The sequence below is a fragment of the Lindgomyces ingoldianus genome (assembly GCF_010093535.1).
Source record: "Lindgomyces ingoldianus strain ATCC 200398 unplaced genomic scaffold BDR25scaffold_44, whole genome shotgun sequence".
Taxonomy (NCBI): Eukaryota; Fungi; Ascomycota; class Dothideomycetes; order Pleosporales; family Lindgomycetaceae; genus Lindgomyces; species Lindgomyces ingoldianus.
In genome coordinates this window covers 225,917-293,067 of record NW_022985205.1, presented here as the reverse complement: position 1 = coordinate 293,067, position 67,151 = coordinate 225,917, and the positions used below count along the sequence as shown (strand labels likewise).

At 41.0% G+C, this 67,151-nt stretch overlaps 16 protein-coding genes across 16 annotated transcripts; 5 read left to right on the top strand and 11 right to left on the bottom strand.

Annotated features, from left to right (window-relative positions):
- Window positions 1-140: 140 nt before the first annotated feature.
- Window positions 141-2,784, top strand: BDR25DRAFT_95732 (uncharacterized protein). The gene is made up of 4 exons (XM_033699300.1): window positions 141-399; window positions 480-1,160; window positions 1,241-1,619; window positions 1,669-2,784. The coding sequence occupies exons 1-4, from the start codon at window positions 369-371 to the stop codon at window positions 2,537-2,539; spliced, it is 1,962 nt and encodes a 653-aa protein (XP_033541424.1). The 5' UTR covers window positions 141-368; the 3' UTR covers window positions 2,540-2,784.
- A 761-nt stretch (window positions 2,785-3,545) lies between these two features.
- BDR25DRAFT_307126 (uncharacterized protein) lies at window positions 3,546-6,375 on the top strand. Its single transcript, XM_033690781.1, has one exon. It carries the CDS (start codon window positions 3,763-3,765, stop codon window positions 6,112-6,114), a length of 2,352 nt encoding a protein of 783 aa, XP_033541423.1. The 5' UTR covers window positions 3,546-3,762; the 3' UTR covers window positions 6,115-6,375.
- Window positions 6,376-6,807: 432 nt separating this feature from the next.
- BDR25DRAFT_346609 (uncharacterized protein) lies at window positions 6,808-9,461 on the bottom strand. The gene is made up of 2 exons (XM_033694159.1): window positions 8,822-9,461; window positions 6,808-8,773 (listed from the first exon to the last, which is right to left on the bottom strand). The coding sequence occupies exons 1-2, from the start codon at window positions 9,409-9,411 to the stop codon at window positions 7,051-7,053; spliced, it is 2,313 nt and encodes a 770-aa protein (XP_033541422.1). The 5' UTR covers window positions 9,412-9,461; the 3' UTR covers window positions 6,808-7,050.
- Window positions 9,462-35,082: 25,621 nt separating this feature from the next.
- On the bottom strand, window positions 35,083-36,128 carry BDR25DRAFT_95700 (uncharacterized protein). The gene is made up of 5 exons (XM_033699299.1): window positions 36,098-36,128; window positions 35,690-35,998; window positions 35,502-35,635; window positions 35,398-35,443; window positions 35,083-35,333 (listed from the first exon to the last, which is right to left on the bottom strand). The coding sequence occupies exons 2-5, from the start codon at window positions 35,948-35,950 to the stop codon at window positions 35,289-35,291; spliced, it is 486 nt and encodes a 161-aa protein (XP_033541421.1). The 5' UTR covers window positions 35,951-35,998; window positions 36,098-36,128; the 3' UTR covers window positions 35,083-35,288.
- Window positions 36,129-37,503: 1,375 nt separating this feature from the next.
- BDR25DRAFT_319100 (uncharacterized protein) lies at window positions 37,504-38,223 on the bottom strand (the record flags this gene model as incomplete). The annotated part of the gene is made up of 2 exons (XM_033691796.1): window positions 37,504-37,869; window positions 38,092-38,223. The coding sequence occupies 2 exons, from the start codon at window positions 38,221-38,223 to the stop codon at window positions 37,504-37,506; spliced, it is 498 nt and encodes a 165-aa protein (XP_033541420.1).
- A 1,357-nt stretch (window positions 38,224-39,580) lies between these two features.
- BDR25DRAFT_319099 (uncharacterized protein) lies at window positions 39,581-40,983 on the bottom strand (the record flags this gene model as incomplete). Its single annotated transcript, XM_033691795.1, has 3 exons — window positions 39,581-39,814; window positions 39,889-40,597; window positions 40,970-40,983. The coding sequence occupies 3 exons, from the start codon at window positions 40,981-40,983 to the stop codon at window positions 39,581-39,583; spliced, it is 957 nt and encodes a 318-aa protein (XP_033541419.1).
- Window positions 40,984-41,999: 1,016 nt separating this feature from the next.
- On the bottom strand, window positions 42,000-42,825 carry BDR25DRAFT_319098 (uncharacterized protein; the record flags this gene model as incomplete). The annotated part of the gene is made up of 3 exons (XM_033691794.1): window positions 42,000-42,367; window positions 42,450-42,501; window positions 42,742-42,825. 3 exons carry the CDS (start codon window positions 42,823-42,825, stop codon window positions 42,000-42,002), a joined length of 504 nt encoding a protein of 167 aa, XP_033541418.1.
- A 1,624-nt stretch (window positions 42,826-44,449) lies between these two features.
- On the bottom strand, window positions 44,450-45,437 carry BDR25DRAFT_361414 (uncharacterized protein; the record flags this gene model as incomplete). Its single annotated transcript, XM_033696410.1, has 5 exons — window positions 44,450-44,495; window positions 44,589-44,859; window positions 44,940-45,011; window positions 45,053-45,073; window positions 45,131-45,437. The coding sequence occupies 5 exons, from the start codon at window positions 45,435-45,437 to the stop codon at window positions 44,450-44,452; spliced, it is 717 nt and encodes a 238-aa protein (XP_033541417.1).
- Window positions 45,438-45,604: 167 nt separating this feature from the next.
- Window positions 45,605-48,123, top strand: BDR25DRAFT_337400 (uncharacterized protein; the record flags this gene model as incomplete). The annotated part of the gene is made up of 3 exons (XM_033693186.1): window positions 45,605-45,618; window positions 46,286-46,312; window positions 47,474-48,123. 3 exons carry the CDS (start codon window positions 45,605-45,607, stop codon window positions 48,042-48,044), a joined length of 612 nt encoding a protein of 203 aa, XP_033541416.1. The 3' UTR covers window positions 48,045-48,123.
- A 32-nt stretch (window positions 48,124-48,155) lies between these two features.
- Window positions 48,156-50,354, bottom strand: BDR25DRAFT_361411 (uncharacterized protein; the record flags this gene model as incomplete). Its single annotated transcript, XM_033696409.1, has 13 exons — window positions 48,156-48,261; window positions 48,312-48,458; window positions 48,494-48,611; window positions 48,682-48,730; window positions 48,792-48,840; window positions 48,888-49,027; window positions 49,088-49,129; window positions 49,169-49,177; window positions 49,207-49,262; window positions 49,296-49,331; window positions 49,370-49,703; window positions 49,819-50,193; window positions 50,238-50,354. 13 exons carry the CDS (start codon window positions 50,352-50,354, stop codon window positions 48,156-48,158), a joined length of 1,578 nt encoding a protein of 525 aa, XP_033541415.1.
- A 3,748-nt stretch (window positions 50,355-54,102) lies between these two features.
- On the top strand, window positions 54,103-55,671 carry BDR25DRAFT_296506 (uncharacterized protein). The gene is made up of 5 exons (XM_033688927.1): window positions 54,103-54,406; window positions 54,484-54,557; window positions 54,614-54,800; window positions 54,867-54,979; window positions 55,109-55,671. The coding sequence occupies exons 1-5, from the start codon at window positions 54,280-54,282 to the stop codon at window positions 55,538-55,540; spliced, it is 933 nt and encodes a 310-aa protein (XP_033541414.1). The 5' UTR covers window positions 54,103-54,279; the 3' UTR covers window positions 55,541-55,671.
- A 93-nt stretch (window positions 55,672-55,764) lies between these two features.
- BDR25DRAFT_361409 (uncharacterized protein) lies at window positions 55,765-57,538 on the bottom strand (the record flags this gene model as incomplete). The annotated part of the gene is made up of 11 exons (XM_033696408.1): window positions 55,765-55,810; window positions 55,843-56,019; window positions 56,050-56,169; window positions 56,202-56,303; window positions 56,337-56,374; window positions 56,423-56,554; window positions 56,602-56,646; window positions 56,680-56,786; window positions 56,825-56,877; window positions 56,906-57,464; window positions 57,517-57,538. The coding sequence occupies 11 exons, from the start codon at window positions 57,536-57,538 to the stop codon at window positions 55,765-55,767; spliced, it is 1,401 nt and encodes a 466-aa protein (XP_033541413.1).
- Window positions 57,539-57,658: 120 nt separating this feature from the next.
- On the bottom strand, window positions 57,659-59,734 carry BDR25DRAFT_396651 (NAD(P)-binding protein; the record flags this gene model as incomplete). The annotated part of the gene is made up of 10 exons (XM_033698454.1): window positions 57,659-57,858; window positions 57,889-57,999; window positions 58,049-58,238; window positions 58,292-58,566; window positions 58,620-58,776; window positions 58,824-58,989; window positions 59,029-59,167; window positions 59,248-59,339; window positions 59,406-59,445; window positions 59,497-59,734. The coding sequence occupies 10 exons, from the start codon at window positions 59,732-59,734 to the stop codon at window positions 57,659-57,661; spliced, it is 1,608 nt and encodes a 535-aa protein (XP_033541412.1).
- A 40-nt stretch (window positions 59,735-59,774) lies between these two features.
- BDR25DRAFT_396650 (uncharacterized protein) lies at window positions 59,775-61,482 on the top strand (the record flags this gene model as incomplete). The annotated part of the gene is made up of 5 exons (XM_033698453.1): window positions 59,775-60,923; window positions 60,987-61,240; window positions 61,274-61,303; window positions 61,346-61,440; window positions 61,472-61,482. The coding sequence occupies 5 exons, from the start codon at window positions 59,775-59,777 to the stop codon at window positions 61,480-61,482; spliced, it is 1,539 nt and encodes a 512-aa protein (XP_033541411.1).
- A 3,566-nt stretch (window positions 61,483-65,048) lies between these two features.
- BDR25DRAFT_242107 (uncharacterized protein) lies at window positions 65,049-65,324 on the bottom strand (the record flags this gene model as incomplete). Its single annotated transcript, XM_033685774.1, has 1 exon — window positions 65,049-65,324. One exon carries the CDS (start codon window positions 65,322-65,324, stop codon window positions 65,049-65,051), a length of 276 nt encoding a protein of 91 aa, XP_033541410.1.
- A 1,146-nt stretch (window positions 65,325-66,470) lies between these two features.
- Window positions 66,471-66,866, bottom strand: BDR25DRAFT_242083 (uncharacterized protein; the record flags this gene model as incomplete). The annotated part of the gene is made up of 1 exon (XM_033685773.1): window positions 66,471-66,866. One exon carries the CDS (start codon window positions 66,864-66,866, stop codon window positions 66,471-66,473), a length of 396 nt encoding a protein of 131 aa, XP_033541409.1.
- Between the last annotated feature and the right edge of the window lie 285 nt (window positions 66,867-67,151).

The window sequence follows — 67,151 nt, the reverse complement described above, 5'->3', positions numbered from 1 at the left end:
ACAGTGCTGGTGTTGTTCTCCTGTTCGGCTGGGAAGAGCTGGGATTTATCGGCTGGATAAATAGTTCAGCCACACCTGATTGAGCACGTATCGGACGAGTCAAGACCCCGCAGGGGCTCATTCGAATCTTGATGGCCTGTGTTCACTGATCAGAGATCACATTGGAGCTAGCGCGCCGGAACACTTCTAGTGGCTCCCCCCACTCCAATCCAATTCTACGCTGCAGCATGCCTCTCCTCCTGCTGTTGCTGCAGGACGTTGGGCAGATATACGAGCTGCGCCGTGTCCACTGACATCACGCCTCACAGTCGCATCGCTGCGTCTTGAGTCCCCCTTAGATTATTATCTCCGATATCCACGCACACAGCATGCCCCTGGATACCGACGACTTGGGCGAAGGTACGGATTATCGTGCAACATCAATATCTCCTGTCTGTACTACGGAGGATAGCATGGCAACGCTGACCACGGTCGAGCAGTCCCGCAAGCTTCCTCGTCGTCGAATGCCCTAACGCAGCAACCACGCGTGCGACGGCGCGCTAGGAAGCGCAATGGACCACCCCAACTCCAGTTTCTGACTGCGACCGACCCCTCGCAGTTTAAAGATGAGAACGCCAAACGCAGCGTGCGGTCGCAGGCCATGATACAATATCGATACCGGGCAGAGCAACAGAAACAGAAAGGGAAGGAGCCCTCGGAACGCAGTCCTGTTTCTGTGGCAAGACCGCCAGTGGCAGAGCGCATCGCGCCGGTAGTGACGAACGAGCCGCCATGGCAGAGCCGACCCAGCACTCTTATGGCGCGCGTGCTGGATGCGGAACAGGAGCAGGAGCACCTCTATTCTTCTACTTCGGCCGCCTGGATGGGATTGAACATAGACGAGGGCCTGGGAGACTCGCCCCGGCTCCCTTCGCACGAGACTTCTCTCACTCTCGCTCCGTCTTCCCGATACCATCGAGCTCTATCTGTTATCCCTCTTCACGATGCTGCGCAAAAAATATCAGACTACGAAGACAGTGACAAACACGAAGACACCCTGATGCGAATGCTGTGCGCGAAGCTCGCCACAGTCGTGCATCTGGGAGACGGTGTAGATCCGTTCAGTGTCATACCGCAGTTTGAGAGCCCTGAATTGGACTCGCTATATCTCGTCCGAAAATGTAAGCTGACAAATCGAGAGAGAGCAGTGTCATGTGTATCATGTTTACTTGGCATACGCCACGGTGCTGATGTCGTCCAGGTAATCGCGCATTTGTATCGAAAGCCACCATGGTAAAATGGATGCCCTCGATGCTGGCGCATCCGCACTCGTTGCTGAGCTCCACCATCTTGGCATCAACTTATCTCGACATGCATGCAGGCTGTTCTGGTGATAGCAAACGTACAGTCCTAGTCAAGGGCGAGGTCATTGGATGGATCAACGAAAGACTGCGCAACGCTGAGACTCAGTTTTCCGACTTGACGCTCACGGTCATTCTCCATCTTCTCGCAGGAGAAATGTGGAGTTGTAACGAGAAGACCCTCCGCATCCATGAATCCGGCGTCGCCAGACTCATTCTGCAACGGGGTGGCATGGAGAGCCTCGGTGGCAATGGAGCTCTTGGAGAAGTGGCTGCTGCGTAAGAATCTCCAGACCAATACCTAAATAGGTAGCTAATCGTTTTGCAGCTGCTGCTTCCACACCGACATTTTCTGCGAAGCCACACCGCATTCAATTTTCCAGTGTTGGGAACCTACTGAATTTGCCCCCGTCGAGGACAGCGCTGCTATCCCAGAATCGCCGCTGTTCTGTCCGAGAAGCGAGTTCTTCACAATCGCTCGGAGCCAATATTGCTCGGAAACTACATTCGACCTCTTGTGCGACATGCGAGATCTCACAGACCTATTCGTTAGCTATCACGGGTCCCTCGACACAGCCCTCGACGTCGAGTCACCCTCAGACAGAACCTGTTTAGTACCCTCCTCATCAGAATACGACACTAAAGTCTCTGCGATCTGTGCCCGCCTAGCCGCCCTCCCATCTGCCTACACCCCTGGCATCCCCATAACAAACGACTGGGTTTACGAAACTTGCCGCATTGCCTCCATCATCTACGCCTCTGCAATCCTCTACCATATCCCCTTCTCGGTTGCCTCCGAACCAGGCCGCTCACCCCTCCTCTCCAACTCCGTTTCCCTCACAAACTCTACAGCAGGCGGCCACCTCCTAACAACCCGGCTAACCGACGCCCTGTACGAAACACTGGAGAAGACTAATCTGGGTGATGTCTGGGGTGGCATGTCGGGGGTCTTGTATTGGGTGACGCTAGTTGGTGCGGCGGCGGCAAGAACGCCGGTGAGTGTTAATATGACGCAGACGCCGAAAAGTAGGACGGAGGCATATGCCACGTGGGTGAGGAGGTGCCTGATTATGTTTGCGACTAGGGCGATGATTGTGCTGGTTTTTGAGCATCCGTTGCCGGTTATTATGGCACAGAGAAAGATGTTGAAGGTGCAAGAGTTGACGGGGAGTGCGGGTGCGAGAAGGCTGGTTCCGTAAGTCGGACCTACGAAATACCGTACTTACGAAGGTGAGGGCATCATCAGCATCACCACATTCACATTTCAGGATTCTCGTGGTGGCAGTCCGCCATCTCTCCAAGAGCGACTGAGATTCATGGGACCCAATGGGATGCACCGGATTTGCCTGCCGAAGGCACCATAACGCCGGGCCAATCACAGAGGACGCCTTCATCTTCTGCCACATGCAAGCACATGTCGTCGCCTCATTCCACTCAACTCTAGACATGACAACAGCACATGCATCTGCAAATTCAAGGCCTAAAACCCCATTCTAGAAGCCTGTCTCACTCATGATCGATTCCAAACATCCATCATTGGCGCGCCTTGGCTTCGGGTTCCAGCGACTCTAAATTCTCGCAATAAGCAGTTACCATGCGCCCAGCTCCCAGGGAATGGGATAAAAAAGATAGTAAAAGCCCCGGGGTCCTAATCGTCTAGACAAGGTGGATAAATAGGCAAGCGATGCATGCAGGCGTACATAGACGACCTCCGAAAGAAGCATGTTGAATGTTCCAGAGCGAAGATTATAAGTACGGCTCTGTTGGAACGGCCTGGAATATTGATATTATCGATGAATACATATATTCCAGGAAATCTCCTTGCTGCGTTTGTTTTTCTACCAACTTTCAAGTGTCTCAGAAAACGGACTGTTCGCTTCCCGCCTCCCAACCCCCGTTGCCGATTCTTTGAAATCCAATCCCGATCCAAGACACCGACCAACCCAAATTTGTAGGTAGAAATACGGATTACCTCTGACTCCCAATCCAGTCAGTCATGATGTGCATTTGTAAGGCTGATTGGCTTGTGCAAATACATGACTGGTTATGGAGTTCCCAGTGCTTAGCGAGCTCAGACTCAGATCAGCATGTCTCTTTGCTGGACACGATAATTTTTCGTCCGCTCTACATATGCTCTCGGACAGCTGGATCGTCTTACAAATTCGAAAAGGCTATTTTCTGAATATTGTTCCGATTACTGGCTAGTCACCCGCCAAAAATTTGGAAGACCGTGGCTCGATTTTGTTCTAGGAGCAATTTCCTGTTCCACTTCCTTCGCAGCTGCCGCACGCCCCCGATTGGCCGCTTTCACGCATTCCCTGCATCCTCTGACTATCTCCGTGACCATCACCGTACCATCATACTGGAACTACGGGTGGGGGTGTTTCTGGTATTTATCTAATGCCTCCCCATCCCATCCACGATGCACACGAAAGCCACCATCGCTCTAAGTACTGTGCTCGGATTCTGCGTCGTCGCGATCATCATGCTACTTACTGCTCGCTTTCTTTGGCTCCACAGGTCGGCCAAGAAGACTGGCATCGACCCCGACGACATCGCTAGCTCGAAGACGATGAAGTACACCCTACATCCAAATACTCCATTTGAGATCCCATCGGCATCGCCGGAGAGGTCGTTAGTCAGGATGTTGATTCCCCGGATCCAGACTCAGACTCAGAAACAGAAAGAGAAGGGTCGACACGTGCCGAGCCTGTCGGGGATTCTGATTGCTGGAGATGAGGGTGTGTATACATCTGCGCTGTTTGAGAGGTTGCAAGAGCGTCCTGGGGATATTCAGTTAGGGGCTTTGATGGAGAGGTTTGCGGAAGAAGCGGCAAAGCGACCGGTGTTAGAGGAATCGAGATATCCCTCTGAAGTTGTAAGGTTTTTGGCGAGCTGTGGACACCGAGTGAGGAGGGGGCTTTCGGTGAAAAGGAAGAGAGATGCCAGTGTGCGAGCGGAGGTGTCGCAGGTACCACAGCGGAATTCTGGAGATGTGGATAGAGTGGAGAAGGGATTGGGATTGGGATTGGGGAGGGCGTTGTCGAAGAAATCGACTCCGATCTTGATTCCGACATTCAACGGATTGCCGTTATCAGAGGAGTCGGAACCACGAGGCGAGGGTGAAACCGCGGGTTCATCACCAGCTGCACCTGCATGGACAAAGCATATCCAACAAGTGCAACATGACTCGGGAAACCCTCGCATAACAATTACTATAACCCCATCAGAACTCGCCGCACTATCCGTCACTCTGGGCGCACCTGTCTCTCCGACCACTAAAACCACCGCCACTACCACCACACAAACCCCCCAAGAAACCCCCCAACAGTCATCCACCACCAAACCTCCATCTCCAACTTCTTCGGTACGCACTCAAGGCGCCTTCGGTATCTCCATCTCATCTACCCCTCTCGAGAACGGAGGATACAGCATCTCCCTACACCAACACAAACGAAGTATATCCCAGCTGCCAGCCCGGGGATCAGGCTACTCCCTCATCTTTGCGAAACATTTGGCTGCGAGTGCTCTGCCGTTCTCGCAAGATGGAGGGAGGGAGGGAGGGAGAGGGAAGGGGGGTGTTAATTCCATCGTTGTTACGAATGAGACGGTTGAAGGGGTTAGAGCGGGAATAGGAATGGGGATGCGGCGCTTGAGGGAGGAAGACCGAAGCGCGAGCGCAAGCGTGAGATGGATTGAAATGATGCCACATGCTGTGCCACCAACCCTCCACGTCCTTGTCCCCTCCCCACCCTCTTTCTCCCCCTCACCATCTCCAACCCTATCCCTTCACCCGCTCATCCCTCCCATCGCCGCTCTCCCATTCACAGGTGGTCTTGCCCCCCTCTCCTCCACCCCTATCATCCAAACTGTCAAATTCATTGCATCTGCCGGTCTACCCACAGGCCGCCTTCTTCAACGACTGGACGCGCTGGTAGATAAATTGCACCGACAGGCGCCGAGCCTAAAGCTATTCGGTCCGTTGTTAGAAGATGGGAATGCGGGGGTTTGGTACAGGGAACGACAGAAGGTGGGGAGGATGGGCGTGGGTAAGAAGGGGGAAATAGAGGAGGAGGGGTTAGCGGAGAAGGCTGCGCGGATGAGGAGATATGTAACGGTGTTAGAACGGCTGATGGCTATTGCGATCGGACCGGGGATGACGGCAAAGGAGGTGCTGTCTGCGGCGCAAGAAGCGACGAAACGGGAGATGGAGAGGGCGTATGAAAACGCGCTGAAGGCGTACCGGAATAATGGGTTTGACCCTACAGCCCCGGCGATACCAGAAAAGAGCCGGAAGAGGAATTCGAGTTTGTCGGTGCGGACAAAGGGCTCGACAAGTTCACATGCGTCTACGCTTGAGTCGCCAACACCAAGATCCATACCTGCGCCTATCTCACCGCCTACAACACCCCCAAGGCATTCTCTCTCCATATCCCTAACCCAGATTTCCCCCGTGTCCACTCCGCGAAATCCCATTACCCCCAACCCAAGTCCCAACCCCAAGTCCCCACGTACATCAATGGCCTCCACCTTCTCTACCCCGACCGCGACGCCCAATCTCGGGAGCCAAGTCGAACATATCCTAAAAGCAGAGCTTCCGCTGGATATTCCGAGTATTGCAGTGGTGGCACGATTGGTGCTGGTTGCTTGGACGCTGAGTGTGGGGGCTGTGGCTTGGGAGAAGGACAATAAGAGTGGGTCATTCAATGTTGGGGGACTTGAGGGGGTAGAGGGAATAGAGGGGGGAGGGGTAGGAAAGATAGTTTTATATTGAGTCAAGTGAGATAGCAGGACGGGGCTGGGAGTGAAGTGCGTCTAACAGAACTTCGGAATGAGCAGCTCGGGCTGGGAGATTTTGGGTATTGGTGAATAATGGGACAGGATTCAAGCCGCAATTGAAGGTCGATTTGCTTTCAGCGTTGGCGTCATGGGACATGCCATGGAGGCAGACATAGAGAGATACCATTGCTGCTAGTACTGGAGATATCACGATAGACAGACGATTACCAAATCGAATTTAACTTTAATATCAACAGACCATTATCGTCAACCTTCACATCCTACCTCCACCAATTCTTCCTCTACGCTCACGTGCATGCATGTCGCTTTGTCGGCGCTGAAGATGTCCGAGGTATTAATTCCGTTTCGGCCAACGCATCTTCCGTCTTGTGCTCGTCCACGTTCTCAAATCCAAGAAAAATGTCACGCGAGCAAAAGACTCGTCTATCCGGCCGTTCCGCCCTGACTCTAGGACCCGTGATTATAGTTAAATTTAGTTTAGCAGAAAACCTTGATTTAACTTCTGTGACGTGATGGTTCCGGGCGGTGGTTCAGAGGTTCAAAGGCAGGATTCGGAAACGGGAGTTTAAAGAAACCGAGTCTGGATGCCCGGAGATACAGACCTAGAACAGAAGAAGAAGAAGAAGAAGATGATGATGCATGTTTAGGTGCTGTACTGGATTCTGTTATTGTTCAGATATGAGCTACTCACAAGCCCGACGTCTATGCTAGCCCAAGGTGTTTATGCCGAGTCTACAGGAGGGTGTTCTGAAAGCCCTTCTATGTGTACCGTGCCTGTACATGTACAAGAAGCACATTCCCAACTTATTCCAATCTTATCCATTACAATCATTCCATGATATACAAGCCTGCTCATCATCGGTTTGCCATGCTTATACTTCTCGCAACCCCAAACTCTACCAACCCATCCTTAATCCCCCATAACCTCCAGCCCCCTACAAACGCTAACCCATCCATCTCTCATCCCCTCCCAGACAGCTTCTGTCATAACCTCCTCAATCCCATCCCTCTTCCTTTCCCTTCTCTCCACCACGTCGCCTGTCCCATCCCTTAGAGTAGCACTCCCAACTCTGGCTGTCCTTCGGCCCGTCCTTTTTCCATTCCCTAACATCATATCAGTTTTCGCACCATTCCCATCCAATTCACCCTTAACCTCCCAGCCGTGGCGGACAGGCCCGGAGAGCGTGGCGGGCGTGACGAGAGTGCTGTCGAGGAGGGAGTGCCAACGGGAAAGGTACATTCCGGGGCCGTGGGTTGTGCCTCTCAGATGGTGGGGTTTAGTAGTGGTAGTAGCGTTCGTGGCGGAATTGACGTTGGGGTTGGGGGTGGTGTTGAAGCTGGCGGAGGGGATGGCGGAGGGGTTGAGGTTAGGGTTTAGGTTGCTGGTACTGTTGCTTGAGGAGGGGCGGGAAGTATGCGCGATCAACGTTTTGAGTCGCGCTGTCGATGTAGACTTTAGGTGTCTTAAGTGTTTGGAGTGGTGGTCTAGAAGAGCGCGGAGTTCATCTTGTTTAACCGAAGATAGGCTTGAAAATAGCGATGTTAATGGGGCTGTCATATCGCCTGCTCCAGCACCTGCTCCTTCCTCCCCTCGTCCCTTTTCAACGTGTTTTGGAGGATGGGCTTCTGTGCCCACATTGTGGACCCGTAGTTCGGCCGCACACACTTTCGCATATTCGCGGTACTGATTCGCCAGCTCTGGCGCGTTTTTTGCGACTTGATGCAGGAATTTATGAACGGAGGGAATATGTTTTCGAAGGAGGTGGACGTAGTCTTCGACTGTAGGTATGCCTGTATGGGTACTTGGCTCGGCTTCTAGGACACTAGCATTTGGGGTCGGAGAGGAAGTTCGACTATTTGTCCGACTCCCTGTTCTACTATTGCAGTTGCTTGTGCCGTTTCCATTCGGTTTCTTCGGCTTGGAGATTTTAATCAAATCTGTAAGGAAGTTCTCAAGGTCATTAAGAGTGGATGATAGATCCACAGCATTATGGACGCCTCGGATTATCGGGTCGTATGCGCTCACAAGTTCTCGAATTGCCGAGGTGAGCAGATCAGGTTGTAGTTTACATAGGATCTTAGTGAGCTCCTCGCGGTCCCGGATGGACAACATAGTCGAGAAATATTCCATGGCGATATCGTGTTGGTGTTCAGTCAATGACTCAGTTGCAACAGGTGGATCTGCAGATTCGAGCATCACGGCGATTATCGATTTAGATTCTTGCATCGAGATGCCACGTGCGGCGTCGTGTTTCTCGCGAGAAGCGTAGACGTAGGATTTTATAGCTTTAAAGACCGCTTTAATAGGGGCGTCGCGGCCGGACTCGAGCTTTTGCGCGCGGCGAAGGAATTCCGAAGTGTCCCAGGCCATGACAGTGGAGAGGATTTGCTGCATGAGGTTCATGCCGTCATTTGTGCTGTTGGTCCAGCCAAGCCAATTTGTGACGGCGGTTACGGAAAGCTTTGTAAGGACGAGTTTTACCATGCCGTTGATCATGGTGGCTGCGTTGCCGACCTTGAGCGTCTGCTTGACGGCATAGTACGGGACCAGGCGGTGAACGTTTTCAATGAGGCGGAGGATGTATTGCCCGTCGGGGGACATGATGAAGACGTGGTGGAGGAAGGATGAGAGGCTTTTCCGCTCCATTAGCCCACTTGATATAAGGAGTGGATGAACTCACTTTAACAGGATGTACTCGTGCGCCGCCTGGACGAGACTGGAATGGTCCTCCAGTTTCCCGGTCTCGGCTATTCTTTCGAACAGCTCGTCTAGCAAGTTTCCATATATCAGTTCACGCATCCCATCATCCCACGCCTGCAATACATTCTCGGCTTTCGTGAGGTCATACTCATCCTCTTCCCCACCCTTCTCCCTCGGACCCCCAGGATACCCCCCCAACATTCCCCTCGCCACATACTCCAACAGACTACTTATAGCCGTCGCCAGCGCCTTCCGAGCCCCAATAGCCCCCTTATCATAGCTCTCCGACAACTCCGCCTCCCCCATCTTCATAACCAGCATGCTAACCTTCTCTTCCCAAAACCCCTGCCCCACACTATTCAACCCGGGCAGCCGCAGAACAAACTTATTCAGCATATTTTGCAGCAGCGGGCTTGTTGTCTGCACGCCGTCCGGTTTCCGGAACGGGTATCCATATTGCTGAATGGCGGGGGGGTACTTGAAGGCGCAGATTTCGGCGTACAGTTGGTGGTGAATTAGGATGTCGAAGAGGGCGTGCGTTTGCGTGGGGGTGAGCGGGGAGTGAGACATGTTTTAAGAGTGTCAGCAGAGGGTGTAGGATGCATGGTGAGGGGGGGACGTAGGCAGGAGAGGGTTATGGGACTGCCCATGAAGGCGCGATGCAACGTCATGCTGTGGCGGTGCTAAAGTGTGGCGGTGTCTATGTTATGTAAGCGGGTATATGACTTTGCCCTGTTGCAGAGGTCTTCACTCTTCACTTCTCTATGCCGATATCAGTAAGTATTGTTAAATATTGTTTCTGCCTTATAGTCCTACTCTGATGTGTCTTAATGCCCCCACCTTGGATTCCTCGAGGGCTTGGCATCGGGGTTCGAGGGCGGAAAGCCAAGCCCAAGGCTGATTGTCCATCAAATAATACACTATCTCTACCGCCAAGCCCTCTCTCCTATTGGTCTGGATATAAGCCGGTTATTGATCTGATTAGTAGAAAATTAAATAACTAAAAAGCTTTGTTGTTCTACGTTTTTAAGCTTTAAGTAATTATTCTGCTCTGCTACATGCTTAATCTAGCCTTCTTTTTTCCCTATCATAATTACCCGTTTTTCTCGCTTGACGCACGGGCTCACCTGGCGCACACTTTGCTTAGGAACACTAAAATTGTCACATAATACTAACTCCACTAATATAGACCTAATTTTGGAAGCGCTTGCAGCGTTAGAATCCCTAGAGTTTAGAGAAAAAGTTAATATTACTTAAGTTACAAAAAAATATAGTGTTAAATAATTAACACTGTCGCAAAGGTGGCGCAGTGTCACGATTGTGCACGAGTAAGGTTATAGAGCTTCACGGAGGTCTAGTTTAATTACTACGTGAGGTATTATAGTAAGTACAAGATGTTGTGTGAGAAATAGAAAAGTTTAAAAGAAAATTAGTAATTAAATACTTAGCTTAAAAGTCTAAGCGCTTTAAGTATAAATTAAGCCTATTTTAAGTTTAGTTAGTGTTAAGGCAGTTTATACTTAAGTTTATGTCTATGTTATGTTATATTTATGTTAGATGTGCACTAATAATACTCTAGTACATGTCTAATATAGTTATGTCTAGGATCTAGAGAGGATACTGTAACAGTATCCCCCCTCTTATTAAGAAAAGAATTCTTTATATTAGTAGTTCTAGCATTAAGTTGTTTTTATTAGAGTATAGGTTTAGTTTAGATAAGTATTAAGCATAAAATTAAGTTACTATAGAGTTCTTTTATAAAGCTTTTATAAGTTTCTATAACAGTTTATTATATCTAGTCTATTTTATAAAGTATTTATAAATATGTTTTTTTTTATTAAACTAGATTTATTTAATATTTTTTATAACATATTCTAGTTTATTATTTATAATAATAAGTTTAAGTAGCAGGTTTAGCTGTCTAAGTAAATAGTTAAATTTAAAGGCTACTTAGCGCAGCAATAATATGTAGAACACAGGGTGTATCTTTATGCTGTTAGGTAAGATTAATTAGTAAGCATGTAATAAAACTATATAAGCTACTATAAAAAAGCTAAGGTTTTTTTAATTAAGTTTTTTTAATTATTAGTTTATTTAGATATTTCTAGTGTCTAGCTAGACCTTCTTGCTAGCTGTATATGTAGGGGTAGAAGTTTAAGATTAGTTTATATACTCTTATTAAAAAGCTTAAGCCTATGTAAGCTTTTTATAAACATATTTAAATATATTTTAAATTTTATTAATAAGTCTATTTATATTTATTACTTATATAAATTAATAAGTTAGTTAAAGAGTATTTATAAGTAGTTTAAATCTTATTTAAGAGTAGTATTTATAGTTTACTAAAAACAAAGATACTTATGTTAATTTAAATGTTATATTATTAGCTTTAAACTATGCTGTAGCTAACTATTTTACCTAGTTATCTTACTAATAGTTTATGTACGCTTATAAGACTTATTTTATTATAGTGTTTATATTCTTAGTCTAGCTATTAGTCTCTAGGTAAAAAGCTATAGATAGATAGAGAATAATTTAGAGCTATTTATAAAGTTTATTCTAGAAAGCTAAGACAAACTGTGTACCTCTGTCTAATATAATTATATTAGGCAGGCTATAGTAAACTTATACATATTAGTAGAATAACTAGGCTATATTAGGGGCAGTTATAAAAGAATATAGTATTAAGTGTTAATACTTAGTTAAGTAATTAACAACTACTATAATATTTATGTACTTTTTAGATAAAGGTAGGTTTATAATAAAATTAATTAATATGTTTTTCTAAGCTTATTTAAAGATTAGAAGTAGTTTAAGTAGGCTATTATACCTTTTTTAAAAGGCCTTTACTTTACAGCAAGTATAGCAACATAATATATATTAGCGTACAGTATAGAACATTTAGGGCTAGTAGTACTCTCTTTATAGTAGGTTAAGAGTCTTTCCTCTGCCTAGGTGTCCTTTAATAGGCAAGTTGTGTACAATTTAGAGTAGTTTAATTTTTAGTTTATTAGAATTAAAAATTATAAGTTAGTTATAGTAATATAGCTTACTATTTTAGTTTTTATAGTTAGCTAGTATTACCTTTTTTAACTAACTAGCGCTGTTTTAAAGTAGGTTTAAAGTTTTTTAAATAAATTTATTATTTAGATACTTATTAGTAATAATTTAATTAATTATTTAATTTATTTTATTTAGGTTAAGGTCTAAAAATAGCTTAAGTTAAAGTAGAGTTTAGTGTTAAGCCTTTTATACTTTTTTCTAAGTAAAGATGTTTTAGAATTACTTTATAAAAGCATCTAGTTTCCCTCTGTCTTAACTAAGATAATAAGTAATTTTAAAATTAAAATAAAATAAGTATTTAAACTAATAGGCTTATTAGTAGCTAAGTTATTTTATAGTTATAAAGTACTATAAGTTCTTATAGTTAGATAGGACCTATATTAGATGCGCTGCACTTTCTAGTTTAAGTTGCTATTATTTAAAGTAGTATACTATAGTAAGTAATTTTTTATTATAAATTTTATAATTACTTTCTGTAGGACTTATTCTTTTTAAAAAGTATATAATAGGCCTAATAGTCCTATCTAGCTTAGTCTAGAAGAGAACTTCTGCTACTATGTAGTCTAAGGCATTAGCTTCTATAAGTATTAGTAGTTTAAAGTTAAAGTAGTAGAGTATTAGGGCTTTAGTAAAAGCTTTTTTTAGCTAGTTAAAAAACTATTAGTAATTTAAGTTAAAGTTAAATTAAACCTCTTTTTTAGTAAGTGTAATTATAAGGCTTACTAGCTATAAAAAGTTATTAATAAATTATTAGTAAAAGTTAGTAAATCTTATAAAGGCTTAAACATCTTTTATATTCTTTAAGTATTACTAATTTAGCATAGTCTAAACTTTAATAAGGTCTATTTAAATACTATTTATAAAGATTACATATCTTAAATATATAACTTTTAATTAGTAGAACTTACATTTGTCTATATTAAGTTATAGACCTACTTCTTCTATAGCCTTTAGCACTAAGCGTACATGCTGTTTATGCTCTAAAAGGCTATTACTATAAATTAGAATATTGTTAATATACACAGTGTAGAACACGTCTAGGTAGAGTTAAAGCAAGTTATTTATAAAATGTTAAAAAGTACTAAGCGCGTTAGCTAAGCTAAAGGGCATTACTAAGTACTTAAATAGTCTATATTAGGTTTAAAACACTATTAGCTACTTATTACCCTTTACTATTTTTAGCTTATTAAAGGCAGTAATAATATTTAACTTTATAAAATACTTTACTTTACTTAGTTAGCTTAAGGTTTCTTATAAAAAAGAAATTAAGTATTAGTTTTTAATAGTAATAGTGTTTAGTCTTTAGTAGTTAATATAAAATTAAAGCCTACTCCTAGGTTTCTTTATAAATAGTATAAGTAACACTACTAGTAAGAAGCTAGCTTAAATAAACCCTTTTTTTAGGTTCTTATTAAAGTATTTTTAGAGCACTTTTAATTTATTTAGTAATATTCTATATAGTAGCTTATAACTAGGTTGTTTACTAAGCTTAAGAGTTATTTAGTAATTATATAGATGTTATATTAAAAGCTTATTAGACTTATCTTAGAAAAAGACATGTAATAAGTTATAGTAGTCTTAAAAGACTATTATCTTTAAGTTAGTGTGTTTTTAAAAAGCTAAAGCTTAGTCTATATTAGAAATTATAACTGCGTAGATTTTATAATCTAGTTATTAAGCTAGGGTTATAAATAGAGCAGGTTTTATGTAGTAGATGTCTATCTGCTGTTTAAGTCCTAGTTTATGTTTAAATTAAGTAAGTAAAAGTTTTTTAAAGGCTTTTTTTTTTTTAAGTTTAAGTAGTTATTAAATTATTTTACATAGCCTATTTTAGTAAGAGGCCTAGCTTATTAGCCTTACTTAAGTAGTTCTTTTCTAGGTTATTAAAAAGTAGGTCTAAAAACCTTTTATATTAAGTGCTATTTAGGTGTTATTTAGGTATAAGTGTAAGCATATATTTTAGCATTAAAAAAAGTTAAAGTTTAAAACTTACTTTTAGTAATTAAAGGCAACTTTATGCTAATACAGCTATAGTTGTCTTAAGATTAGGTTATAACATTCTATGTTTATTACATAGAGCTTAATCTACTCCTTATAGTGTTAGTAAGTAATTATAATAGTTATAGTATAAAAGATAAAACTTTTTTTAAGTTATTTTCTATTAAATCTAGTTAAGTAAATTGTTTAGGTAAGTAGTGTTAATTAGAGATTTAGTTTACATGCTAGTTCTTTATTAATATAACCTATGCTATTTACTTCTAAGTTAATAAGAGCTTATATTAGAGCTAATATAGTTTCTTATTATAAATATATAGGAATATTAACTTAGTACTTCTAGTTATTAGTAGGGGACTTAGCCTATAAGTTAGCAGAGATCTAGTGTTAAATTAGTCCTAGGGGGCAACTTAGCCCTAGGACAAGCCTTTTTGCAGGCTTCTACTGCTATAGCTGCGGCTATGTTAAGAGTAGTAAGAGGGATTAAGGCTTAAATATAAGTTAGAGCCTTTATAAAAATAAAATTAAAATAGTAAAAATCTTTAATAAGTGCTAGCAGCACTACTTACATAGACTTAAAAAAAGGGAATAGAGCAGTTTTAAAAAATATAACTATGCTTACTACACTTAAAGCATTAACTTTTTTTTTTATAATTTTTACACTTTTTAGAACTAACTAAAGCATAATTTAAATTAATTTTTATTACATTAAAGTTTTTATTTATAACTGCGCTAGTTTAGGGGCGTATTAGGGCTTATACAGAACAGAACCTTATGTTATTATTATAGGTAGTAATTAAGTTTATATACATGTTAAGGTTGTTTAGAAGGGGTTCTCCTACTATAGCGCGTTACAGTTTAGTTAAGAGAGAGTTATATAAGGCTATAATTAGACCTATCTTATTTAGGCCTATATTAGATGCAAGTTAGTAAAACTTAGTAAAGTGTAAAGTAAAGCTTTTTTTTTTATTATAAAGTGTTTAGGCAACTTAGAGCTGTTAACTTTTTATTTAAGTCTTTATAAGTTACTTATAAGAACACTATAAATTAATTTAGGTTAATAATATTCTTATTTATTAGTAAGTTAATTAAGGCTGTTATATTATAGTTAAGTTAAAAGTAGGCATATAGTAACTAAAAGTGTTTAGAAGAGAATTAGTCTACATTTCCTTTAAGTTTATATTAAAGCTTATATAAAAAAAAAGGTAAGTCTTTTTATTTTTTATTAAACAGCAGAGGATTAGAGAGTTAGTTAGATTTTATTACTAAGTTAAAAAAGTTATAAGTTGTAGGTAGTATTAGGCAGAAAAAAGTTAAGCTATCTTTAGACTTTTAAGTAAGCTTTAAGGCTAGTAAGTTCTTAGTTCTTACTACTATAATAAAAGTTAAAGCAGAAACAGACTACTTAATAACATAAAGCTATTCTTTAAAGTCCTTTTAAAAAGCTTTAAAGCTTATAACATAGTAGCTTTTTTATAAAGTAAGCGCTTTTTAGAAAGCTTTTTAGCTTACTTTAATAGCTTAAAGTTATGTAAGTACTAAGCTTATTAGATTAAATTTAGAGGCTATTCTTAGCTAAAGTTTTAACATAACATAATGTTATAATTATGCACAAGTAAGGTTATAGAGCTTTATAGAGGTCTAGTTTAATTACTATATAAGGTATTATAGTAGGTATAAGATTGTGAGAGCACTGTGAAGCAGGAAGCGTGAAGCGCAGAAGGGGGTACAGGATAGTATTAATAGACAAATCCTTAAGGAGACTTAGGGGTTTGTAAGAAGATATATATATATGTGCTAGGGCACGTAACAGGACGTCATGTGCCCAAGGCTGGGCCAAGGGCTCTCTAGGGAGAGTCTAAGGCATGTCCAAGTTGACCGTGACATGGCCCCCCTCCTTCTGCAGGTCGTCCTTGATCCTGCGATTAGATAGGTAGGATATTATGGTAACTTAGACTAGCCCTAGGCGGACCTGCAGTAGGGACTGTACAGGTTACACCTAGGTAGTACTTATTACTAGTAACTAAACTCTAAAAAACCTTAGTAAGAGAAAACTATGTCTAAAGAAGTATAACTAGAAAAGTTAAAATGTTATTACTAGCGCTATAGCTGCTAATGTAGGGTGTTTTTATTTTATTAGGTTAAGCCTAATAAGCCTATAAAAGCTAAGTAAAGTAAATAGTCTATAATTAAAAAGCTTACTTTTATAAAAGTAACTTAAAATTATAACTTTTCTTCTTTACTATTTAGTTAAGGTCTACTTTTAAAAGTCCTAAAGTTTTAGTTTTAGTACTTATAAGTACTACAAAGCATTTGTAGATGCACTGCTTCTACGTAGGTAGTTTTCTTAAATGTAGTAGTTAATTACTAAGTCTTTCTTATTAAAAAAATAGTTATTAGTAAGCTTATAATATTATAATTTTATTTAAAATAGCTTAAAGTTTTAATGTATTGCTAGAATAGTTTTAAAGTTAGTGCTGTAAAGCTTTTAAAACTAAATCTATAGCTACTTTAGTCTAGAGTTGCAAGTGCTAAATAGAGAGGTATAGTGCTATATAAGTAAGTTGTTCTACTAGTTCTTTTAAGTACTAATAAATTAGTGCTTTAGAAATATCTTTATATGTAAAATGCTTAAGAATAATGCTTTTAATGTGTTACTATTTACTAGAAGTAGTTACTTTTCTAGTTAGTTAAGTGTAAGTATAAGTAATAGTTTTTTTAAGCTGTTTATATGTTTTTTTATCTCTCTAACATTCTATACTAAGTAAGTTATAAGTAGTAAGGCTCTAAAGCAACTCTAGACCTTATATAAAGTAAAAAAGGTAAGTGTAGGTTTAAGTATAAAATACTATTTCTGTCAGATTGAAGCACTGTTTCTGGGCTTCCTGAGATGAATGATGGGTTTGGATATGATGTATGGGATGATTGATTGATTGTGTTGATTGTCTTGATTTATCGATCCTTTTTCTGCTCTACTCGTGTTGCTCGGCTTTTTGTTCTGCCGATCCGAGTCCCTCGCGCACTAGCCCTATGCGCGACCAGCTTGCAACATGCTGCAATTTGCTGCAATTTGCTGCAACATGCTGCAAAATGCTGCAATTTGCTGCAACATGCTGTAAAATGCTGCAATTTGCTGCAACATGCTGCAAAATGCTGCAAAATGCTGCAATTTGCTGCAACATGATGCAAAATGCTGCAATTTGCTGCAACATGATGCAAAATGCTGCAAAATGCTGCAAAATGCAGCAATTTGCGGCAACATACTGTTCGAGCTTATTGCTCGTACTATGTAGCAGCTTTCGTCAAACGTTCCTCCTGTCTTGACAGTAGGTGCGCATATCTGACAATTTCTACTATTTTTAAACTTTTTTTTTTTACTTTTTTTTAGCTTTTTTTTAACTAGTTTTTTTAGCTATAACTTTATTTTTCTTTACTATGCCTATTACATCTCTTGCCTAGTGCTTTAAAGAGGAGATTCCTGCGCATGTCTATAAGCTCCTGCCTTACTTAGAGCCTTAGCTGCTACTTATCTAGAAATAGTGCTGTAGCTGTGTTGCTACACTATTATCTAAAAAAGGTAGTAAAAAGCTCTTAGCTTTTAATCTTTATATAGCTATAAATGCTAGCGTGTGCCTAAAAGGCACACTATTTAGTGTTTATAAAGGCTGTGCTAATAAAAAGGTAGGTAGCTGTGTAAAAGTAAGTCTTTTTAAAGCTTTTTAAGTTTATGCTAACTTTATATAGCTTAACCCCTACTTCTACTGCGCTAGAAATATCCTTTAGTACTATATTAACTAAGCTCTTAACTATAATAAACGCGCTATTAAGACTATAAGTAACTTAAGTTAAGAACTTAACTTAGATGCTAAGGCTTAGCTCTGCTATTAAAAGGATGTCCTTCTGTATGCGCTAGCCTTTAAGGAGCATATTAATGCATACTCTTAGTAGTTAAAGCGTAAGACTAAGGGCTTTACGCTAGCAGAGTATGCCTAGCAGTATTAGGTTTTTTAAAAACATAACTATAAGTAGTATAAAGTATGTCTTAGTATTATAGGTTATTTAAATTATAGCTAACTTTGTTTTAAAGTAGTCTTAGTAGTGTTAGTAAAAACTATTTAAATAATACTATTATTTAGTTTAAGTTTAAGGCAATTTTTTTTAAAGACAGCTGCGCAACTAACTAGGAGAAACAGTAGTACTACTATAGGCTAAATATACCTACTACTAAGAAGGTAAGCTTACTAGTTATAAATTAGTAGTCTAGTATAGCATAGATAAATTAAAAGCGCGCAGAACTTTTATTTTACTAAGAGAGTAGCTAGCAATGTTTTTAGAAATCTTTAGAATGTTCCTGTTATATATGTGGATAATACCTAGTCTAGACTTTACCTAGGACCTCTCTAGGTCTAGTGGGGCCCTAGATAGTACCTTTAATACAGACATTTACACTCTGCTCTAGGTTATAACCTTATAAGCTACATAAAGTTAAAATTTTATAGTAAAAAGTATAAGTTATTACTTTATTTTTTTTCTATTTATGTGCTAACTTTCTTTAGTAATTCCTATGTTATAGAGTTTAAATTACATTAAGTTTTACTATAGGTGCTAAAGTTAGTGTAGTTGTCCTTTAAAGGGTACCTGCAGGTGTAGCGTTTAGCTATTACTTCTATTGTAATGTATTACATAAAGTAAGCTAATAATTCTAAAAAACTTTTTTATAGTTATTAAAGTATTTTTTAGGTTTTTAAGTAAAGTTTTTAAAAAGCTACTTAAGCTACTTTATAAAAAACTATTATTCTACTTTTAAATCTTTATGTTTAAGAATTCCTTTAACTTTATAGCAGTCTCTACTATCTGTCTCTAGGACATGTACAGGCCTAGGCTAGAAGGGCTTTTCTTAAAGAGGCTTGTTCTATTGCTCTAGCAGTAAAACATAGAAGACAAGATAAATCCTTTACATTAATTATAGTAAGTCTAGCTAGTATGCTAGCTTTTTAATTTTTTTAAGTACCTTAAAGAGTTTTAGGTACATTGCATTAAGCTTTTTTAATAGATGCTGTGTTTTAATGTGCTTTAACCTTAGAATAACTTAATCTCTTACACTAAAGTGCTTTTCTAAATGCTTAGTGTTGTACTATTTAACCTAGTGCTGCTGCGCTTACTTAAGGCATAAGTGCGCAGCTTCCTATTACTTGTTCTATCTTAAGAGATAAGTGACTACTTAGTCCTGCAAGGCTAGTGCCTTTCTAGACTTGTTCTATACCTAGGGCAGGCGCCTAAGCTAATAATTGTCCTTAACCTTGTTAAAGCCCTTTAAAGTGACCCTGTACGCTACGTGTATTAGGCATTTGCTATAAAAGGAGTGTTTCTTAGAGTTATAAGCATACTCTGTGTATAGTAGCAGCTTGCACTAATTATCTTACTAGTAGTTTAAGTATAACTATAAGAATAACTTTAATTTTTAATTTTAATACTTAGTTTACTTATTAGTCTAAAAATAGAAAGCTATACTAAGCTAGTAGTTAATCTTTAAGTAAAAGTAGATATCTAACTAAAACTAACTAGTAAAGATTAAACTATAATTAAAAATAAAAGTATCTAGTAGTTTTATCTTTATAAAGAATTACTTTTTTAGAAAAGTAGCTAGTTTTTTTACTATAATAGTTTTAGTAACAGGAAGGTACTAGACATACTTTAAGAAGTAGTTAATAAGTACTAAAATTAAGTTATAAGTACTACTTATAAAGTCTTTTAACTCTAGCAAGTTAGTAATAAAGTCTAGTAAGTAGTGCCTTTATAAAAAAGTAAGTAGAGGTAAAGGTTCTAGCAACTTTTAAAGCTTATGCTACTAAATCTTATTTAGCTAGCATAGTGCGCACCTTACAACATACTTATAAACATTATAGTAAAGGTATAGCTAGTAGTATTTCCTTTTAAAGAGGTTTGTAGTCTTTTTAACACTATAATACTTTTCTATAGAGTTATTATAGTTCTTTATTAAAATATTTTAACATAAGGCTTTATTATCTAGGATCTATACTCTCCTATTCCTGCGTAGGACACCTATAGGGTTATGCTTTTAAAATAGGGTGCCCTTTTTTACCTTACTTACTTTTTTTTTTGTTAAGAGCGCATTTAACTAATAGGCCTTATTAGTTTCTTACACTTACTTAATATACTTAAAAAGATGTTTTAAGACTTTTAAAAAATAAGTGTTTTTATCTTATATAGCTATAATAGTAAAATAGTTTAGCAACAACATTCTATAGATGTAAGGGTAATAAAGAAACTTCTTTATAACATCCTAAGTCTATTATTGCATTATAGGTTCCCTATAGAGGACCTACAGCGCTTTAGGATTAACTGCCTTGTAACTGCTATAGTCTGTAGAAATAACAGGTTAGGTTAATAGAGGCGTACCTTTAATAATTAACATTATGTTAGGTAGATTTAGGGATTCCCTAGGTATAGTACAGCACCTTACTAGGTTACTGTTAGGAGAAGTTATACTACATACTGCCTAACTAGCGCAACAAGCTGTAGATGTTTAAATTGCCTACACTTAAAGCTTTTACTATAAAGTTAAAAGCATTATGTTTTATAGTAATTTTACTTCTTCTAAGAAGACCTTTTTTATGTAATTAGGTCTTCTAGATAGTCTATTAGCTAGGTTTTCTAGACCTAGCTTATATTTAATTTTAAAATTAAACTGCGCTAGCTCTTTTACCTAGCAGGCTTGCTTAAAGGAGAGCTCTTTTGTTATTATAAAATAGTATAGATTATTATAATTAAAAAGTACCTAAATTATGCTTAGAGTGTACTTTAGGTAGTGCCTTTAATGTTTAAAGCTCTCTACAATTGCGCATAACTCCTTGTTATGCGTATGCTAATAGAGTTATAGGCTGCTTAACTTGCAGCTCTAGAAGGCTATAGGCCTTTAGTAGCAATTTACTGCTAGCTTAAAAAACTAAGGCTAGAGCAGTATTACTACTATAGTAAACTTAAAAGTGTTTATAATAATTATAACTAGCTTTAATAGATTAAAGTGCTAGAAAACTAAGGCATTTATAAATTTTAACTTAAAAGTTAGAAAGGTGTTATAAGCCTTTTTAGGCTAGAACTATTTCTAGTACTACTTTATAAGACTTTTATAATTCTACTTTACTTCCTTCTTTTTTTTTAAGTTAGGGCCCCTATAGGGCAGACTTAGAGCTTAAGCAGCTGTTATATAGTTAACTAGTAGGCGTGTAATCTCTAAGTAATTATAAACAAATCTTTAATAAAAGTTTATAAAGCCTAAAAATACTTAGATGTTCTTAAAGCTTTTTAGCTTAGGCTATTTTTTAATTATCTAGACGCGTAATAAGTCTATTACTACACCTTTTAGTGTAACTATAAAGCCTAGAAACTTAACAGCCTTTGTCTTAAAAGAACATTTAGATGCTTTACAGTATAGTTTTTATTTTACTAGTTAATTAAGAACTTTAAAGATATATTACTTATAGTCTTTTTTATCTTTAGAGTAAATAAAGATGTTATTTAAATAGATAACACATGTTCTATCTAATAAGCCTTTTAAAGCCCTATAGATATAGGACTAAAAGGTGGCTAGAGCATTAGCTAGGCTAAAGGGCATAATAAAGTACTTAAAATGCCTATACTAGGTTTTAAAAGTAGTCTTCTACTTATCCCCTTCCTTAATGCAAAGCCTATAGTAGGTGTTATAAAGGTTAAGCTTTATAAAGACTTTAGCTTTTAACAGGCAATCTAACATCTTACTTATAAGTAAAATAAGATATTAGTTTTTAATTATAATTTTGTTAAAACCTTAATAGTTAATATAAAGTTATAGTGTCCTATCTAGTTTTAGAACAAAGAGGATAAAAGCACCTGCTAGCAACCTGCTTAGGCGTATCTAACTCTTCTCCTAGGCTGCATTAAGGTATTTCTGCAGGATATCTAGTTTGTAGCAAGAGAGGTTATAGATTAAGAGGTTTAAAATCTTTTTTCTTTTTTTGATTTTTATAGCATAATTATACTTACTATTTAGCCTAAAGATGTTTATATAATGTTTGCTAAAAGCATACTACTAAAAGTAGAACTTAAGGGGAACATGCGTAAGTTCCTTAGGGTCTAAAGCGTTGTTAGCATTATTAGTGCCTAAATACTTATTGCTGTTATTAGGAAGTACCTAGGCAACGCCTGTAGGTAGTGTGGCCTAGCAGTAGCCTTAATTATAGATACTAGCTACTACATAATAAGCTATAGCTTTAGAAAGCTATAAAAGCTTTAAAAACATCTTAACACACTTTTAAAAATGCTTTTAAATTTTAAGCATGTACTTCTTTAACTAGAGTAGCCCTTAATAATAAAAGTACTTTACATCCTGCACTATATTGCTACTAGGCCTAGGAGCTTGTAGAGCAGGTTTAGGGTGTCCCTAAAGCAGTTCCTCTAAGAGGGCTTCCTTCCTAACATTATTGCTTATTAGTTAAATAGTATAAGAGGTAGAGTGCAGCATGTATGTAGTCTTTTTAAGACTAAAGTCCTTTAAAAGCTTCTTAGCAGATACTAACTAGATTTTACTATTATTATTTTTCTACTACTTAAATGTACTGTTTTTAAAACAGATTTTAGGGTTAGCTTCTTACAGCTAAAGATACTTTAAAATTAGGTTATAACTTAAGAAATTAGCTAACTAAAATCTTTAAAAGCTAACTTTTTTATTAGTACCCCTATTGTCTGTGTAGATAAGGGAAAGATTATATAGTAATCCTAACTATAATTAGTAATTATTAATAAAGCTTATATTAGGCTTCTTATAGTAGTGCTTACACAAAAGGCTATATTTCTAAATAACACTAGCATTTATTAGGTTTAATTTAGCACCTATGTTATAAAGGCTGCAGAGGATAGTTGTTCTGCTGTTAGAGAGTTTAAGCTGCACCTAAACTATAATATAGAGCTGCTTACTATTTAATTTAGGCCTTAGTTGCAAGTATGTAAGATTTATAACTAAGGCTTTTTTTTTTTTATGCTATTATTATCTTTTTAGTTAAATTAGTTTTTCTAGTAGAGCTTATGTTTACTAGAGGTCTCTTAAGGTGTTGTTACAGTAGTATTAGTCTTCTATACTAAAGACTATTAGTTGCTTATTAATTAGCTTATAGGCTTCTAGTCTTATCTTTTATCTTTCTACTACTATTAAGAGTTTAAGGTAGAGCAGAACTGCTTTTTTTTTTAAGTTAAAGCGTCTTTAGAGCTAGCCTAGGGCGTTATTAAAGCTTGCTTAGAGTAAGTAACAGTTTTAGTGTTGCGTATAGCGCGCTTAAACTCTAGCTAAGTGTTTATAAACTTAAGTAAGCTATTATGCTACATTTCTCTTTAGATAAATTCTAAAAGGCAGCTCTATATAAAGGTAATTTTAATTTTATAGAGTTCCTTTTTATTAGAGGTTTAGAAAAAAGTGTTTTTTAAAAGACCTTCTTACTAAGATAGCTAAGTAATAAAAGTGTTAAATATATTACCTACTTTTTACTTTATATTCTAAAAGTAATAGTAGTTTTTATACTGCGTTAGAAAAGGATCCTAGGTAAGCTTGTGTACTTTAGTTTAAAGCTAAGCCTAGGTTTTAATAGTGCCTTTATTAATAGCATAACTAATTAGGTCTTTATAAACTTTAAACTAGATCTAGTTAATAATTTATTAAGTTTAAGTAGCAAAGTTATCTAAAAAGTCTATATATTTTTAGATACTGTTTATATCTCTTACCTAAGTGTCTACTTACTGTAGAGTTAGAGACTTCTTTAAAAAGCTAAGCTTTAAAAAGGCCTTAATTTTAAATAGCTAACTTAAGGTTTTATTTAGGCTAGCTTAGAATTAGAGTTAATTTAGAGTAGTTTTAAAAGATAAGCTAAGAGTTATAAAAGTAATCTAAGCTTATTTATAAGCTTAACTAATTTTAGCTTTTAAAGCTTTTTTAGCCTTAAGCTAAAAAGCTTTTATAAAAAGTAATTATATAAACACTTTATTAGTTAAGAGTTGCACTAGGACAGCAGTAGAGCTAGTTTAGGCCTGCCTTAGAAGGGTACTGCAGCGTATTGCGTTTGCCCCTGTTGCTAATAGTTGCTGTAAGTAGCCTATAGAGAGCTAACTAGTAGTCCCTAAAGTTCTAAAACCTAGGGGGCTTAGTGTAATAAAAGGGTTATTTAATTCTTATCTAGTGTAACTTAAAAAGTTTCTAGGTTTAGTTTAACTATGTCTTTAATAGTTTCTAGAGTCTTGCTTATCTTTTAACTTAAAAACTTAGTGTTTTTTATTTTTTACTTCTTATACTTACTAATCTAGTAGAATTTAGTTAAAGCGCTAAGATGTAAGGTGCTTAAGAAGTTAAGCACTAGAGTTATTATAGGGCGTCTCTAGAACAGCCTTAGAAGGGGTAGTAGCTGTGGCCCTGCTTTTGCGTGTGCAACTGCTGTTAGCTATTGTTATTATAGCTCTTTAATTAAAGTAAAGCTTAAAAAGTAGTAGTAAAAGTAGCCTTCTGTTCTTTAAACTAACTGCGTCTCTATAAAAGAGTATAAAGAATTTAAATTATAAGAGCACTGTAAAGCAGAAAGCGTAAAGCGCAGAAGGGGGTACAGGATAGTATTAATAGATAAATCCTTAAGGAGACTTAGGGGTTTGTAAGAAGATATATATATATGTGCTAGGGCACGTGACGGGACGTCATGTGCCCAAGGCTGGGCCGAGGGCTCTCCGGGGAGAGTCCGAGGCATGTCCAAGTTGACCGTGACAAAGATGTTATGTAAGGAACAGGAAAGTTTAAGAGGAAATTAGTAATTAAATACTTAGCTTAGAAGTCTAAGCGCTTTAGGTATAAATTAAGCCTATTTTAGGTTTAGTTAGTGTTAAAGCAGTTTATGCTTAAGTTTATGTCTGTGTTGTGTTGTGTTCATGTCAGACGTGCACTAATAATACTCTAGTACGCGTCTAATACGGTTATGTCTAGGATCCAGGGAGGATACCGTGACACGCAGGGTCTAAGGCTCCTGTGCAGAGCAATATAAGAATTAACAACTTTTAAACAACTGTTAGAAGAGGGAGCTCTTAGAATACATTAAGAGACTGTGTAAGTAAGGGCTACCCTCTACAAGAAACATGCTACGCAACTTTGCTACTAAAATAAGCAGCAAACAGGTAGGGAGCTTGTGGCTAGACTAGTTTCTTAAGCATTACTAAGTTAACCTAGTATTAAAGTAGACTACTAGCATTAACAAGGAGAGGAAGAGAGCTAATTCTGCCTTTAAATACGCAGTATATTTTAATCTCCTAAAGCGTAAGATTAAATAATACAATATCTAGCTAGAAAACATGTACAATATAGATAAAAAGGGCTTCTTAATTAGAGTGCTTTTAAAGATAAAGCAGATCTTCTCCTAGCAGAAGTATAAAGAGAGTGGGATTAAGCAGATAGTTTAGGACAGCAACTATAAGTAGATAACAACAATTGCTTATATATGCGCTAACAGATCCTCTCTCTCTCTAGGCCTTATCTACTAGGCAGTTATAGGTAACATTTAAGACTTATAGCTTTAGGACTTTAATCTTAAGATATATAAAGCTTTCTTTACCTTATCTTTAACGTACCTAACGGGTTGGTCGGCCACACAGGTTGGCCGGCCACTTTTGCCAAGCCCCCACCAAACTCTACCTATCTACATAATGCCTTAACAACAACACTAGATTAAATCTTCTAAAGAACGTTAGATATAGCTTGCTCTTTAGGCTCTTAAATAAGACTTAAAACTCTCCTTACAACGCGCTGCAGCTATCTATAATGTCTCTTACACAACACTAAGCAATTAACGCGCTAGACAGCCTTCACAAGCAGAATGCTAGCCTAAATTAAGGAATCTAACTAAGCTTAAAAAAAAAGTAGTTATTAAGTACATACTTAAGCTTATTACACGCAAATTTCCTCTTAAGCTTACAGCTATAGCTAATATAGCTAATTCCTTGCCTACAGAGTGTAATCTAGGCCAGGTTAGCTTAAACTAGACTAGTATGTAGGTTAAGCACTACCCTAAGTTTATAATAAAGTTTAATTATAAGTATAATTATAAAAGAGCGCTCTATAAGGATCTAGAGGTTATCTAGGGCTAGTTTTGCCTAGTAGCTAACATAAAAGCTAAGTATAGTATCTAGGATAAAGACAGGTATAACTTTAACAAATTAGGCTTTATAATAGGCTAGATATTAACTAGAGCAGTTATTACAGCTTTAGAGAGACAAGGACAGCTAAAGGTAATATAGCAAGGTAATAAAAAGTAGATAATAGTTATCTAGGGCATTAACGTAATAAAGTAGGCTATAAGATTATAGAGCTTTAAGCAGCAAATAAAGCTGCCACGCAACATAAATTACATAAAAGGAAGTAAATTTAGGCAGAAGAGACCTTAATAGTTAAGAATAAAGCTTATCTAACTACTCTAAAGGAGTTTAGAGCGCGTAGTAATAGGAAGAAGCTAAAGACGCAGGTGCGCGCTAAAGAAAGTAAGCTAAGTTAAAGGCAATGCAGGCAGTGCAATTAGACTAGGCATAACTTGCGTACGTGTAAGTAAGTAGCAGAAGTAGACTCTAAATAATATCTTATGTTGTATTACTCTATATAGGGCTAAAGTAGGCTGTTTTGCAAGAGAATAGGGTGGTTTTAGTGGGGGCTTGGCAAAAGTGGCCGGCCAACCCGTGTGGCCGGCCAACCCGTTAGGTACGTTAAGTAAATAAACTAATAATAACTTTAGGCTTTAATAGCTTAAGATAATTTTTAATAGAGAGACTAAACTAAAAGTGCAGTAGAGATACTAACTTTTTATCCTTAATAGACATAGTGTCACGATTATGCACGAGTAAGGTTATAGAGCTTCACAGAGGTCTAGTTTAATTACTACGTAAGGTATTATAGTAGGTACAAGACGTTGTGTAAGGAACAGGAAGGTTTAAAAGAAAATTAGTAATTAAATACTTAGCTTAAAAGTCTAAGCACTTTAGGTATAAATTAAGCCTATTTTAAGTTTAGTTAGTGTTAAGGCAGTTTATGCTTAAGTTTATGTCTATGTTATGTTGTGTTTATGTTAGACGTGCACTAATAATACTCTAGTACACATCTAATATAGTTATGTCTAGGATCTAGAGAGGATACTGTAACAGTACCCCCCCTCTTATTAGGAAGGGAATTCTTTACATTAGTAGTTCTAGCATTAAGTTGTCTTTATTAGAGTACAGGTTTAGTTTAGATAGGTATTAGGTGTAGAATTAGGTTACTATAAAGTTCTCTTATAAAGCTTCTATAGGTTTCTATAATAGTTTGTTATATCTAGTCTATTTTATAAAGTATTTATAAATATGTTTTTTTTTATTAAACTAGATTTATTTAATGTCTTTTATAACATATTCTAGTTTATTATTTATAATAACAAGTTTAGGTAGCAGGTTTAGCTGTCTAGGTAGATAGTTAGATTTAAAGGCTACTTAGCGCAGCAATAATACATAGAACACAGGGTGTATCTTTATGCTGTTAGGTAGGATTAATTAGTAAGTGTGTAATAAGACTATATAAGCTACTATAAAGAGGCTAAGGTTTTTTTAATTAAGTTTTTTTAATTATTAGTTTATTTAGATATTTCTAGTGTCTAGCTAGACTTTCTTGCTAGCTGCATACGCAGGGGTAGAAGTTTAGAATTAGTTTATGTACTCTTGTTAAAAAGCTTAAGCCTATGTAAGCTTTTTATAAACATATTTAAATATATTTTAAATTTTATTAATAAGTCTATTTACATTTATTACTTATACAGATTAATAAGTTAGTTAGAGGGTATTTAAAAGTAGTTTAAATTCTATTTAAGGGTAGTATCTATAGTTTACTAAAAATAAGGATACTTATGTTAATTTAAATATTATATTATTAGCTTTAAACTATGCTATAGCTAACTATTTTACCTAGTTGTTTTACTAGTAGTTTGTGTACACTTATAGGACTTATTTTATTATAGTGTTTATGTTCTTAGTCTAGCTATTAGTCTCTAGGTAAAAAGCTGTAGATAGATAGGGGATAATTTAGAGCTGTTTATAGAGTTTGTTTTAGAAGGCTAAGACAAACTGCGTACCTCTGTCTAATATAATTATGTTAGGCAGGCTATAGTAAACTTATATGTATTAGTAGAATAACTAGGCTATATTAAGGGCAGTTATAGAGGAACATAGTATTAAGTGTTAATACTTAGTTAAGTAATTAATAACTACTATAATATTTATATACTTTTTAAATAGAAGTAGGTTTATAATAAAATTAATTAATATGTCTTTCTAAGCTTATTTAAAGATTAGAAGTAGTTTAAGTAAGCTATTATACCTTTCTTAAAAGGCCTTTGCTTTACAGCAAGTATAGCAACATAATATGTATTAGCGTACAGTATAGAACATGTAGGGCTAGTAGTACTCTCTTTATAGTAGGTTAAGAGTTTTTTCTCTGCCTAAGTGTTTTCTAACAGGCAAGTTATGTATAATTTAGAGTAGTTTAATTCTTAGTTTATTAGAATTAAAAATTATAAGTTAGTTATAGTAATATAGCTTACTATTTTAGTTTTTATAGTTAGCTAGTGTTACCTTTTTTAACTAACTAGTGCTATTTTAAAGTAGGTCTAAAGTTTTTTAAATAAATTTATTATTTAGATACTTATTAGTAATAATTTAATTAATTATTTAATTTATTTTATTTAAGTTAAGGTCTAAAAATAGCTTAAGTTAAAGTAAAGTTTAGTGTTAAGCCTTTTACACTTTTTCTTAAGCAAGGATGTTTTAGGATTGCCTTATAAAGGCATCTAGTTTCTCTTTATTTTAACTAAGATAATAAGTAATCTTAAAATTAAAATAAAATAAGTATTTAGACTAATAGGCTTATTAGTAGCTAAGTTGTTTTATAGTTGCAAAGTACTGCAAGTTTTTATAGTTAAATAGAACCTGTATTAGATGCGCTGCACCTTCTAGTTTAGGTTGCTATTATTTAAAGTAGTGTACTATAGTAAGTAATTTTTTATTATAAATTTTATAATTACCTTCTATAGAACTTATTCTTTTTAAAAAGTATATAATAGGCCTAATAGTCCTATCTAGCTTAGTCTAAGAAAAAACTCCTGCTACTACATAGTCTAAGGCATTAGCTTCTATAAGTATTAGTAGTTTAAAGTTAAAGTAGTAGAGTATTAGAGCTTTAGTAAAGGCTTTCTTTAGCTAGTTAAAGAACTATTAGTAATTTAAGTTAAAGTTAAATTAAACTCTTTTTTTAGTAAGTGTAATTATAGGGCTTACTAGCTGTAAAAAGTTGTTAATAAATTATTAGTAGAAGTTAGTAAATCTTATAAAAGCTTAAATATTTTTTATATTTTTTAGGTATTACTAATCTAGCATAGTTTAAACCTTAATAAGGTCTATTTAAATACTATCTATAAAGATTACATATTCTAAATACATAACCTTTAATTAGTAGAACTTACATTTATCTATGTTAAGTTATAGACCTGCTTCTTCTATAGCCTTTAGCACTAGGTGTATATGCTGTTTATACTCTAAAAGGCTATTGCTATAGATTAGAATATTATTAATATACATAGTGCAGAACATGTCTAGGTAGGGTTAGAGTAAGTTATTTATAAAATGTTAAAAAGTACTAGGCGTGTTAGCTAAGCTAAAAGGCATTACTAAGTACTTAAATAGTCTATATTAAGTCTAAAACACTGTTAGCTACTTATTACTCTTTACTATTTTTAGCTTATTAAAGGCAGTAATAATATTTAACTTTATAAAATACTTTACTTTACTTAGTTAGCTTAAAGTTTTTTATAAAAAGGGAATTAAGTATTAGTTTTTAATAGTAACAGTATTTAGTTCTTAGTAGTTAACATAGAATTAAAGCCTACCTCTAGGTTTCTTTATAAATAGTATAAGTAACGCTACTAGTAAAGAGCTAGCTTAAATAAACTTTTTTTTAGGTTTTTATTAAAGTATTTTTAGAGCACTTTTAATTTATTTAGTAATATCCTATATAGTAGCCTATAACTAGGTTGTTTACTAGGCTTAAAGGTTATCTAGTAATTATATAGATGTTGTATTAAAAGCTTATTAGACTTATCTTAGAAAAAGACATATAATAAGTTATAGTAGTTTTAAAGGACTATTATTCTTAAGTTAGTGTGTTTTTAGGGAGCTAAAGCTTAGTCTATATTAGAAATTATAACTGCGTAAATTTTATAATCTAGTTATTAAGCTAGAGTTACAAACAGAGTAGGTTTTATGTAGCAGATGTCTATTTACTGTTTAAGTCCTAGTTTATGTCTAAATTAGGTAAGTAAAGGTTTTTTAAAGGCTTTCTTTTTTTTAAGTTTAAGTAGTTATTAAATTATTTTATATAGCTTATCTTAGTAAAAGGCCTAGCTTATTAGCCTTACTTAGGTAGTTCTTTTTTAGGTTATTAGAAAGTAGGTCTAAAAACCTTCTATATTAAGTGCTATTTAAGTGTTGTTTAAGTGTAAGCGTAAGCATATATCTTAGTATTAAAAAAAGTTAAAGTTTAAAACTTACTTTTAGTAATTAAAAGCAACTTTATGCTAATACAGCTATAGTTGTCTTAGGATTAAGTTATAACATCTTATGTTTATTACATAGAGTTTAATCTACTCCTTATAGTGTTAGTAGGTAATTATAATAGTTATAGTATAAAAAATAAAACTTTTTTTAAGTTATTTTTTATTAAATCTAGTTAAGTAAATTATTTAGGTAAGCAGTGTTAATTAAAGATTTAGTTTACGCGCTAGTTTTTTATTAATATAACCTATACTATTTACTCTTAAGTTAATAAGAGCTTATATTAAAGCTAATATAGTTTTTTATTATAAATATATAGAAATATTAACTTAGTACTTTTAGTTATTAGTAGGGGACTTAGCCTATAAGTTAGCAGAGATCTAGTGTTAAATTAGTCCTAGAAGGTAACTTAGCCCTAGGACAAGCCTTTTTATAGGCTCCTACTGCTATAGCTGTGGCTATGTTAAGAGTAGTAAAAGAGATTAAAGCTTAAATATAAGTTAAAGCCTTTATAAAAACAAAATTAGAATAGTAAAAATCTTTAATAAGTACTAGCAGCGCTACTTGCGCAGACTTAAGAAAAAGAAATAAAGTAGTTTTAAAAGATATAACTATGCTTACTACACTTAAAATATTAACTTTTCTTTTTATAATTTTTACACTTTCTAGAACTAACTAGAGCATAATTTAAATTAATTTTTATTATATTAAGGTCCTTATTTACAACTGCGCTAGTTTAGGGGTGTATTAGGGCTTGTACAGGGAGGAACCTTATGTTATTATTGTAGGTAGCAATTAGGTTTACATACGCATTAAGGTTGTTTAGAAGGGGTTCTTCTACTATAGCGTGTTACAGTTTAGTTAAGAGGGAGTTATATAAGGCTATAATTAGACCTATTTTATTTAGGCCTATATTAAATGTAAGTTAGCAGAACTTAGTAAAGTGTAAAGTAAAGCTTTTTTTTTATTATTATAAAGTGTTTAGGTAACTTAAAGCTGTTAACTTTTTATTTAAGTCTTTATAAGTTACTTATAAAAACACTATAAATTAATCTAGGTTAATAATATTTTTATTTATTAGTAAGTTAATTAAGGCTATTATGTTATAGTTAAGTTAAAAGTAGGCATATAGTAACTAAAAGTGTTTAAAGGGGAATTAGTCTATATTTCTTTTAAGTTTATATTAGAGCTTATGTAAGAAGAAAAGTAGGTCTTTTTATTTTCTGTTAAATAGCAGGGGATTAGGGAGTTAGTTAGATTTTATTACTAAGTTAAAAAAGTTACAGGTTATAGGCAGCGTTAGGCAGGAAAAAGTTAAGCTATCTCTAGACTTCTAAGTAGGCTTTAAGGCTAGTAAGTTCTTAGTTTCTACTACTATAATAAAAGTTAAGGCAAAAATAGACTACTTAATAACATAAAGCTATTTTTTAAAGTCTTTTTAAAAAGCTTTAAAGCTTACAACATAGTAGCTTTTTTATAAAGTAAGTGCTTTTTAGAAAGCTTTTTAGCTTACTTTAATAGCTTAGAGTTATATAAGTACTAAGCTTATTAAATTAGATTTAAAGGCTATTCTTAGCTAAAGTTTTAACATAATATAATGTTATAATTATGCATAAGTAAGGTTATAGAGCTTTATAGAGGTCTAGTTTAATTACTATGTAAGGTATTATAGTAGGTATAAGACGTTGTGTAAGAAATAAAAAGGTTTAGAAGAAAATTAGTAATTAAATACTTAGCTTAGAAGTCTAAGCGCTTTAGGTATAAATTAAGCCTGTTTTAGGTTTAGTTAGTGTTAAGGCAGTTTATGCTTAAGTTTATGTCTGTGTTGTGTTGTGTTTATGTTAGACATGCACTAATAATACTCTAGTACGCGTCTAATACAGTTATGTCTGGGATCCAGGGAGGATACCGTGACACATAGATTCTATATAAACATAAAGTTTATTAAGTACTGTAATAATAACAAGATCTTTTTAGCTATCTATCTTTTTTATAGTACTTATATACTTTAGCTGCTTAATGTTTACTTGTTTAGGCCTCTCTTATAAGCTTATACTTATAAGATAGCATAGTTTATAGAAGAATCTTAAGCTTTTTTTACTATTACTAAGAGAGATTTCTTCTGCATGTTCTAGGCAGCATAGAAGAGAGCTTTTACTGCTAAGAACGTTTTTTTAGGGTTTAAAACCTACAGTTTTTATCTCTTTAAGCTTAATGTTATTCTAGACTAATTTAATAACTCTAAGGCTAAGAGACCTTTCTTTAGTAAGAGCTTAAGGTTAGTGCTAATAGCTAAAGATTAGAGAAAGATTACTAAGCTTTTAAGATTAGTTATTAACAACATATATAACTTTAAGGCTTAGCAGCTTTTATAAACAATCTACTTACTGTCTACGCAGAACATCCTCTTAAAACTAGAGGTTTGCGGCCTTAAAAAAGCACTAGTTAATAAGAAGAAGTGTTAGTAAAAAGGTAAAGCTTTTTAGCTTAAACTTTCTTTTAATCTAAATAGTAAAGTAATTTTTTAGAGCCTAAACAAGGTCTAGTAAGCTTATAAGTAAGAAATAAAAAAAGTAGAAGTAGCAGAGGCAGAGAGACTTAAAAAAAAAAAAGATGCTAAGTGCAAAGCTGCAAAGAAAGCAGAGAAGGAGTAGGTTATAGAGAAGAGACAGCGCATAAAGGCTACTGCAAAGAAAATCTAACTCTAAGAGCAGGCTTAGAAGCAGCAGGAGAAGGAGAACAATAAGTAAGCTAGATTAGCAGCTGCGCAGCTCTAAAAGGACATCTAATATGCTAAATAGGCTAAAAAAAGGAGCAAACAGCATTCTCTTAGTCCTTAGAATGATGGTGGTAATGAGGAATCAGTTGTAGAGGTTATTGCTGCCCCCCAGCTGACAAATCGCCGAGGGCGACAGATCAGCCTTCCTACTAGGTATCGCGACTAGATAATGACGTAGTTTTATTCGCTGTACCCTATTGCCTGTTACTCTACAAAATCTTGCGATAATTCGAATTATAGTGAGCTCTAGAGCTTCAAATCTATGTGAGGATATTGGCTGAAATCCGTGCGCCAGGTGAGGCCGTGCGTCAAGCGAGAAAAACGGGTAAAGACAACGCGGTTAGGGGTGTTAAAATTACTTCTGCTGCGTGGTTTTTCCCTCTAAATATAATTAGCGCTGCCAAGACCTTCTAAGCAAAGCCTGTTATCGTTCCTAATCAGGACTAGCCACTTTCTTCCTGGAAAGGAAGGATAATCTGCTCGTCGATTTTGTAAGCACGTACTTTGCCTCGGGCACTGCTGTTTATTCCCTCTTCACACCCCTATGTTGCATTCCCTCTCTGTACCTCATACTCCCTGCTCAATACCTCCCACCATTGTGTTTTTTAAAACTCAAGTTACAGTCTAAAACGGGCCTCAGGGTTTGATCAGGACTGGCCACTTATGTCATCGCCCGGCTACCAAACTGGGTCTGCGGACGCGCTGCAAACCCAAATGACCCCATGGAGTCGCCTGGCTCGGGGATGATTAATTTTGGGCGATTCTTGACAGTCTTCCTTGTAGGCATCCTTCCACACTCAAGCGTTTAAGCAATTCAATACTTGTCAATTTGTTATTTACTTTCCGCTTTTGCAGCTTTTTGATCGCCCTTTTGTTACTATAACACCTTTATACTTAATTAGAAGAAGGGAGAGGATTTAGAAGTCAATAGGGTTAAATAATATAAAGTAAAAGCTGTCGCAGTTAACTGAGACATGCCTCGGACTCCCCCCGGAGAGCCCTCGGCCCGGTCTCGAGCACATGATCTCCAGTCACGTGCCGTAGTGCATATATATATCCTTTCTCGAACCCGTATTCGTCTATGAATACTATCCTATACCCCATTCTGCGCTTCATACTTCTTGCATAGAGTGCTCTCGCAAAAATTGTCTATAGTGCAGACAGCAATAATAGTAGTTTTTAACATCTTTTTTAATCCTTTTTTAACTGCGTGGACAAGTTAGCTTTGTGTCTTGCTCCTACGCGCATGCCAAGACTTGGTTTTGCAAACCGCGCGCAGATCTTCTTGCTATTGGTTGTAATTTGGACTGTAACTAGCTTTTTGCATGGCACAATAATCAAAACCCCCGTGGAAACTAGCTCTCGACTGTTGTAGCCTCTTTCGTTGGGAGATTGGGTGAACTTCGAAGTCGTGTCTATACGCGAACACCTAGTGAAGATGGGAACTTGGGCAGAGGTAAGGAACGAAACTGTGTTTGATTCCAATAACTCGAATGGCAGATATGCTGGCAGAGCCGCAATCCCTCGAAATAAAACGTCGCAGATTCAATCAATCAGATAAAGACATGGCATGCATATGTACACACTCAACCAGCACCACCCAGACCTCCCCACTCCAACCTCTCAAACCCCTCACCCTCTAAACTCCAACGCCCTCTTAACCTTCTTCCCCGGATCCGGACACCCCGGATTAACCCCCTGCTCTGGAACCGCCATAAGATAAATCCAACCGTGTTTCACAATGTTCTCATGATTAATCACACCATACGATCCATCTAGAAAACCTTCGTTGCAAACTGTAGTAACAACTTTATCACCCTTGCAGTCTTTGCCAATGATAGAGCCCTTCTTAGAGAAGTTGATGCAGTTGCCCATACCAATGCCGGAATCAAAGGCAGTGTCGGTCCACACAGAATTGTAGATAATAAGATCGCCAGGGAAGGGGAAGGTGTTGAATTTCGAGGATTGGAAGTTAAGGGTTAGGTCTCCGATGCGGGAGTCTGTGACTTTGAGATCTCTGGACGGGGGGTTAGGATATCTCATCTCGAGGCCGGGATGTTGCTGGCTGGGGCGAGACTTACTTGCCGGCTGGGACGTTCAACCATGACCCGAGCAATGATGGTTGTTCTCCGCCTGTGTGACAGATGTTAGTTGATTTGCAGTTGGTTTTGCTGGCTGTTGAAACTTGCATTTCACCCATGCGTTGATATTGACGACGCTTTCATCTACTGATCCAGGGATTCCGGTTACGTAGAACACGCACATGTTGTTCAACGTGGGCTTAGACAAAGTATCCGAAACTTCTCCCTGGAGCAAGTCCTAGTTGTATGGTTTTAGCATATGAAAGCCGGGTGCATACGAGTGGTAGCTTACGATGCTGTCTGGACCGAAATGGGCATCGAGGCCGAGCAAGAGAGAGCGGATAATCGCAGACGCGAGAATACCTATGCCAGACATTCTGAGAGTAGAAGGGATTGGATTCAAGAGAACAGTGCTGTGTTCTTGATATTTGCGGCAGTTTCGAGGAGGCCTATGCTGGGAACTTTGAAGGAGAGAATCTGATGTTCTGGCTATGTCTGAGAAGCAGTACCGATTGGAGGTACTTATACTTTCAACGCGCAGCTTTCTCCTCATTCAATCTCATCGGCATCGTCCGATGAAGAAAGCCCCCACGAGGAACGCCTTGACATCGTCAGATGAGATCATTCAACCCCACAAAACTCGGTGTTGGAAGTGCTTGATCCCAGAAATGCAGAACTTTTGCCAAAACGGGAGATTTACCGGTATGCTTATTTTCGCCCCCAAGACTCGGAGAATTGTTTGAGTTCGGGTGTAAAAATGTGTTTCGTGACGCTCTTAAGTTTTGTTGCGTGAAGGATCACTGAAGTGGATCATGTGTGCTTGTGATTGGTTCCCGGGACGAAGGTTGTGCACAATCGCGCGAGGCAAATTGCACGATCGGGTGCGGCACTGCCCGGAAATTCGTGTTTTGAAACGAAACGAAGGAGTTGTCGCTGCGTTATTGTTAAAATAGTAAATGGTGCTGAGGCTGTGTCTGCAACAAGCTCATTGGACTGTTGTCCATCGCGTAATTCCAACGTTTCTGCAATTGGGAAAAACTATGTAGACCTACTCCGACCGACTCGCTGGACCGAAGCGTCGGACAAACTTGCCACCAACAAGCTCCTTTTAGCAAAGATTCAACAACCTTAGAGATGGCTCCTGTTATACACTGCATCTTAGTAAAGCGGAACATAATAGGAGGTAATTTAGGACAGAGCTCTACATATTAATGATCTCGTGATTGCAGCAAGATGTCAAACAGATCGACTGTATCCCGGCCATGTCTACCATAGGTTACAAGTTGCAGGCACTCTTGCATCTCCTCGACAGGCCAGCCTTTCAGAAATCTCGTGTAGCAAGATGCACTGCTTTGAAAACTGTTAGATGAGGTCTTACCCAGTTGATTAGATGCCCAATTGCCTCCTGCGGTTTAGTGCATATGTAACTAGTTCGTTCTCCTGAAGAGCGGCCCCTCATCGATATTGGAAGGAATATGCAAGCGAAGGATGAGGCGGCGGAGATTGAATGCTCCTTAAGGTGGAGCAGAAGTATGTAAACACAAAAGCTCGAGCGCGGCAAGATCCGCCAAGAAACCATCGGTGCTGTGCTGGTAGGGGTATTCGCTCACATTTCTCCTAGAAGAGCTCTATAGGCCTCCATAGAGCTTCCAGTATCGCCCAACAAAATTTGCCTCCCATAGCACGGGCGCGGATCAGATATAATCACGAGCACGATGGTGGGTCATGTCCTTGGCAGTCATATAATTTACATGGGAGTAACCTAAAAGAATGGCTACCGTCAGCTACTCCAAGCCTACCTTAAGCTTTTCTAGACCTTACATATGGCGCTAATCTTAACCCTTTCTCACCTCGATGGGTCCTCAATTGTTTGCAGCACTCACGCAAGGCTCACACGATAGTCACATGTTGCTAAGACTTACCCCTTTTCTTGCATATACATAGACCCCTAGGTACACTATTTAGCAATCAACCTAGTTCCTCATGATTCCTCTGATCCTCCTACCCTAATAGCTTCACATCAATCTCCAGCACTGCCCATGAACACCACTGGAAACGATTCCTAAGCACTAATCTTTCTAGACTGCAAATACCTCGCAGAAGCAACTATCGGCGCCAGAACTCCCAACTCTTCTTGTACGCATCATTAAGCTTAGCTCGCTCTCCTTGATCTGGCATGTTGACGTGAACGAAGTCTTCTGCCTCAGAGGAGGAAGTTGTCATCTCTGGGACTTCAATGGGATACGTGAAGGCCTTCGGAGTGGGATTTCCGTTGATCGATTTAGCATCCTTGGGCAAACCTGAAGGTTCCTTGGGGTTGGCCTTCTGATTGGACTCGGCCTGAAGGAGCTCCGGCTGGGACCCGCAAGAGTTTGCTGTGTGGAAGGATTTTGTGCTGCTATTGCTAATTTCGAGTACTGCAGTAGTGATCGCAAGATCTAGAGATGACTGATATGAGGAGTAAGCATAAGACTACGGCGAAGTTTTATATAGGGCTACTTCCCTTGTCTGCGGCAAGAAGAGCCTTCTGCTGTCGTCTGTTGACTGTCATTGTAAGTGTCTTGGCTTCATCCGACACAGCCTCATCTCGATACGCTTTCTTAGCTCGACCACTCTGTTTCTTCTTCAACACCCACCAGCCATTGGTTCGCTGACTTTTACCAACATGACGCGCGCTCTTCATCTGTTACTTACCATTACTAGTCTTAGCGATTCCACCTTCCTCTTAACCATTGACACCAAATCCTCCTGACTATCTTGACTGATGCAACTAACCTCATCTTTATCCTTTTCGAGCCCCGCTATAGGCTTCGTCATGGAACCCATTGAATGCTTATGGTACCCCTCCTTACACCCTCCGAATAAATGCACTATTATGGATCTTAAGGTCCCTGACTACGTCGACGGCGGGCCAATCCACCTAAAAACCTGCACAATCTCCTTCGCATTTCCGAAGGCTGATAAGCTAGCTGCTCCAAACACAGTTGAGTTCTCTAGGCTGGGTCATTTTACCCTTACCGGATACCTGAAGGGATTTGGCGCCGACGATAGCACGGCGTATAAAAGCCAACCAATTCTTGGACTGAGCCCACCTCTTCCTCCGCCGGTTATTGCGCCTGGAAGTACGTATACAATTGTGCCTTTCCCAGGTGGTATCTTGCTGGGGAGTGGTGGACAGACTGTCAGAGGGGCGCTTTGTTCGAGCGATACAAGTCTGCAGTGGTGTTAGACAGGACTAGATGGCGATGGAAGTTGCCTGCTTGGGATCTTTGTAGTGGTGAGTTAGAAGGAGTTCATTTAACAGCTGAGGAATCTCGTTTCATACATAATACCTATTACCTGTTCTATGTACTCTGGTCTCACCTCTTGCATAAAGCGTTACAATTGATTGTATGGCACTAAATCACCCTCCCATACGCAAGCACCCTGAATTCCAAGCCCCTTCCATTAAAGGAAACAGGACCACTTCATACGCTTCAGACTTCCACCCCCAATATCCTCCCTCCAACCCTCCATCGTCTTTTCATTCCTATCCTCTACACCCCTCTCCACCTCACTTCCCAGACACCCCCCTCTCTTCCCCATGCAAAGAACTGGGATTCTCTCATTCTGCTTCTCACATTCTTCCAAAACCAGCTGAGCCTGCTCCCCACACCCTGCAATCCCGCAAAAAGCTTATATCTTCGGACCGGGCCTGAATTTACTTTCTGGGATCGGCCCGCCTCTTAGTCGCTGAGCGTCTCTTCCTCTGCTCCCTCAACCGCTAATTTAGCCGTGAGCTTCGACTGAATAGTTTTATGCTCATTTGGGGGGGCTTTCTGCGTGATTTGCGGGTGGGCTTTGGAGTTTGAGGGCGTGAGACGGACCCCGACATTCTTGCGCGAGTTGACATTGCTCTGCGCCCTACCGTCCTCAAAGTTTTCGATGAGGAGCGAGGACTGTGGGGGGCCATCGTTGTGCAAGCGGTATTTCCGCTTAGTCGTTGTAATTGTCGTGAGGGTGCAGTCCTCGGGAAGGGAGTACGAGATCTTGTCGTCGGGCTGATTAATGCTGGGGTTGTTATTTTCCGAGCTGAAGGTCGACGATTGATAAGTCGCCCCGGGGTGGGTATTTGTCGAGCGTTCACATTTGTTGTAATGGGGTCTTTAGCACGACTGATAGGATATTCTGGAGCAGTGAAAATTTAATCTTTTTCTACACTGTTACCAGAATGGCCATGCTGATACTGAACGTCCTCTTTGCCACTCGTGGTGGATATAGCAGTTCTTTCAACGGTAAGTGAATATGAATCTGATGTCCGTTCTACATGTTCATCGGCATCTGCTGTCGACTTCTCGTCCAAATCGTCACTTCGAGTTTTCTCAGCCTCTACCACTGGATTGACAGCTTCTTCAGAGTCAAGGTAGGCAGTGCTGTCCTTGGAAGCATTTAAAGATAGCAAAGCGTGTTCGACGGGCACGACCTGGGCTATTGATACCGATGAGGGCCTACGGTAGGCAGGCGATCGAGTGAAATCCCAGGATGCGTAGACTGCGGATCAGTGTAGCTGCCGATGAGTTGCGCAATGTGCCGGTGGTGGCAGAGTTTTTTGAGGGTGCCCAGCTCGCGCTCGAAGTCTCGGAGGATCTTCTGGTGGCGATGGAAGATGCGACCCCGTGGGATAAGTTTCCAGGCATACTCCTTGTGACTAGCCGTACTAATCACCCTATCCACGTATCCATAGGCGCCCTTACCTAGCTCCTCCACCTTGATGAACGGCATGTCGTCGGCGCTCAGAAAGTGTCGGTGTCTGCCGGTCTCGCGCTCCAGGACAAGGGCACTCCACAACACCGCTCGCTGCACTTGGAGGAATTCATGGGCGACTGACGGATTCAGCGATTGGGGCAGGGTCTGATGTGTAAAGGGAGAGTAGACGCCGGAGGTGGCCTGCGCGAGCAAGGGGCAAATCACGTCGAGGCAGTCTAGCAGCCGCAAGACGGTGTAGATGCGCGACCATGCGCCCCGGCCAACCCGCCGTAGTACGTCGGAGATACCTCTGAGGTCTGTCTCGGAGAAGCGCTCATGTTGCTTGAGCGTCGATTTGTCGAGCAGAAACACTGGGGACCAGCGCTGAAGCAGCAAAGCTTCGAGGTCGGGGAGGGGCGCTCTCCATGGATCAACCAGAGCGCTGGTGCGTCTTGGGACGACATGGAAAACATTACTATACACGCGCAGACAGCAATAACAAGGAGCCAGCAGCAAGTATTTACAGGAAGGCGTGACTACCAGAGAAGAGGTTCGCGACCTTCAATTGCTACAGGTAGGCCCCAGGCTGTGGTGCTGTTAAGAGCAGGGGGTCGAACGCATGGCCATTGTTTAGCCGCAATCCCACACGGCCACATGGGTTGGGGGTGCAAGAATTCGTGTCCGTGTCACTAAGATATCCTCGCCCTTCAAAAGCCTCTTAGAATCTCAAAATAACGAGCATGGCATCGCCAAATTTATGATATTTTAGCCTCAACCGAGCTATAAATCCTTTGATTGCCTAATTAGGAGAATCGTATAAGCTTTTGGTGTTGGGAGGGCCTCCTACCGTTCCCAGGGCATCTCATTGATGCAAGCTTGAGTAGAGGTCTAGGGTATCTTGTCTCATTCTTCTTATAGTAATCGCTTTACATCTTTCTTTGTACTCTTCAAATCCTCTTCAGGTAGATCTCTAGGCTCGGTAGATCTCTAGGCTCTATAGAGCTAGGCACTGCTTTGCCAGATCTGCCGTTCTGTCTGGTGAAGAAGGATGTCTAGGGTTAATAAGATTAGTGTTAGAAGACTGCGCGAGCGTAAATATTAATTTAGCTAGCAAACTGTGCCCTTGTAGGTATAAAATATAGTTAAAGCATTTAATTGTATGAAGACTCTATGGTAGGAGTGTGCCGGACGTTCTGCTAAACCCTTCGGTGATAGTTAGACTGTAACCAGCTTTTTGCAAGGCACAATATTGTGCTTTGTAAATCGCTGGTTACTCGCCCCACGCGCCAAAGTGACAGTCCCCTTATAGTCATGTTTTTCAAGAGAACGGTCGTAAAAAGGTACAGCAATGCTAAAACAAGAGACATTCTTATGCAATTCAGCAATCCTGTGCAAAAAAACTGCATTGTTTCATTCTCTTTTTTTCGTTTTCAGTGGTATTTTCTTGACATTCTATTATAGTCTACTTTCTAGTTCTGTAGTTTGTTGTTGATCGCCCTTTTCTTCCGCCCATGCCAAGGCTTGGCAGCGGAACCCGTGCGCAAGCTACTGGTTGAAATTTTGACTGGAACGAGCTTTTTGCAAGGCACAATAATCCCAACCCCCGTGGAAACTAGCTCTTGGCTGTCGTAGCCTCTTTTGTTGGGTGTTTGGGTGCAACTTCGAGATGGTGTCTATACGCGAACACCCTGCGAAGAAGATGGGAACTCAGGCGGAGGTAAGCAAGGAAACTGTGTTTAGTTCCAATAAACTCGAATAACAGATGGTCGACAAGGTAGTAATTCCTCGAAACAAAAATGACATAGATTCAATCAATCAGATAAAGCAATGGTATGCATATATACACACTAAGCTGGCACTCCAACCCTTCAAACCCCTCACCCTCTGAACTCCAGTGCCTTCTTAGCCTTCTTCCCCGGATCTGGACACCCCGGATTAACCCCCAGTTCCGGAAACGCCATAAGATAAATCCAGCCGTGCTCTTGAATGTTCTCGCGATTAATCATACCATACGATCCATCCATGAAACCTTCGTTGCACACCGTAGTAATGACTTTGTTGCCTTTACAGTCTTTACCAATGATAGACCCCTTTTTAGAGAAGTTTATGCAGTTGTTAATGCCAATGCCAGTATCAAAGGCAGAATCGGTCCACACGGAATTGTAGATGATAAGATCGCCAGGGAAGGGGAAAGTCTTGAATTTCGAGGATTGGAAGTTGAGGGTTAGGTCTCCGATGCGGGAGTCTGAGACTTTAAGATCTCTAGGTGGGGGGGTTAGGATATTTCATCTCGAGGCTAGGATATTGCGGATTGGGTTGGGACTTACTGGTCGGCTGGGACTTCCAACCACGACCCGAGCAATGATTGTTCTTCTCCGCCTGTGTGACAGATATTAGTTAGCTTGGTTTTGGTTTTTTGGCTTGCTGAAACTTGCATTTTAACCATGCGTTGATATTGACGATGTCCTTCTCTACTGATCCCGGAATTCCTGTTACATAGAACACGCACATGTTGTTCAACGTGGGCTTAGACAACGTGTCCAAAACCTCTCCTTGGAGCAGGTCCTAGTTGTGCGGTTTTAGAACATGAAAGCTGGGTGGGGAATAGTGGTAGCTTACGATGCTGTCTGGGCTAAAATGGGAATCGAGACCGAGCAGGAGAGAGCGGATGATCGCGGACGCGAGCATACCTATGCCGGCCATTTTGGGAGTGGAAGAGGTTAGATATAAGAGAAAGGTACTGTGTACGTGATGCTTGAAGAATGGTTTTGATAAGACTAGTGCTGGGGACTTGGAAGGAGAGGAACTGATGATGCTCTGGATATCTCTGAGAAGCAGTACCGATTGGAGATACTTATACTTCTAAGACGCAGCTTTTCCCTCATTCAATCCCACCGGTATCGTCCGGTCAAGGACACCCTGACCAAGGATGCCTTAACATGGTCATATGAGATCATTCAAGCCCATAAAACTCGGTGTTGGATGTGCTTAGCTCCCAGAGGTGCTAAACTTTTTATCAAAACAAGTGATTGGCTGCTATGCTTGTTTCGCCCCAGGACTCAGCGAATTGTTTGCATACGGAAGTAACAATATGTTCCATGATGCTCTTTAGTTTATTGCATGGAGGATCGTTGGATCATAAGTGCTTGCAATTGGTCCCCGAAACGAGGGCTGTGCGAAAACCACAACCACGCGAGGCGAATTGCACGATCTCGGTGCGGCACTGCCCGGCAATTCGTGTTTTGAAACGAGACGATGGAGTTTGTTGTCCGACCTCGAACTGCGTCATTGTTAAAATAGTACAGGGCGCTGAGGCTGTGTCTACAACAAGGACATTTATCTATTGTCCATCGCGTACATCGAACGTTTCTACGCTGGGCAAAACTAGGGAGAGCCTACTCCGACCGACTCCTCAGACCGACCCGTCGGACAAACTGGCCAGCAATAAGCTATCCTTGTAACCTTGTAACGGGTGTGGGCTATGAGAGGAGTCGTGTATTGTGAACTGAGGGTCCGAATAGCTACATGATTTGTGTAGTATTGTGGGGCGCCAAGCCCATGGTTGATCGGGGAGCCCATCGTAGAGCCCAGGCTTACAATTCTTCACAAAGATTAAACATACTTAGAGCTCGCTTCTGTGCTACTGAATCTTATTATATAAGGTGGAACATAACAGGAGGTAGCTTAGGGCAGAGTTCTACATATTAATGATCTCCTGATTGCAGCAAGATGTCAAACAGATCGAGTTAATCCTGGTTCCACCAGAGGTCACAAGATGCAGGCACTCTTGCATCCTCTAGACAAGCAGGCCTTTAGAAATCTCGTGTGGCAAGATGCACTGCCTTAAAAATTGCGGGACGGAGTCTCACCTAGTTGACTGGACGCCCTACTCCTGTCACGGTTTGATGCACCACTAACTGGTTCAATTTCTTGACAAGTCGCTCCTCATCGATATTGTAAGGAATATGCATTCAAAGGATGAGGCGGCGGAGATTGCATGTTCATTAAGATGAAGCAGAAGTACGTAAACACAATAGCCTGGGAGTGGCAAAATGAATCAAGAAACGATCGGTGCTACGCGTGGAGGGAGTATTCGCTCGCATTTCTTCCAGAAGAGCTCTATAGACCTCCATATAGCTTTCAATATCGCCCTCCAGAATATGTCTCCTATGGCATGGGAGTTGGTACAATAGAGTGACGAGAAGTACGGTCGATAGTGGCATTGACAGTCCTATAATTTACACAATAATACCTTAAAAGAACAGCTATCCTCAGTTACTCTAAGTCTACTCTAAGCTCTGCGTATAGCGCTAACATTCACCCCTTCTCATCTTGATGAAGTCCTCAACCTCCAGTTCCGTCCATCAGCACCACTGGAAACGATTCCTAAATATTAGTCTTTCTAGACTACGAATACCTCTCAGAAGCATCTATCGACGCCAGAACTTACAGCCACTTGTACACACCATTTCGCTTGGTCCACCCCCTTGATATTGCACGTTGGCATGAACAAAGTCATTGCTTCGAAGGAAGAGGTTGTGATCTCCGGAACCTCATCAGGATGCGTGACAGTCTTGAGAGTGGGATCTTCGCTGTTCCATGTAGCATCCTTGGGTACACCTGAAGAATCCTTGGGATCAGCCTCTTGATCGAACTGAGCCTGAACAAACTCAGGCTCAGACCCGCAAGCACTTGCCGTGTGAAAGGACTTCGTGATGCTATTGCCAACGCCGAGTACTGCAGTAGTGATTGCAAATCTCGAGATGCCTAGTATAAGGACTAAGCATAAGACTAAGGCAAAGTTCAAGGTAGGCTACTTACCTTATTTTTGGCAAGAAGAGGTTTCTGCTCTTGTCTGACGACTGCCGTTACCAGCGTTTTTGCTTCGTCTGACATAGAATTATTTTGTTACGCTTTCTTAGATCGCCACTATGTTTCTTCTCCGATTCACCTAGACCATTGGCTCTCTGCCCTTTACTAACATAACGCGCCTTCTTCATCTATGGACCACCATTACTAGCCTTAGCAATTCCACCATCTTCTTTACCACCAACACCAACATCCTCTTGATTTATCTTGACTACTGTAGCCAACCTCATATTTCTCCTTTTAGAACCCTTCTGTAGACTTCGTCGCGGAACCCATTGGCCGCTTTGATACCCGACATTACCCCCCTGAGCATCTAGATTATTTCTCACAAGCTGCGGAACTCGCGAAGTCGCGGTCTCGAGAGCCTCAAACAAGTCTCGACGCTTCGATGTCTTAGTCTTTGTCTTTCCGGGGCTACTAACGGAAACAGTATTCAGGGATCCCATGGCCGCTTCGATATCGAGCTGAGTTTGGGATGTCGTTAGGGTTTTGTGAGGTAGAGATTGGCGGCAGGGTGGAGGTGAGACGGGTCGTCGTTATTACTAGGGGAAGACATCTCCTTGGCCAACACTGCGTTTAAGGGGTTAGGGTTAGATGTTGTGGGTGCAGGTGAATGGAAATTCTTACGTAAATGCTGTGGAGCGCGTCGTGTTTGGTGTTTTGGAGAGCGGATGCGTTGGCGGATTCACGTGGAGATTTTAGGAGTGCAGCGCTTATATATGGTTACAAAGCGATACTGTAGTGGGCGGGGTGTTGGCCAGTGAATATACCTGGACTCAGGTGGCTCGCCAATTCTGCTACTTATTGAACTTTGCCTTTCTGTTCATCTTCTCCCTTTTAGAGTGAATATCTATCAAATCATCATCACAAAGTCAAACTCCAGCGGACCAAATCTAGGAAAACAGCGAGTTTCAGTATCTCAAGACTATCAACGAATGTGTTAAGGATCAAGTACACATACACAAACATTTCGTCGGATTTGTTCATGAACCTACAATGTCATTAGCTGTATAGTGGGAAAATTAAAAGGACCTTAAAACTAGAAGAAAACGTCCACAGACACCAAGTCCGTGGCAAAGGTGAGGTTAGTTTAGTTTAGTTTAGAGTGTTCGTGGTACTCAAGCTGGCATATGAATCCTCGTTCACCGACTGGAACTTGCCCAGAATGCATTCAATGTATACCAATCGCCACAGCCACCGTCACTGCCACCGCGACCTCGCAATGTGACGGAGAAGCAAATATGTGAGCTGCACAATGAATCTAATGCTACAAGACCCTTGGATGAACTGGTAGAGTCACGGCTACCTTGACATATTGGATGTATGCTGGATGCATCCCAGTGTCACCATCCTCTTGAACGGGTGATTGGTTCGCACTTGCAGGGAGATTTGTATGCCCTAGGGCATCATTCAGCACATCCTCGAGTATCTCACCCTCTTACCGTATACATGTGCGTAGAACCTACACGGTCAAGTAATCGTAAAATTTAAATTGGAACGAGGTTTAGTATCATATCGTTCAAGAGCGCCAAGGCTTAAGAATTTCCAGACTGGGAGTATCCCTCAGTACTTTGCAACATATATGTGTGTGAAATTTTATTCGCGAGGTATTCACAATCCAGAAGTCGCTCCAAAGGGCTGATAACAGTGACGCTGTATGGGCTTTCAGAGCCAGTATTGGCCGTCGAAGTGGAGTTAAATCTGCGCTTCTGATGAACGGGCGGATACACTGTAGGAGGGATTGTAAAAATTCAAACCTTTCCTAAACTTCTTGTTTCTCAAATGCCGTTTCCAGTTGAAGCTTTGAAACTCGGTGATGATGATAGGTGGCATGAGCGAGGGCAGTAGGCTAAGTATGGTTGCGAAGGTGGGGGTGAGAGGGGAAGGAGCTTCCTACTCATTTCTTTGAAAGATTCAAACTTAACGAATTCCTTCAACTAACCTTTGCACATCACCGAAAACGACCAGCATAACAACATTTGGTGTGTTCGATCGACCATAGAATTCCGTTGTTGATCAAAAGCTTCGACGGCATTTTGGTGGGGCCGACAGTGATCGACAATTGATCGGCGTTGATCAGCACCTCAACTGCAAAACATGGAATCGCAACCCTATAACCTTCACCTCCATTTGGTTATTTCTAGTAATCGGCATTTTCCGCAACTACTGCCGAACGGCTAGTTCTGGAGACCCGGTGCAGGTACGACGAAAACCTGGATTTGGCGTCGTCAAAGAAAATGATGCCGCATCAGTGGCTTGAGGGCCCTTGCAGGGCCCAATACCCTATTGTAGCTGAATCCGAGGAATGAATTCTGCAAGGTATAAAGCTTCCTGCGACCTCGATTTATTTCCTCGCAACCCCTCGACCAGCTACAGAACTTTGATTAATTTTTATAGGCTTACCAATCTCAAACACCATCGCTAAGATGAAGATGTTGATCGCCGCTACCCTTACAAGTTTATTCTCCACAGTCCTTGCGAGACCCTCATCTCATGCATCACGATCTTCATGCCCGGCTGGAAGCGACTTCCCTCCAGGCACAATATCTCCATACATGCTCGTCCCAATCTCCAAATCCGAGCCCAATAAAGCCTTCGGCGGAGTAAGCACAGGCATTGTTACACCAAACGATAAATGCACCATCGTAGATCTCAAGGTCCCCGACTACGTCGACGGCGAACCAACCCTTCTAAAAACCTGCACGCTTTCCTTCGCATTTCCAACGGCTGAGCAAGCTGCTCCACACACAGTTGGATTCTCTGGACCGGGTCATTTTACCTTCACCGGATACCTGACGGGATTTGGCGCCGACGATAGCACGACGTATAACAACCAGCCAATTCTTGGACCGAGCCCACCGTTTCCTCCGCCGGTCATTGTGCCGGGAAGTACGTATACGATCGCGACTTTGCCCTGCGGTATCTTGCCAGGGAGTGGTGGACAAACTGTCAGCGGGGCGCTTTGTTCGAGCGATACGAGTCTGCAGTGGTTTCAGGCTGGACCGGATGGTGATGGAAGTTGCCCGCTTGGGTTTTTTGTGGTGGTTAGTTAGAAGTGAGGGCAATCGACAGTGAGACGTCTCATTTCCTACATAATCGGTATTAACCCCCCTATGCACTCTAATCCCATTCATTGCACAGGTATTATAATCGTTTATATGGCGCTAAATGAATCCTCCATGTGCAAACCACCCTGGATTCCAAACCTTCCCTTTAAAGAAACCGAGCCACTTCATTCCCTTCTTCAGACTTTCAAATCCCATATCCTTCCTCCACCCTCATCATCTCACGCCTAGCCTTCACACTTATCTCTGCTTCACTCTCTAAACATCTCCTCTCTCCCTACTAGCTTTGAGGAACTGGGATTCCCTCCTTCTGCTTTTCCCACTCCTCTCCAACCCCACTGAGCCTGCTCCTCATCCCCCCATTCCCGCAAAGAACCAATCTTCGGAGCGGGTGTGAAGTTACTTTCTGGAATCCGTCCGCCTCTTTGCCTCTTAACCTCGCTTCCTCAATCCCCCCAGCCGCTTGTATGGCAGTGAGCTTCGCCCACACCTTCGCAGCTAACTCTATACCACATCTACAAGACGAACTAAACCCTCCACCTACTCCCTCCTTCCCTCAGCAGTTGCAACCATAGCTCTTCCGGTTCAACCTTACTACAAAGCACTAGCCTCTTCATCTCCCGACCCTCGACCCTAATCGACGACTGGCGGGTAATTGACACCGGATGGCACGGCTACAAATGTGTTGGGCTCTAGTATTTGATGCTTGCAAGACGAGCCTTCTTAGCTGCACACCAAGCGGAGATGACAATCAGGGAAGCCAGGAGAAGCAGGGGATATATCACTAGAAAGATCTCGCGTCGCTCACGTATGTTATTCGTTGGAGATTACTGGACCAGATAATTACAGATTTGGCTGGAGTTGTAATATGGGCTCTGACTGGTCCTTGATTGGTGCGACTGAGGAGCTGGGAATAATGACGAGAGAAGAAGATGGGAGATGGAACCCAGGTAATAGCAATTTCCAATGATCTGTACTTATATAATGGGTTTAAATTGCAAATAATTGAGCGTAAGATTGGCTTGATAGACGGTTATTTCTGGTATGCTAACGAGGAGTTCGTCGTTGCAGGACTAGACACCTCGGAGATCAAGTAGTGAGGGACTCGACACTTTGAATGACTATTCAGTTGATTTGCGACTTAGGTTACGCTTCCTACGCGCTTTGAGAATGATAATATCACTTTATCATAAGAACCATTGAAATCTGATTAGAAATGGTTGCCGAACACATGGGGACGGCCGGTTGTGAATCCAATCTTCTCTCTAAATTTACCTTTTACGTGTCTTCATGATCAAGAAAACTTTACGAACCCAAAACCAAAATAAATAGAGAGAGCGATAACTTTCCTGGAATTGTTTGAGGACTCGTGCTGATGGTCAAGTACTGCAGACTGCAGGAGAATTCATTTGAGCGTGATAGGATATTCACACTTGATTCGCAACTACCTAGGTACGAGTACCGGGGCAATTCACAGACATATGGGAGAGTATGAATACTCGACCCAAGCTTGGATCGATTTATATCGTTTGATTTTCCACAAACGTGCCCCAAAACCATGAACAAGAACGGAGAATGACTGGGTATAATCCCGACACTAGCTGCGATGGAATTGGACATAAATATCGATGATGCCGATATGGCACTCTGACATAACTGTGTTAGTAAACAGACGAAAAAGAAGTATAGCAGTACTTGCCATGCAGTCCTTAATTCCCAATCGCTACAAACCAGCCTTACATATTCTCCCTTATTTCTGAACAACAAGTCTCTTCCAAACTCCGCATTTACCTTTCTTCCGTTTCTCGACTGGATTGACAGCCTCAAATGAAACAAGTGGCGCGAGGTGTGTCACGTACTGTCCGCATCCATAACCCTTCAAAGCGCTGGTTCCCCTGATATTTTTGGCTCGAGCAGCACCAGCCTCTTGCTTGACCCACCTCTGTTCTTCTTGAAGTCCCTCCACTCGAGCAGCTTCATACTGGATCATCCGCTCGTATTCGGTCCACAACCGAGGCCCCAGCTCTCCAGTCCGTTCGAGTTCATCTTCCACGGGAATATTATTAAGAGTAGGATCGGTTACTGTCTCATATTTGTCGCTTGCGCCACCCGAATCCCTCATTGCAGTGAGCCTGTACTCAGAAGGCCGACCGAACACTGTTGCGTTATTGTGGTATTGACCATTTTTTGGCAGGGGGTTCGGGCCTCTACATTTTGTGGTGGAACTGGGTGCCATTGAGCGTATACTGGAGTGTTGTGAAAATTTCCTGGATTGGAGTCAAATATGTCCTCGGTCATCGGATGAATGCTTATTTTGGAGCTTGAGAGCGGTTGACGCCAACACCACGTAGCTTGATATGTGATTCCTGGCTTAGCATGCCGCTACTGCACTATGGGGTGTCAAGTCAGCCGCGTGAATTGTACAAACGAGATTGCTATGAATCTTTCGCCGCATTTCGAGGGGGGAAGTAGTCAGGAGTCAGGCCGAATCCAAAGTTGAAGAGTCACACAGAGGGCTGGGGGGAAGTTGGTTGCTGGCGGGCGTCTAGATTAAGTGTTCTTGTGGTGCAGCCACGTAGGCGTTTACATACTCCCAAGGGTGTGCCTGGACCAGAAACTGTGACTGTGTTAATCTCGGCCCACTAGTGGAAAGCCCCCTTCACAAAACATCCCAATGTTGTTGACCTTAGGGAGTTTGAAGCGCCGACGCCCCACACTCTAAGCCCTTTTCTTCATTTTTGGGTCAGTCAACTGGACGGGGCCATCGTCCATGTGAGTGACCCAGGGAGGAGCCATGACCCGGCATGAACCGCGCCAAAGTCAAAGCGAATTCCTTACCAACGTATCCTAGTAATAATCCCTCGTCGCACTTAACCCATGCTGCCCTGTCTAGAAAGTAGGCTCTCAGAAACCCGCCACATCGCTCTTTCCTCGCTAATCAATCACAACAACTCGCTACGGAATACGTGGGTGCATAAAGTGCCAACGAAGGATCTACCTTCCGAGCAAAATTTCATCGCAAGGGGTGACTCGAACTCTTCAGATACCAGCCAGATTGTTCGCAATGGCATCAAGCCGGCGGGCCAACCTAAACGACCCACCCCAAGGAATGCAGGATCTTCAAACGCCGCAGAAAATATGGAGATGATACGCGACAACAAGGCGAACCACCGTAAAGACCAAGGAAGGGACGATCTCTCCCATGTATTTAACAATACATGGGCTCCGAATGAGACATATGAGGATGAGCGCACGAGTGCACGTAGGGGGCAGCGATAATAAAGCTCCGAATAGCGGCGGAAAACATGGCTGACAGGTCATTGGAGGAAATCGGGGCGGTAGAAACCGATATCGAACGACAGACGTTACCCACTCTCGAAGCCTTAGGATATGGAATCCTAGGATATGAAGAGTGGTGATCATTTAATTTAGCAGTAATGTAGAGAGGCCGTCCATTTGCAGTATGCATACAGTGCGTTTTAGGGGCCCTCGCGTGAATGATACGGTGGTTAACGGACGGCTGCCACTTCACATCGAGTCTTCATATGCAAAAGTGCTTTAAAAGGTATGTTAGTGCCTTTTTCGTATTTATGGCCACCATTCGCCACCCTTTTAACATATGCGTTTTGGATATCATCATGCTATCAAAGGACCAGGACTTGAAGCCGAAACACAACCCCCTGGATTCCACGGTAAAATTCACTAAGATGACTGGCAAATGGTGTCAGAGGAGAGCGGCACTGAGGGAACCGGCACTGAGAGGACTGGAATGGTGCAAGAGGAAGCAGCCCTCCTAGGGCAGCAGACGATATGGAATAGAGGACAGAAAACGAGGAGACAAGAGCAACTCAAGATCAGTCTGCGGGTGATCAAGAATGATATGAACACAGTGTCTCCTAGAATGGCTAGGTAGGCTTGGGATGTGACAAGGATAGAGAGTATGGAGGAGGAGAAGCCTAAACGAGGTGGTAAATGGCTTAGATCTTTATTGTGGCTTGGTATCAAGGCCCCCATTAGATGGGGGCCGGTTATTTGATATTTTCAGTATTCTTATTGTGATGCTTGGGTCGGTGCCGCAAACAAAGATGCAGAGTCAATGTCCTTAAGCCTTTGATCTTCTTGTAACGCCATCAACTAAAGGTCATAGTCCTAAGCTAGAACCAACCCCTTTTGATCTTTGTAGACAAATGAGCAATAGACAGATGTCCAACTTTACCGGAAACCTCAAGTCACGGCAAGGAAGGAGCAGAAGCATTACAGTGGCGGATTTACAGAGGCCTCTCATCAGGGTCACGATCCACCAACTTAAGTTGTGGCTATAGTCCAAGTCCGCCCAATTTAGTAGGAAGTTACCAGCGGAGGCCCCCATAACAAACTTACGCCAGGAAGCGCACTGAATACAACACCACGACTCACCTAACCTTACCTCATACACCGGCTCATTCGTATTTGCTCGTCATTACCACCTTCCTTAATACATCTAATACCATCTGTCAATTCTCTTACACCAGCTCTTAGCAGGCAGTTTAAAGCGCTCTAGACACGGATTATTTCCTTCTTACTCCTACCGCAACTCCAGCAACTCCTCATCGTGGGATGGCCAAGACATGTCCTCCGACTATGTCCTCACAGCCGGGAAACGAGATCACCAGCAACTGTGCGATCCCTGTTGGGCTGAGTATAAGATTGACTAGGAGATAATGGTCAATTGGACGGAGCAAACCTGTCGTAATAAATGTGCAGAATCAGGAGGTTTTTAAGGCTCCAAAGGCACTCTTTTCCTGTTATCGCTTTGGTAGGTACTCTTCAATTCTTTGGGTTTGAACGCGATTGCCCCCGGACCGACTTGATTTTGTTTTACCCTTTTTTTTGTGAACCGCTCGGACCCGATCCCAGTTAAACAGTCCTGGAGCCGCCTTCCAAGGGATAATATGAATTTATATTGGGTGGTGGAGCAGCTATCGAGGACCGTCGTCGAGTTGGAAGTGGGGGACTAGATGACGCAGCCGCTAAGGCTTATATATATATCCGAAGTTGCATAGAAAGGTGAGTTGGAAAGAGAATGAGATGCTTGACCCAGGAGAATGGAGCGATCACGATGGTACAGGTAATAATCGAGAAAATTGAGGTGCTAGATAGATTCGAGCTTTTTGGGATATCTATACTGCCAATTCTGTTGAATAGGAACTCAATCGATCACAAGAGCAAGGTAATAATAAAGAAAACGTAGAAGCAAGACATACAGGAGATGCAGCTGTTAACTCTATGAACTTTTACATGAACGAGTACAAAATAGCGGGGTGTTGCAGCGAAACTCCCAAAGGGTAGGCACCCGAATGGATCAGACTCTTATGGAGCGTTTATAAGACACACGCCTCCTCTTTCTCGCTCCATCATTCGTCTTTCTCGTCCTTTACTTTCGCAATCTTGTAGCTCGCTCTTGCTTCGATTTGTCCTGTTTTTGTCCGAATCTCGACATCACACACCGCGCCGACAGAATACCGGCCGGTTTAGTGACAACGCTACATCGTTTCTCTTTTCTCTAGGATGAGCCTGCTGTTCCGTATCGACTATGTTGCAAAAACTCAGATTCTGCAGCGAAACACAAAGGCGCCCGAGAAACCTCCACCTCTCCGGCTCTCACTTCCTATCCAGATCCACGTCAACGTTGGAAGTGCTACAGACAGAGTGTTTCAGGGCTCCCGGGAACTCAAGGCGTTAGGAAAATTCCCAAAACAGATCATAAGGCGAATTGAATTCTCGACCAGGTATAGCGATGCTTGGCGGAGTCCTTGGCTGGTCGAGAGCCCATGTCCGTTTGGTAGAAAAACGTCGCTCATACAAGATTCAGCGGAAGAATCCCTCTCAACGAAAGTACAGGATCGCCTATACCCCTGCGTCCCCAACCGCCGAAACGAAGCGAGAGGGCTGAGAGGCGGGCGCTAATGCTGCAAGATTTGGAAGACGCGTAGTCGTGACAAGGTGATTGGCCTTTTTATGTAGCGCCGGCAGGGGCACTCGCCGGTTTCAGATTCAGGGAGCAACACCACCATTCATGCTCAGCCCCTGCGCTCGCCTCCCTTAATATTGGTTGTTCCCTCGTCACTTTCTGGTATTCCTTTCGCGTTTGGTTTTGACGTCTCTTCGTTTTGGTCATTCCTCTGGCCTTTTCCTCCACCGACCGTACCCACGTCCACCCTTCGAGGGGTAGTATATTGATGCGATGCCAGAAGATATCGAGATGACTAGGATGGGGCAGGGAGAGAGAAAGAGGAAGGGTGGTCCACCAGAAGAGACGGAATATCGGCCGGTGAATTGGAAGAAGATCTTCTTGTCGCCTAAGTACATACGTATGTGGGAGCTTGAGCAGACCCGAACCCTGATGATCGGGCAAGAAATGAAACTAATGTTTAACTTTGGGGATTAGCATGGCATATCCTGTTTATTGCAATCGGTGTCGCGACAGCGATGTTGACAATACATCACAATGAAGTCGTGATGGCAAGTCTTGCTCATACCTTAATTATCACGACCTATACTAACGGGACCCGATATAGAAACTCCGCCCCTTCTCAGAGAAAGTCCGCGACCTCCCAGCGGGATGGCTTATTCCAGTCGCGATATTGATTATCATATCATTTCCACCGCTATTCGGCCATGAGATCATAGCAGTACTATGCGGTGTTGTGTACGGCCTGTGGATCGGCTTCGCTATTGTTGCAGCCGGTACCTTCATCGGCGAAAGTAAGTACCACCGCCTATCTATCGCGTTACATGCACTCAGGCGCTGACTACCCGGGTGCGTCATAGTCGGTACATGGTTCGCATTCAAGTATGCGCTACGTCGCCGAGCCGCAAAACTTGAGCGGACAAATCTAAACTACGGCGCGCTGGCGCGCTTGACGAGAGACGGGGGATTTTGGGTATGTTTCCAACTATCATTCGCGCACATTCTCCAACTCCTACGTACTCGTACCCTTTGCCCCCTCTATAGCACTCGCACCCTGCAACTCAATTAAAGCACTCCAAAACTAACTCAACCCCCTTCCCAGATCGTCCTAGTAATCCGCTTTTCCGCCATCCCGGCCCACTTCTCTACCGCCGTCTTCTCCACCTGTGACGTCAAGTTCTGGTTCTTCGTCATCGCGACCTTCATTTCGCTTCCAAAACAAATCTTCCTCGTCTACCTCGGCGTCCTGCTCATCCAAGAGAAAAACGACAACGTAGAGAAGATAGTAATGTTTGGTGCTGTGTTCGTTGTTACGATTATTATGGCGGGATGGATTTGGTATAAGATGCGGGCGATTAAGAAGGTTTTGTTGGAGGAGCAGAGGAAGAGGAAGGAAGCAAAGGAGAAGGAAGAGGAGCTGGAGGGCGGGGGTCAGGAATGGGGGTATATGAGTGATAGGGTGGCTCCTGAGCCGGAGAGGAGTTACTATCCCGGACGAATGGAGCCGCCGGGGACGCCGGGGAGGGCGTTTTGATACCCCCGGAGCGAGAGGGGGTGCGTGGGGTGCTTTCATGTTGATGCTTGGAGGCGTTGTCACGCTCATAATGTTTTAGGTTGTCTGCTACGCTACCTACGATGGGGGAGATGGCGCAGAGACCAATCTGTAAGATACCCATGTGAGCCAGGCGCAGTCTCAGATGTATGTATTGTAAAGTTTACGATCTGATCTTGGGCGTTTACGAATAGCATATGCAGCAATTAGCTTGGGTGAGGTGTGGCGTTCCGGACATTGAATTCTACATCACTACACATTTCTGAAGTTGTTTTCTTGAGGACTGCGTAAGGGTGATTCGTTCTAACTGTAGTTGTAGAGACGATTCAATGAGTGGGTGCCAGATCAGTGGGAGGGTTTCGAGCTTGTTTTCGTTGAAACGCATCCACGGTCTCGGTCTCTCTCGCGCTCGCACTCGGTCCGGGCGAGCAGGACCGCCGAAGGCCTCTGTTGCAGAGTTCCTACAGGTCGAATGGGTCGAGATGTTTGACGAAGGGATGCGACGGTATGAGGAAGACATAGGAGCAGTGTTGACTTCCGTACGTAACGGAGTAGTTTTGAGGCTGTATGTTGTGCTGTACTGTTCAGCCTGCTTGCGAGTACCAACTGTACTGAGTTGATGAGAGAGGGTGACTAGCACTACTCTATAACGGATGAATTGGTAGATTGTACTGTACTGTACGGAGTATTTAACCTAATACTACCGTAAACGGCTAGTGACAGTGCCTCAAATATAGTTACTGTACTGACAACAACCTCTATACGTACTAGCCAGTACTAAATTTGATGTACTGCAGTACTGTACGGGCGGATGTACTGACGGATGGCGCTGCATCTTATCACATAATATGAAGCATAGCTGACTTCCCATCCTTTGACGCTGAAGTCAACGTTTACCACCTTCAGAAATATCTTCCACTCATAGCAACACCTCGAAAAGCTAAACCGAGGAAATCGTTGTAGCTCCGAGAATAGCCCACTCGACCCACCTACTGACTGGTATGCTGCGCAACACTTTCGGTAGTCTTACCTACTTGCTTCACTATCTCAGTCTCTACATTCTTCGCCTCAACATCCACATATTCAATCTAAACCCACGCATTCCTACCCTCCATCCTCACAAAACATCCACCCCACCCTTCACTATCCCCCCTAAACTTCCCCATCAAAACGTCAACATCATCCCATTCCATCCATCCATGTATTCCCCTCCCCCATTCCAAATTTGCTATCCCACCCAGCTTCCACCCACCCCCTCAACCTCACCAATAACTTCCCTCCTTTCTTTGTCAGTCACATCTATAGTCAGCCGTCCCACTCTCAATGACTCCACGTATACGGCCTCACTCTCGCCCAATATCCATGATCCGCAAAATTCGAGATTTCGCCGACCTCTCTCGCTGTTTCTTTGCATCCCATAATATCTCTGCGTTTATGGATTCACGCCCGATCCCTTCCGCCTCGACCTTTTCACAAACCCTACCACTAATCTCGTCCTCTTGAGTCGCGTTATTCGCGGGAGCATTCGGGTTGGTGGTCGGCATCTCCTTGTGCGGCAATACGGGCGGCTCATGTTTCGACGTTTGGTGTTCGGTGGGCGAGAGCCCGGTTACGGCCTCATCGGTGTCGTAGTAGTAGTAATCGTCGTCATCGGTGTTGGTGGTGGAGGGGGAGGTGGGTGGAAGGTCGGGGATGGGGGAAGGGGCGCAGGATCCTCGGTGTGAGGAAGGAAATGAAGGGTCTTGGTGTGTGCATCGTGATTGTGGAGGGTTGTTGGTAGGGGTGTAGTGGCGGGCGTTTGCGTGGGTTATGGAGGCGGTGTGTTGATATTGGGCTGGGGCATAGCGATGGAAGGGGGAGGTGATAGTATGGTCTTCATGACAGTGCGGGAAGGGTGTGATATAGTCTGCAAATGTCAGCAATTACAGGGGAAGAGTCGTATAGAGTAACGTGGTGACTCGAGACCGCATCGGCGATCATAAAATGAGAACGAGTGAGTGACGAATTGTCATAGATTATATAATTCAACCGAAAGTAAGCGATAAATGAGTTTCAAAAAGAGCGACGAGGCCTAGACAATCAAGACTAGAAACGAGCTGATCAAGTCGAGCCCTCAAAAGGATGTCCCTCAGGGCCCAACTTAGCGTTGAGGAACGAAGTGCCTAGAAGCTTCTTCTCTTTAATCTCTTCTGCGTGTTTCTCCATCTCTTCAACATCCCAGTTCACAGTCACATAGCCCCCACGGAGGTAGTCAGCACGCGGTGTGGAGAGATATAATGATAGACCGCCAGTCATTTCGGCTTGGTGATATCAGTTCAAGTTGTTCTTACTTGAAACGGGAAACTTACGAGGATCAATAGCCATTGCATCAAACGCGTCGATTTTCATATTTGTCCGGACCAAGCCAGGATGGATGCCGAAAGAGCGGACATTTGGATGTTCTTGCGAGAATTAGCTACGGATATCACCTGCGAGAAGGATCAGCCTTACCAGCGTTCAACTGTTCTGCGAGTTTCAGGCCGACAAGCTTGCTGATGGTGTACGCAGAGGCACCGGGGATAATCATCGAGGCCACGCCAGAGCTGAGGATGATGATTGTTCCAGTTGGTTCTTTGCCAATGACAATGAACTGTTGGAGGAAGTTGTAGATGTGAAGGTACGGGCCGCGGATGTTGACTTCCTATCATTCAATCAGTGATGGGTGTCTAAATGTGTTGAAATGGGTCGGCGCACCATATTTTCCCACCATTGAGATGGGCTAATCTTTCCTGTAACTGGCATTCCCAAATCATTCTCGCCAAAGACGCCAGCATTGCAGATGAGCACGTCGATGACGCCGATCTCAGCTTTGACTTTCTCCCACAGCCTCTTTGTGTCGTTTTCGGACGTAGCTTCGGATGTCAATGCGACTACCTTTGCTGTTGGCGCAATACGTTTGATCTCGTCTGAGACTTGAGTGAGAAGGTCTTTCGCTCGGCCAGTGATGACGATTCCGGATGCGCCGGCCTCTGCCCAAGATAGGGCGATCGCCTAGGGATGATTAATGAAATGCTTCTTGGACGAAGGTTGGGGGAACTTGCCTTGCCTATGCCGCGCGTAGCTCCAGTAACAAGGACATTTTTTCCAGCTGCATTGAGTTTAGGATTCTTTGATGAGATGGCTGGATAGACAGCGCGGTGCATGGTCGGTGTGAACTGATGCGGCCGTGTGAGCGCATCCTGATCGGCGAAGTCTGCCATTATATTGAAATTTGCAGATCTGAGACAAGAATTGAGTGGTTTGGAGTAAATTTAGGAAATAATAGAATAGAGATAGAGGCTGGAGGACTGGAGAGAGAAGAATTAGGCTGTGAATGAAGGAATATATATCCCACATGAGTGCCAGCCTCATTGGCAGCACAATGAGGTGAATTGAGATTATCACCGAATCTGCTTCCAAAGCAGCCGCCATGTTGATAATCAGAAATCTACAACGGGAAATATAACCCTTCCGCGGCGAAATCTCTCAAAATAGTGGTTGAGGTATGAATTGGTGATGCGAGTCGGAGAGTATTAAAATCGCCTGAGTAGCCCGAGCGAAGCGAAATCGTTGACATGTGCTGTTGGTTTTCTGATCACCTCGCACCATACTCTCCTCTCCTCTCTAATCATGACCTAAAAGGCTAGCATAGCCTCTGTTTAACGGCTTACGACACTGCCATTGATCAATAGGTTTTGTTCCATCGCTTCTGAAGTACAACGGGCCGGAGTGCCTGGGAGAGGTGGCGCTGGCAGCGAGATTACTGATCACACAAGTGAATGGATTAATCAGCATATGATCTAATGCCACAGGTCAATGAGGTTCTTACGTCTGAGGAGTTGCATGGAGCAGCCCAAATCGCATTTCTACTGATTATCAAAGCAGTGCAATAGTTAATAGCTTTATTAGCGTGTCGTCACTGGCCTGACTCGAAAGCGAGGACAGATTGCATCTTCTAACACCAGTTGGAAATATGGAAAGAACAACGAAGAAAAGAGGTCGACCTCTCAAAGAGTTCGATGGAGATGTTGCCGCAGAGGTAATTTGTGCTGTCTCTCCCATTTGACTCTTCGCTAATTTGCCGCAGAAACGCAGGGAGCGTGTCCGGCGAGCGCAGCATGCGTTTCGGGCACGCAAGCAGGTTGATGCGGCTTCCATTGATGAGCGCATAAAAGAACTGGGAGATGTCATCGAGAGAATGAGCGTTGAACATAGCAGGCTCGCTGAGACGTTATTGAAGAGCGACATAATTCGCGTCGACTCCAGCATCGTGTCTCAACTACGACAATCTTTAAAAACTTTCGTAGAATTAGCTCGAGTTGCAACATTGAACGAAGAGGGTAACGACCGAGACGCTCAAGCGCTTCACAGCCTGTCCGAAAATACCTTTGCACAATTCGACCGACGCACCCCAACTTCGGTCATGCTCGCTTCTCGCTCATCTAGACACGCAGGGCCACCAACTGGCTGGAAAGCGGCATCGATATGGCCTCTCCTTCATCGACGACAGTTCGGAGATAGTTGGTTATCGTACGGCCCATGGACGATCGCTCCTCGTGTTGTTCCACCAAGCATCATTTCGCGATCGCTGTCTTATCGGTCATTTGGTTTTGGTGTAGATGTTATACGGAGCTCGCTCCAAATCGCCTACGATGCACTTGTCGACCCAGGCCTTCACGGGTTCTCCCACGATGTTACGCAGTCCATGTTCCAATACGCCCTTACTGATTTCACAAAAGAAGAGCTGTCCTTCATTATACGCTGGTACCTTGGCCCTGGGGTCAGCGAACTACCTTCCCTAGGGTTTGCAACCTCGACGTTTAGTGCATCGTCCGAGGTTGAGGGTAAGCCTACAATACAGTCTCTCCCCCACTTGCGTAAAGGGAACCAGCCTGGCCTTTATATTCCGTACGCTCCCGCCTTAAAGGACCATTATGTTGGGGCTTTTGATCTGAAAAGCTACCTCCAGGGCCTTGGTGCCTTCGAGTTCAACCTCCAGACAATTTCCATGCTAGCAAGCTTTCCGGATACCACAATGCCTTATGGAGAAATTCTACCTCCTCTAAACGTAGCGGGCTTCAATACATCAAGGTTACCAGGGTTAGAAGGAAGGATCTCAGCCTACCAGAATCCCTATAATTTCGACTCTTTCTTTGCCGGAAGCGACTTCACCCAATATTCGACCTATAACCACTCAGCACCCTCTAGTGAAACCCGAACGGATTCCCGGCGTCTTCTGACTATAAGCACACCCAAGTTCCTCCAGGAAGTGGCTATGGTATCAGTATGCCTTGGCCATGGCCCAGCTGTTCTTCGGGGAGCGATTCCCGATGCTCTCAGGGCATCCGTAATTAGCGTTGCTTAATACTATGCCACACCCTCTCCACCGCACGAACCGACTTGAATACAGTCTTTCTATTTCCTAGACGTCAATCTCGGTAGCCATTTATTCAGTATCAAGGATTCCAAGAGGTGTAGGTTCGGACTCGTTCAATCGACTAAGTTACACCGTTTCTGTAAATGCGCCAGTGCATTTCAATTGTGTTTATTTCTGAGTTTTGGCTATGAAGGTAGCCGTACGAAACCTAGTGCAGCGACGCCTTCAAGACCCATATCACGGCCGGTTTCCTCCTTTAAGTGTGCAACCTCAACTGGCGACTTATTGTCGATGCCTTCCCACATCTGACCCAGATTCAGGTTCCTAATCAATTGGAAAGGCTGTTCGAGGTGACAACTAGCTTCTACGAGGTTGTTTACCCGTGTCTGAAGCGTCGAGGGTAGATATTGCAATGAGCATACTCTCGATTTCTGCGGTGTCTTCATGGCCGCAATTATAGGCACGACCAGCTACAGTTACCAAGAGAGTACGTATCATCTCCCCGTGAAGTCGTGAAGAAGTCTGGTAATGAGAGAACTAGAGTTGGCAACAATCAAGTCAATCAAGTTAAGGTAAATAGCTTAATTAATTAACAGATTTAGCAGCTTTTGCTTAACTTAATTAACTTAATAGCCCTAAAAAAGGCTAGCTTAATTAATTAACTTAACTTAATTAATAGCTTTACAGCGTAGTTACAGTGTATTAAATTAACTATAGATATTATAGATAGTCTTAAGCTCTTTAGAAAAAATACTGTTATTATAGGGACTGTTTAATGCTGTTATAGGCTTTAAGCTAAGGCGCTTCTAGCTACATAGTAATTATAAAGTAGATAAGAGATCTACTTTTATGCATAATTATTTTATCTTTAATAAATTACCTAATTTAGAAAAAGTCCTCTTATAGTTAGTAGCTATAGCAGAGATACTAAGGACTATAAAAGTAAAGCATAATAAGATAGAGTACTTGTTAGCTTTTCTAATCTAGTAGATAATTAGATTGCGTGTAAATAGAGACTTTTTTAGTATAAGTAACTTAATTATCTACTACTTAAACTTATTATAGTAAAAAAATAAGTGTGTGTTATTACTTTATAAAGTAGCTCTTATAAAGTCTAACTAGCTTTTAGACAGCCTAGTACACGCCTTCTTTAGTAGTAGCTCTAGCGTACTAATTAGAGAGGTAGCATCTTTAAACTCTACTTATAAGTGTTAAAAGCTAATGTAGTAATTATCTAGCTAGCCTTTATAAAAGTAAGGCCCTATATAAAGCTTTTTATTATAATTATAAGGCACTTTTTACACTTTATTTATGTAGCCTTTTATGCGCAGGTAGAGACAGTAGGCTGTGTAATATACTAGAGTATTCTTTAACTTATGCAGATACTTATAGATCTTTATATAAGCTATATTATAAGTAGCTTTTATATAGTCTTTTAAAGTATTAATATTGTTAAAGTTAACATTATTATATTAATAAAGCATATTATTAAGGGTAGTAAAAAGCTAGGTAAGCGTAGGTAAAACTTTCTATATTACTTTTAACATACTAGCTACGCCTCTGCTCTCTATACAAATAGTAGCCTTTTTAAAGAGTTATAAAATTTTATAATACTTTATAATTATTGCCTAATTTTTTACACTAAGGCTATTCTTTTAGATAAAGTAACACTGCTTAAGATTAAGTAGTTATAAGTGTTAATAAGTGCTTTAGTATTAGTACTTAATAAGCTTATAGTTAATATAGTTATTAAAAAGCATATAAAGCTTAAGTATGTGTAAAAAATAATTATAATAAAAGTTTTATTTTATTTTTACTAGCTTAATAATCTTTAGTGTCTTTACCTTACTATTACTATTTAATTAAGTGTTGTAGGCTACCTAGCATTATTTAAGAAGCTAGTAAGCTTGCAGTGTATAGATAAAGGTAATAACATTAATTAGAACACCTAAAGGGCCTACCTACTACTACTTATTAAAAAAAGCTGCCTTATTATTTAAGTGCTTTTTTATGTTATTAAACACTTTTTAATCTTTACTAAATATAATTTATTAGGTAGTAAAATTAATTATATAGTAGGCATAACATAGGCGTTAATAATAGGCGTTAAAGCTGTATTTAATAGCTAGGGTGTTAATAGTAGTGTTATTATTAGTAGCATTATTAAAGATAAAGTAGCCTAAGTTACACACAGATATCTTAAAGCTTTTAAGTATAGTATTAATAACAGTAGTAATATTAACACCTATATGCTAGCCTATTAATAAAGGTAGGCTTAATACATAATTATAAGGCTTACTATTACTATTAAGGTAGTAGATATAAATACTTATTAACACTTATTTACTACTTATTAATATTTAATTATTAAAGAAGATATAAATAGCTAATTACGCGTTACATAGGTAATTAATAATAGTAGGCATGTAAGACTTATACTTAGTAATTATATAGGCTTGTAAGGTATTATAGGATCTCTAAAGCTCTGTCTCTGCTAACAAGTTAGCCTGCTATAACATGTTATAAAAAGCTGCGCCTTTAATTATAAAAAGTGCCTAGTTATTAGCTACTACTTAATTAAGTACTAACTATAAAAAAGTTATATATAAAAAGCTTAATATAATAAAATTAGTAACACTTTATAATACTTTAAAGCCTTTATAATAGATATAGGCAAGTAGAGAGGATTATGTAGAGGATGTTATTATAACGCAGTAAGTAGACTTTTTGCTGTTCTTATTAATGCTATAGCTAGCTTTATGCTCTCTAAAATAGCGTGTAATTAATATAGTTAATAAATTAGCTTAATAAAAGCTATTAAGTTACTTATAAGTATAGTAGTAATAGTAAAGCTAATATAGGCGTTGTTGCTTTTAATGCTAAAGGCAATATCTATATTGCTAAACCTAGCTCTTTTAACTGCGCTTTAGTGTGTAGGGTAGCTTATAATAACTTAATAAGCATAGCTAGTTAATGCTATTATAATTATTATTATTATTATTATTAATATTACTATTAGTAGTTAATTATAACTTACTTATAAAGCTTTTATTAGCGTTAAGCTTTAGTAATGTGTTAGTAGCTATATTAGTAGCGCTATCTTTAAAAATAGTTTATAACACTATGCTTTTAAGCTGCTAGCTAAAAACTTAGATAAAGTTACTATTTATGCCCTCTATATAATTAGGCAACGCTATATTAATAAAGAGGGTATTAGTATTAATAGAGATAAGTGTTAGTAAAGTAGGCAAGATAACATGTTAAAGTTATAATAAGTTTAAATAGGCACTAAGCTCTACTAAGTAGGCAGTAAGCTTTTATGTTAGCAGAATAGAAGACGCTAAGCTCTATTAGGTAGGCAGTAAGGTACTACCTTAGTAGCTGTAACTAGAATTTACTACTCTACGTACTAGAAGATACTGTAACCTTTAGTAATCCCCTAGTAAAACCTATAATATTGCAGCTTATTAAGTCTGTTAATTAAGTTAATTAAGTAAGCAAGATTTGCTTAATTAACTTAATAAATTTAGCTTCTATGCTTAACTTAATTAACTTAATACTATTAAGTTAATTAAGTTAAGTTAACAAGTTGACTTAATTGTTGCCAAGTCTGGAGAGAACTAAGTGGAGCTGAGGGAATTTCCGCGGCGAAATGTCATCAGTGTGGATTTCCTGATTTGATTTTTTGAGAGATGGAGGATTCTAACAAACGACTAAACAAGGCCGAAGGAATGGTGATGCCTATCGGACGAAGTCGGAACGTGGAGGTGAGCCCATTGTTAGACTAGAGATGCGATAGATACGGCGTACTCATACATGCAATATTGAGACTATTTAGACGGACGAAGTTTTGTTAAAATGTAAGGTAAATTGGATTTCTCACAGATCGTATACTTGAACGGTCTTGGTGATACATATCTTTCAGGAATTGTGCCAAGATTCTGAGGTTTATGTTCCCGGGAACTTCGTTTGGGAAGGTGACATGCATTTGGGAAATCACATGTCCATCCCGAAAATAGAGTTAGGAGGAACTCAAAAGCCCAACAGTCATAGCTGATGCAATGGTGGACACCCCAAAAACCAACCAGATCCCGCTCACTGACAAACAATAACCCCGTTATTCAAATTCACCACACCCCCTTTCCCACCCGTCAAATCCACATTATTCCCATTTGAATTCAGCGTTCCTCCAACCTGCTTCGTAGCTGCAGCATCCGAGAACACCTTGCAGGAACCAGACCCAGAGACGATGAACGCACGGTTTGCTTGCACGGGATTGCCGAGATTGCCAAATGCCGATTTGATGCTAGCCTTGCTGCCGTTTGCGTTGATGTTGGCTTGCACTGCGGTGTCGGTTGCGTCGTTTGACATCTGGACGCGGATCGTGCCTGGGGGGTTAGACCGTGGGGAGGAAAGGAAAGGGGTGAGCTTACCGGCTCGGGCTTCGAGAGGGGCAGCGGTAGCAAGGGTGATGAGGAGAGAACTTAGAACGAGTGTGAGCTTCATGGTGGTGATGGTGATGGTTGTCGAAGATTGGAGAGGATCGTTGGTGTTCTTGATAGGGGTAGCACTTCAGCCGTGAGGAGTTAGTTCTCGTTCGGGAGGGCAACCATTCTTATATGATGGATGGAGAGTTGGAGCCCTGAGTTATCAATTGCCTTTATTTGACATACATTCCAGCTTTGCTTCACGCCATGTGTAAATGGTGGTCATGCAACCCAGGAATAGAAAGGCACTTTGCATTTGTCAGTTACGTCTCCTCCAGAGTCGAATGAGGGGCGGATCTGGATATGAAGCTGACTCCATCTTCCAAGAGTAGGCACGAGATGGCATGTATGGGGAAAACGGTAGTGGCTGAAAGCTAGCGAAAATCTTTTCCTGGAAGATGATAGCTTATTCTGAGCTCATCTGGGGAATTATGTTCCATATCAGGGGAACATTACCGCTTTGGTGAGGCACCGCAGAGAATTCTGTGCAGGATATGGAGGTACGACTTCAGCGCTGATTGGTCGAATTAGATGAACTGCATGTCATGGAGCTGACTGAGCAATAAATCTGACCGGAAAAGTTTGTAAAACGTAAGAAAAGCATCAAAAATAGCTGTCAAAAATTAGTTCCTGCAGATAGTCCGGCCGGTTGCGGGATTTGACCCGCGGAGGGAAGTGGGCCTTCTAGGAGACTGCAGGTACATATTGGTGGGCAGAGTTTTGTGGTTGACCTGCAATTTGACACCAAGAAATGCACAAGCGGTTAACGGAGGCTTTAAGGCAAAGAAATTTGTTTGGAGTTCGTTTAAAATTTGGAGTTCAGAGCAGTTCTGAATTTTGTTGTACATTGGGTAGTGTGGGGGTCGTGTCCAGCCGTGTCTCATTCGCCCTAGGTGAAGCTAAGGGCTTATTTCTTCTGAGAATTCTCCTTGACGCTCTTCTGCATTGGTTCGACAGATTTTCAGACTTAACTTCTTCGGTCGAGACTGAAGTGCGCCCCATACCGATCCTATAGTGCACGTGAGACGAGTTACGTTAGAAACCGGAGAGCACATACTTGCTCAGCGCCCACACCCTTCATGCTTGCGAGTTGTTTGGCTCTCTCGACCCCATCAGCGCCGAGGCCGAAGTGTCCCTCGTATCGGTCTTGCTCAGCGCCTGATCCATTTCGGTGTAGGAGGTCGTGCGTCGCGGCCTTAACCTTGTCTTGATCAAGGCCAAAGTGGCTCTCATAACGCTCTTGCTCGGCCCCAGTTCCTTTGAATTCGGCGACGTGTTTCATTTTCTCGATGCCATCATGGCCAACTCCAAAGTGCGAGCCGTACCGGTCCTGCTCAGCGCCGGAGCCCAATTTCGAGTTAAGTTGGCCCATGTTGGGATTATTAGTGCTGGTGGTTTCTTTTGTGGTGTTGCTAAAGTGGTTCATGAAGTTGACAAGAGGCGGTATTTATCTACGTGGAAGACTAGTTGTGTCACGGGCTATGGTGGAATGGTGGAGTGATCTTGAAGAGGAGGGAGGTCTGGTGATGATGAAACTCAACGGTTTACCTCTCGAGCGGGGGATGACGTCAATAGACGTCTCAAAGCCCCACGATCTCGAGATCTGCTTTGATGCTTCATTTGAGCCTCTCTCCATCATGAGGAGTTTCTTAGACAAGGTTAAGATGGCCATGCTGGGTGTAGATGAAGTGGGTGAAGTTGAAGAGTTCTG

Coding starts and splice junctions, on each gene's coding strand:
- BDR25DRAFT_307126 (XM_033690781.1), top strand. CDS start 3,763: ATGCACACGAAAGCCACCATCGCTCTAAGTACTGTGCTCGGATTCTGC.
- BDR25DRAFT_95732 (XM_033699300.1), top strand. CDS start 369: ATGCCCCTGGATACCGACGACTTGGGCGAAG. Junction 400..479: donor TACCGACGACTTGGGCGAAG/GTACGGATTATC, acceptor ACGGTCGAGCAG/TCCCGCAAGCTTCCTCGTCG. Junction 1,161..1,240: donor GCTATATCTCGTCCGAAAAT/GTAAGCTGACAA, acceptor GATGTCGTCCAG/GTAATCGCGCATTTGTATCG.
- BDR25DRAFT_296506 (XM_033688927.1), top strand. CDS start 54,280: ATGCCAGAAGATATCGAGATGACTAGGATGGGGCAGGGAGAGAGAAAG. Junction 54,801..54,866: donor CGGTACCTTCATCGGCGAAA/GTAAGTACCACC, acceptor GGTGCGTCATAG/TCGGTACATGGTTCGCATTC. Junction 54,980..55,108: donor CGAGAGACGGGGGATTTTGG/GTATGTTTCCAA, acceptor CCCCCTTCCCAG/ATCGTCCTAGTAATCCGCTT.
- BDR25DRAFT_346609 (XM_033694159.1), bottom strand. CDS start 9,411: ATGTCTCACTCCCCGCTCACCCCCACGCAAACGCACGCCCTCTTCGAC. Junction 8,774..8,821: donor CACGAGTACATCCTGTTAAA/GTGAGTTCATCC, acceptor GGAGCGGAAAAG/CCTCTCATCCTTCCTCCACC.
- BDR25DRAFT_95700 (XM_033699299.1), bottom strand. CDS start 35,950: ATGAGGAGAAAGCTGCGCGTTGAAAGTATAAGTACCTCCAATCGGTAC. Junction 35,636..35,689: donor ATTTCGGTCCAGACAGCATC/GTAAGCTACCAC, acceptor CCATACAACTAG/GACTTGCTCCAGGGAGAAGT. Junction 35,334..35,397: donor TTGAACGTCCCAGCCGGCAA/GTAAGTCTCGCC, acceptor CCCCCCGTCCAG/AGATCTCAAAGTCACAGACT.